Raw genomic sequence first — 68,468 nt, forward strand, 5'->3', positions numbered from 1 at the left:
TAGGGAGAAATGATGTCCCGAGCTAATCCCATACAGGCTTTGTGGACTCCACCCCCACTCCAGACTAAAGCCATCAAGACATTGGGAAAGACAAATCTCATCACCACCAAAGGGAGGGTGGCTGGGACCTGAGGGTGGAGTTAAGCAGCCAGGTTGGGTATAAAAACCAAACACATGGGCCTTGGGCTGGCTCGCTGTCGCTCGCCTCCTGGCTACACAGCTCCTGGCTTGCAGCCAGCTCTCAGAGCGCCATTTTGGGATTCCTGATCGGCGGATCAGGTAGGACTCATTTAAAACTTTGTCTCCCATTTTTCTCCCTGAGCTGTACATTTCCTCATTTCCCCTTCCCTTGTACATAAACCTTTTATTAACCTTTTGCGTGTGCCTGCAGTAGAGCATTGATAAGTCCTTTTAAGCGCGCGGGTGAGGATCCACAGGCACCCCGTTTTGTATCGGGGTTGCTCTACAACAGTTTGGTGTCCAACATGGGGCTCGAACCATGACCCTGAGATAAGCCCTAGACCTCTGAGTTTGAAGCTTCACTTTGAAGAATTTGCTCAGAACCTGTTGTAGAGCAACCCCTTCCCCCTAACAAACCCACAGTGTCTCAGAGATTGATGGTGCAGGAGGAGTTGTTCATTCTGTTGGGAGTGGGGTGCAGCTGTGTAGTCTTTGTCCACTCGTCCCCAGTTTCTTCTGATACTTAGTCTGGGGACTTTGGCTTGCTGTGATCTCCTGCACCCAGTTTTCCTGCTCAGAATCCTGGGTTTTAGGTCCTGTCACTGTGATCCCTTGAGCACTTAAGAGTAAACTACTTCTTGATCTGGGGAAAAGTGTTTTGTAGAGCTTCCAAGTTCACTGTTTCTAGTTCAAGGGGAAACGTGCAGTTTAAGCTGGAAGAATGAGTCCTAAGATGAGGGATGAGCATACTTCATTTCCTGTTCAAGATGCACACATTTTCGCAGGGCATGGTCCTCCAACTCAATTTGCCTCCCTTTCCAGCCTTTCTGTGGATCCTGAGCCCTGTTTGCACTTTACCAGTGCAAGCAAGGGCCAAAGACTGACCAAATGAAGCCCTTCTTGTTCTTAACAAGGAGCTATCGATGATGATATTTTGCACATTGTCTGCATGGCATGGCTTGTCCAGAGCAGCGCTAAGACAACACCGTCCACGCCTGCCTGGCTGTCCTGGTATGGCCTGTGTTTTTTTTCCAGGGTCGATTTTTGAGTCATCAAGGCCTCACACTGATTTTACAATGTATAAAGCATTTCCATTCGACCTCGTTTGGGCAAAGCTTGAAGTAGGCTGGGTGGTTATTATCACCATTTTACAGCTCAGGAAGCAGGCGCAGAAAGGCAGCATTATCTTGAGGCAGTGTAATCTTGAGATTGCTGTTTATTTACTTCCTCTCCCTGAAAACTCAGCTCCTCATCTTGAAAATAAGACTGGCGGGCCAGATGGTCTCTAAGGGGCGTCTCAGCGTGTATGACCCAGTCCGCCATGCAGTGGTGGGCCCCATCCCCAAGGCCATCATGAAGTGCCATCATGGGCCCGGGAAGGTGGGAAGGGGAGGGTGAGGGAAGCTCTTCCTTCCGGAGAGTTTCGTCTAGGACGTGAGAGGGTGGTGGCAGCGGGTGGGCGTCTCTGGGATGCACCGCCCTGATTGTGCAGGCGACTCCCTGGCTTACTCGTGGGGAGGGGCCCCGCGGATCCAACATGGCAGCCCCTATCTGGCGAAGCCCCGACGCCCACTTCCGGGTGCCGTACCGCTGGCCAGGCTACTTCCGGCAGCACGATGGCTGGGTTCCCGGGACTCGGGCGGAAGTTCCGGCGGGGGCGGCGCAGAGGGAAGAGTGTGTGTCTGTGCGGGAGAAAGAGGAACTCGCCGAGAGGTCTAAAGCCCTAGGGAGTGGAGGTAGCCGGGCGGGCGGAGGGCAGGAGGGCAGCGGGAGGGCGCCGGGGCGACCACTGCGGCGGTGCTGGCGCTGGGGAGGGGAGCGGCTGTGAGGGATGGGGGTGGGGAGTGAGGTGCGAAGAGGCACTGGCTGGTCTTGAGGACTTGGGGGGCAGAGCAGGGAGGCTCCGGGTGGGATGACAGGGGCTCCAGGCTCGGAGGTGGAAGCTCCCTTGGAGGGGCGGGCGCCCCCGGGGTCCAAGGCAGAATACCCCTTTGTGGCTAGAGCAGGTCGTGGGTCCCTCTAGATGCTTCTATGGGGAGGGGGCGACCCTTGGTCGGAACAGAAGTTCCCATGGTGGGATCCCGTGGGAGCCCAGGATCGACGTAGAAGTTTTTTACCGTGGGGGGTGAGAGCCCAAGTCAGTGGGGAGGGGACCGCTGTGAGAGCGGGGATGGGGGCGAGAGGTCCGAGTCCCACGGTGAGAAGGTAGGGAGTCCCAGCTTAGGGCCAAAGGGGCCTTCGCCTTGGGAAGAGGGAGCCCAGGGTCAGAGGTGAGGGATCCCGCGTGGAGGGGTGTCGGGGGAAGGTGGGAGCCAGCTGGAGGGGTGGGAGGGTAGGCACTTGGGAGACGGGAGGGGGGAAGAGCCGGGAGAGTTGGGAGGATGCTCGGCTGGGGAGGAGCCAGCCGGCCTGACATTCTTTTGTGCTTGGAGTCCCAGAATGTGGTCTAGCTGGGGGGCCCATTTGGAGTTAGTGGGCTGTGGCAGGGGGGTGTGGGTGGTGAGTGGAAGCCCCTGTGCCTTCCGGGCCATGGGCAACCTCCAGGCGGGCTGGGACGGGGGAGCCAAAAACTACCTGAAGGCTGATGGGGCTGGATGGCAGGGAGGTTGGAGAAAAGGTATGTGGGGGGAGCTGGGGGGCTGGAAGCAAACTTCCCTGGCGGTTTTCTCTCCATCATCTGCCTGTGGGCTTGGGAGGAGGGAACCCAGAGCTCTAGAGAAGGGGGCATTGGAGACCAGGGAGGAGGCAGGTAGTGTCAGTTGGTGGGAAGGCATTGGGGGACCTTCCAGCTCCCCCCACCAGGGTCCCTGAGTCCTGCCTCTGCCTTTCTCCAGCGAGCTCAGGGGGTGTGGAGCGCCCAAGCCAGGGCTGCAGGGGGCTGCCCTGCCTCTCAGCTTCCTCTCCCTCTGGCTCTGGCCTTGTCTGACTTTCCTTTGGGCGCAGGACAGAAGCTGGCATGCTGTGGGGGCTGATGACTGGGTGGGCCATGGGTTTGAGGCTATGCCTCTGTGTTGAGTCTTGCTCCTGCCTGGCCTTGATCCTGACTGCTCCCTGATTGACAGGCCCCAGCCTTGGAGGCCTGCAGTGTATGTGTGGTAACACCATGTCTGTGCCCCTGCTCACGGATGCTGCCACTGTGTCTGGAGCTGAGCGGGAAACGGCTGCGGTAAGGGCCCCATGGCAGCCCCCTGGCCGGCTGGGGAAGGGGGGAGGGGAGGGGAGGTGGCAGTGGTGAGGAGGGAGCAGCCTGAAGCCAGGAACCTGTTACGGTGCTACACGGGGAGGGGTTCAGGGTGCCCCAAGTCAGAGGACAGAAGTGGACGGGGCAGGCTGGTGATTGCCCTCTTTCCTGTCTCCCCCTCTCTGATTCTGTTCCAGGTTATTTTTTTACATGGACTTGGTGACACAGGGTGAGTGGGCTGGGAAGGGGCAGCTGTCTGGGAGGGGGCAAGTGCCTAGTGCCAGGGCGGCGTCGGCCCCTGCCCTCCCTTCCCCCCTCCCCGTATCAGTGCCTTTCTCCCTTCCCTCCTACAGGCACAGCTGGGCTGACGCCCTCTCCTCCATCCGGCTTCCTCACGTCAAGTACATCTGTCCCCATGCGTAAGTGTCACCCGAGCAAGGGGGGGGCTGAGTCTGGGGGTGGGGACGCCTGTGGTCGCAAGCCTGTGTGCTCCTGCCAGCTGCGTCTTGGGGCTTGGGCCCAGGGCAGTCGGGAGTGCCCTTGTGGCTTTCACTTCTGTGGACCCCCAGGAATGGGGCCCAGCACCCAGCCCCAGGCCTCCTAGACCTGAGGCCCCCTAGAAGCAGGACCACCAGTGCCCCCCCGCCCCCCCCCGCCAAGTACTCACCGACTGAGCAGGAACCCCGAGTGTAGCTCTGCTTCTCCATTGCTCCTGCTGCTGCCCCAAACGCAGGCTCCAGCCCCACGTGGCAGGTTGCCTGGCAACACCTGAAACACAGGCCCTGCCTGCTGGGAGGGGCCCCCAGGGGCTGCTCTACCCCTGGCCCGTGTGCTCTGAGGTGTGGCTTCTTCATCCCTCTCGAGTGTGATTCTCTCCGCAGGCCTCGGATCCCCGTGACACTCAATATGAAGATGGTCATGCCTTCCTGGTGAGTTTGGGGAGCAGGGATGGGAGTGGAGGAAGCTGCACGGGGCTGATGGGGCTCTGCCAGTAACTGCCATTGCCTCTGCTCCCCCAGGTTTGACCTGATGGGACTGAGTCCAGATGCCCCAGAGGACGAGGCTGGCATCAAGAAGGCAGCAGAGAACAGTAAGTCCCTACCCTCTCCAGCACCCACCTCTCTTCCTCCCCCCCGCCCCCCCACAAAAGCTTTGGGCAGGACCTCTGTCTGGCTCCCTTCCCTGGGCCCCTCTGGCAGCTTCCCCCACCCAGGTGTTCCCCCTCCCCCCAGTCAAGGCCTTGATTGAGCACGAGATGAAGAATGGGATCCCTGCCAATCGAATCGTCCTGGGAGGCTTTTCACAGGTGAGGGGAGAGAGAGGGTGGTGGGTGGCAGGTGGGCAAGCTGTGCCCTCATGACCTCTCATTCTCTCCTCCCTCCAGGGCGGGGCCCTGTCCCTCTACACCGCCCTCACCTGCCCCCACCCTCTGGCTGGCATTGTGGCTTTGAGCTGCTGGCTGCCTCTGCACCAGGCCTTCCCCCAGGTGAGTGTTTCCGAGACGAGACCCCCTCCCATTGTGATCTACTTGTGGCCTGGGGATTGTGCCAGAGTGCTGGCTTTGTCCTCTGAGTCGTGTCTGGCCCACAGGCAGCTAATGGCAGTGCCAAGGACCTGGCCATTCTTCAGTGCCATGGGGAGATGGACCCCATGGTTCCCGTACGGTTTGGGGCCCTGACAGCTGAGAAGCTCCGGTCGGTTGTCACACCCTCCAGGGTCCAGTTCAAGACTTACCCAGGTGTCATGCACACCTGCTGTCCTCAGGTCAGTGGTGGGGCCCACTTCCTACTCCCACCCTTCTCCCTCCTTCCTCCAGCCAGGAGGCGCTCATCATCATCCCCTTCGCCCCCAGGAGATGGCAGCTGTGAAGGAGTTTATCGAGAAGCTGCTGCCTCCTGTCTAACCAGCATCGCTGATCCCCAGCACAGTCCCCCAGCTCACGGGGGGACCCAGCAAGCGTGGCACCATCTTGGATCTGAGCCGGTTGAGCCCCTGTCCCCACCCTTCCCAACCCATTCTCTTCCCACAGGCCTCTGGGGCAGGCGGGCCTGGCCAGGTCTTCCTCAGCCACCTGGCTCTCCGCAGCAGCAGGTGGTGGGCTGCTTTCTTACCCCATTCCCTGGAGGCGGGCCCCGCAGCAGTATTGGAGGGGCTGTAGGCAGCGGGAGAAGGGGCCCAGCCGCTGACCCACTCACTCAGGACCTCACTCACTAGCCCCGCTTTGGGCCCCCTCCTGTGACCTCAGGGTTTGGCCCATGGGGCCCTCCCAGGCCCCGCCTACCACCACCCGACCCCCAACTGATTCTGCCCAGATAATCGTCCGTCTCTCCTGCCTCCACTCCAGCTGCTTCTCAGTCATGAATGTGCCCATGGCCCGGGCTCCCTTGCTGCTGTGGGCTGCTGCCCCTGGCAGGGGTGTCGGCGACGGGGCAGTCCTTCAAGGGGGCCTTCCCTCAGCAGTTTCCCCGACACGGGGGCTGGGCCCTGCCTCCCCATTCCCCTCCTTCCCTGCAGGCCAGGAGCTTGCCGGGTTGGACTGAGGCTCAAGGTCTCTCCCCGCCGTGTCACCCCACCGTGTCCCCGCTCTAGGGCCAGGGGGCCGTGGGGGAGGAGTTGTGTCTCGTCTTCTGTCTCCATGTGGTTTCGGGTGTTTTTCTTGTTGTGTCCTGGATTCCGATAAAATTAAAGAAACTGCTTCAACTCTTAGGCCTGGCTGCTTCTATCCAAGGGGTAGAGAGTAGCCATCTGTGAAAATCTGCCCCAGCATAAGAAAACATTTTATTTTAAATACTGGGGAAACCTCCGTCACAGCAGTAGGAATTAGTGCCCTGGTGGAGGGGCTCTTATCCCAGGGCCCTGCCTCCCCCAAGCGCTCTTGGTCGTCCTGCTGGGTTCCTGAACCCTGTGGAAGGGAAGAGTCAGTGACCCCCCACTCCTGGTCAGGGAGCCCTTGGCCTCAGGCCTGGTGGGCTGAGCAGGCCCAGCTGGGGTTTGAGGTAGGGGAGGTGCTGAGGCCCCTGTGTTCCTGCCAGAGGCTGGAGAGCAAGCAGTTGTTTCTCTCTTCCTTCTCTGGTGCAAGGTGCAGGAGAGTCCTTAGGCCTGTGTGCCAAAGCCTGAAGGATTCTGCTTCTGCCAGCGCCATAGATCTTCACCTGTGACAGAGCCAGGTGTGGGTCAGAGTGCATTTTGGAATGCAGGGGCCCCACTACCTCAGGGCCGCCCAGGGCAGGCATGCGCAGTCCTGATCAGCCCCTTTCTAGTTCCTGACTCTCCCAGGGGTCAGGCCAGCACTCACACATCCTGTCCAGCCCTAAGGCTGCAGTCCAGCCCAGCTCCTCCCGTGCCAGGCTGGGGTTGGCATAACAGGCAGCCACGTCGCCTTCTCTTCGCGCCACTACCTTATACGGGATCTGTAAGAGAGGGGGCCTTGGAACTCAGAGGAGCTGGCCCTGGCCTACCTACCTGGCTCCTGGCTCCACCCCTTGAGAAATGGAGGCGCAAGGCAGGCCCTTGCTTGCAGGCATCTGGCATTAAGTTCAGCTGAATAGATGGGGCAGTGTGGGGTGCCCATCAGGTAGGCTACCGGCCCACCCCATCCTCCCGCTAGCCTACCTTCTTCCCGGAGGCCTTCTCCATGGCCTGGACCATCTGTAGCACCGAGTAGCCTGTGCCTGTGCCCAGATTGTAGATCTGCCCAGAAGAGGAAAAAGGGGCTGGACTCCCTACTTCTCAGGCCCCATTTGCCCAGCACTCCCTCTCTATCCCCTCCTTCCCTCTTCCCTACCCGGCAGCCACATTGCTCTTTCAGCTTCTTCAAAGCTGCGATGTGGCCCTTGGCCAGATCCACGACATGAATATAATCCCGGACACCTGCAGAGGAGGACATGGCTGGGTGGGGGGTTCAGTCCAGTCTCTGTCCCACCTCAGTCTCCCTCCTGTCTCCCCTTTGTAGGTCCTTCTGGTCCTGGGCTCACCTGTGCCATCTTCCGTGTTATAGTCGTTGCCAAAGACATTCAGTGCCTCCCGTCGGCCGATGGCCACCTGGTGTGGAGGTCACGTCAGCTCCTCCCAGGCCCTTGGCACCAACTGTACCCCTCAACCCTGGGGCCACCCTTTCTGTCCTTCCCCTCCCTTACCTGGGAGACATAGGGCATGAGGTTGTTGGGGATGCCCTGGGGATCCTCCCCAATGCAGCCCGAGGCATGGGCACCCGTGGGGTTGAAATACCGCAGCAGCACTGCGTTCCAGGCCTGCGGGACACCGGTTAGGTTTGTGGGGGGGCAGGTGCAGGCTGCAGGTCCCAGCTGAAACCGAGCCCTCCACCCGCTGCCACCTGCCTGTTCTCTTCCTAGAAAGAGGCAGTGCTGGGCGGGTGAGTCACCACCACCTCCTGAGCCCTAGCTTCCTCCATGGCAGCTGCTCAGGCGCCCATCCTCAGTCTTGGGGCAGTGAGGAAGCTGGGTGAAGGGAGGTCCTCACCTGGTCTGCCTGGCACAGGTCCCGGATCATTTCCTCAATGAAGAATTTGGACTTGCCGTAGGGGTTGGTACAGCCCCCCGTGGGATGGGCCTCATCCAGGGGCAGGTACTGGGGGTTCCCGTACACGGTGGCCGAGCTGCTGAACACCAGGTTCTTCACCCCATGGGCCTTCATGACCTGGCCGTGAAAGGGAGGCTTGGGTGGCCTCTGCTTCAAGTTACTCCCACCCTTTACTCCTTCCCCTGTAGTTGGGTGGGCTGAGGTATGGACACTCCCATTTATCAATGGGGAGACTGAAACTGAGAGGCAAAGATTGCTCCAAGATGCTAAAGCCTGAGCCCTAAATGATAGTCCTCAAGCTCTTACCCACTGTGTTTGGCACTGCCCACCGGGCTTGCCCCACATCTCACCTCCAGGAGCTGGATGGTCCCTGTCAGGTTAACTCTGTAATAATCCAGAGGCTTCTGCACTGACTCGCCCACAGCCTTGAGCCCCGCAAAGTGGATGACTGCCATAAAGCTGTGCTGTAAGGGCAAAGCCGGGGATCAGAGGTTAATGTGGAGGCCCTGGTCCTCAGCAGCCTCCCCACCCTCGCCACCTGCCTGCCAAGCACACACCTTCTTGAAGAGCTGCTGTAAGGCCGCCTGGTCCAAGATGTCCATCTCCTCAAACTCCACCGAACGTCCTGTCAGCTCCTGCACCCGCCGCAGGCTCTCAGGCATGGCGCCTTTACCTGCTTGGGCACATGGAAGCCATCAAAACACAGGAGAGGGGATCCTGCATCTCCTGGGAACTAGCCAGCTATACACCCCTCAGAGGTGGAATCCAGGGTTTCTCCTCCATTCCCTCCAGAAATCCCAGCCTGGCCTGCTGGCCCCTGTGCTCACCACGGATGGCATTATGGAAGTTGTCGATGACCACGGGTGAGTAGCCTGCCTCGAGCAGCTCCAAAACCGTGTGACTTCCGATGTAGCCAGCCCCGCCTGTTACCAGCACCTTCTCTGCCATCGTACCTAGCCCAGGACGTAGAATCACAGAGGTTGCTGAGGATGCCTGCTCAGGGCCTCCTTCTAACCAGAGTCTGGTCTCGGAGGGAGGCAGCAGCCATGTCCCAGTTAACAGGTGGTTCTAGAGTCAGCCCTGGGCCAAGTCTGGGTACCGTCGCTTTTGGGTCTTGGGCCCTGGAGACAGCTTATCTCCTCTTGGCCTTGGTTTCTATCTCTGTAAGACGGAACTAATAATTGTACAAATATATGTGGTTAAATGAGGTGACTTTAAAGGACTGGCACAAGAGACAGGTGGGAAGCCTGATACACAGGCACTATATTTTCTAGTCCAAATCGACCTGTGGTTGGGAAGATGGAAACTGCAGCTCCACAAGGTGTGTGGAGACTGGTTCGTCCTGGGCAGAAGGGAACATGGCCATAGGATTGGGACTCCAGGCTCCAGGAGCCCAGGAAAGGGTTTTGCTTGCTCAGACTCAGGCCTTCCCAGTCCCTCTGCCATCACTAGGTGTGAACTGGCTCTTCTGCTCAGTGACTAACACCGCCTGCTCCTGGCAGCCTGACTCCCCTCTTCCTCAAGGGTCAGTTAGAGGGAAGCAGGAAATACACCAGATTGCCTCAGGGTGGGGTTCTTGGCCAGGCTGGCTGAGCCTGAGGGAATAGGTCCCACCCCACCCCACCCCCTGGCAGCCAGGGTGGCTCAGACTCTACTGATGCCAGGAACCAGCAGGTCAGCCCAGGCTGAGAACTGCAGTTCCCGCCCAGCTTGGCCACACTGAGCCAGGCGTTGTAGACGTGGCCTTGGCGGACTCCACTGCCAGGTGTGCACCTCCGCCCTGAACAAACTGTGGGCAGAAGGGGCCGAGGGGGTAGGAAGCCCCAGACACTGAGGCCTTTCATTTGGGGCAGCCTGGCTCGCAGCCCCTTCTTCCAGGTCAACCAGATCCCTTCTGGGCTCATCCAGCTCCCACCCACTTGACTGAGCGCCTGCTGCTGCGATCGGGCTCTACACTGAGCACTTTTGCATTATTGTCCTGAATTCCACCAACATCCTGATGAGGCAGGTGTTATTACTGGCATTTTGCAAGAAGGATCCGAAGGTCAGAGGGAAGAAGTTCGCTGAGATCACAGTGATAGCCAAAGAATCCGGATCTCCGGCTCACAGCGCGGCCCCTCGCCCCAGCAGTTCGCCCTTCCCCCTTGCCGCCGGACTCTGCTCCAGACGCCGAGGCCGCCCACCCCCACCCCCACCGGCAGAGCCTCATGCGCTGTGCGCACCCCGGGAAAGTGGTCGGGAGAGGCCGGATCAGGCTGGAAGGCTGGCGAGGCCGGTCTTGCCCCCGACCCGCGCGGCGCCCGTCAATCTGTCACCTCCTCAGTTTCCCCAGTCTGTGTAATGGAGGAAAGGGGGAGCTAGTGCTTGAGGTGGGATTTGGGCAGCGGCTGGAGAGGACCGAGCTAGGTGTCCCCGGGCCGGGAATGAATGAACCCCGGCCGCCCCAGCCAGGCAGCGGGAACTGGGAGGTGCGGGGCGGGCGCACCCTTCCTAAACTCTGCCCCGGACGCGGCCCGCCACCCGAAATCTCCCTCGCACCCTGCGGACCACCTGGCCCCTCGCGAGCCCGCCCGACCCCCTCATTCGCCTCCCGAACCTGCTCGAGACCTCACGCCCCGCGCTGCTTCCAGCGGCGCCGCCTCCCGGGCCCGGAGGCGGGGTCCCTTTAAGGGTCGCTGCTTAGCCTGGCCCCGCCCCCGCCCGCCCCCTCGGAAACGTGTCACTTGGGAGCCGGCACTACGGGGCGTCCGGAGGACAAAAGACGCTGCGGCCTCTACGCGCCTGCGCGGCGCGGTCCTGCGAGGGGCCGCACGCCCTAGTAGCGGGTGCAGAGCAAGCCCAGGCGCGGCCGGACGGGACGCCGAGCGGCGGGGTCCGCTCCCTAGTCGGTGCCCCGGCGTCCGCGCCTGGCGCCCGCTCACCCCCACTCCTCTGAGGCCGGCGCGACCCCCCACCCCGACCCCAGGCCGGCGGAGAGCTGCGGACCGGGAAGATGGGGCTCGCTGGCAGCTGCTCTTGGCGGAGCCGCCGGCCCGGGAGGCGATCGACCACCGCGAGCCACGCTACCCGTAGGTTTTTTGTATTTGCCAAAAATCATACAGCTGCGTGGAACAAAGCCCGCAGGGCGCGGCGTCGTCGGAAGGGAATGGGAGGGGCACGTCCAGACGCCGCAGGTTCTGGGAAGTCTAGTTTGAAAACCTAAGCGCTGGAGGAAGGTGCCCCCTGCCCAGCCTGCAGAGACTGTGCTTCCAGCTGGTTCGTCTGCACCCTGCCTACCGTAGTAAGTAGAAAATGCTGTTTCTGTTTAAAATAAAGGCGGGGCAGAGTGATGAAACCTGAATAAATGCATGAGCGTTCCCCACAGTCTGGAATGTCAGGGACTCCCATGTCCAGGAAGGGCAACTGATGCAGGTAGAGCTGGAGGTACAAAGGGCTAAGGGTGCTCAAACTGTTAGGCGGAAAAGGATGTCCCAAAGCAAATTCCATACAGGCTTTGTGGACTCCACTCCCACCCCAGGTCAAAGCCAAAGACACTGGGAACTCCAAATCCCATCACCACCAAAGGGAAGGTGGCTGGGATTTGGTGGGGTTAAGCAGCCAGGTGGATATAAAAGGCAGACACGTGGGCTTTGGGGATCCCCATTTTTGGCTCTCGGCCAGCTCACAGCGTCCGGCCAGCTCTGAGTGACTTTGGGTTTCCAGGTCGTCGGATCGGGTAGGACGCATTAAAGACTTTATTTCCCTATTTTCTCCCTGAGTTGTACATTTTCCTTATTTCCTTTTCTCTTGTAAATAAACCTTTTATTAACCCTTTTGTGTGTGTCTGTAGTAGAGTATTCAATAAGTCCCTTTAAAGTGCGCGGGTGAGGACCCACAGCCAGGAACCCATTTAATATCGGGGTTGCTCTATAACAGCTTGGCGCCCAACGTGCTTTGCAAGTTTCACCCGTGGTTGACCAGCCCAAAGTAATTTTTCTTGTGTTGGTCACCATGAAAGCGCATTAGGCAGGAACCCGTTTAATATCAGGGTTGCTCTATAACAAAACCAGTGCCTGCCCAGGCTGGAAGACAGCCGGGGAGCTTGTGCATCAGCTCTCCTCACAGAGCCAGGAGCCTCCCCAGCAACATCCAGGGTGTTGTGGCCAGCCCTGAGCAGCCTAGCGCCCCTAGAGCCACTGCGTTAGAGCTCAGCTGGGGAAACAGTGAATCCAGAGATTACTAGTAAAGGGTACATTTTCTTCGGAGTGCAACGTTGAAAAGATGTTTTATTTCTCCATCTCCCACACTCTCATAACACACACACGCACATACTGGAATGCTTGTGTCATTAAACCTTTAATTACATAGGATGTTTTCAAAAATCACCTTCAGAGAAAAGATCTTCCAGAGATGCTGGAGCTGGCAGGTAGCCATCACAGCTCACCTTCGCTTCTTCAGCAAATACCCATTTCCTTGCCCCTGTGCCCTACGAAGTCCGAGCGACGGCTTCTAGACCATGGCAGAGCTGAGCTGTGCAGTGGACTACCCAGATATCAACAGAGGTGAGGCTTGATGATCAGCCCAAGCCAAGGAACTGGGTACCCAACTTCTGGGCTGATGGGTCCATGGTGAGGGGAGACCCCCCAGTCTCCAAAGCCACTGACTCCTGCCCAGCCAGGCCTGGCAGGGTGGGCCTGGGTCACACAGTGTCTGTCCCTTGCGTCCTTCCTGCCAGGTGACCTAAGTGCAGAGCTGGCTGTGAGGTACTTGCCCATTAATTTCATCCCCATTTTCCATGTGTCCATCAGGACATCATCCATGTGTGCCAGCCCTATACCCTGCAGTCCCCAGGGCTTTGGGTAGGCACGGGGCTCACAGTTTACAGGTAGCCTGAGCCACTTTGGAGCTGGTTTTCCTGTTCAGGGCTTGACAAATAAAGGTCCCAGCTTCCTGGAGCTTCTGGAGGTTCACACCCTTTGAGAAATAAGTGAGAGGACACAGTGAGTCATGGCAAGCCTGTTTCCACCCAGGCGAGCGGCAGACTGCACAGACTGAGAAGGTGAAAAAGTGCTCTTGTTCCTGACAGGAAAACCCAGCTGCCCGTAAGGTCGTGTCCTGGCATCTGAGGTTGCCCTCACTCTCTTGTATAAGGCACCTCCTTCTGTTTTTGTAGTGATACCACCAGGGAGGCAGCTCATCAATCCTGTTCAGGCCTCCATCTCCAGTTCCTACCATAAGGCTGGCCCACAGGGTCAAAAACTATATAGTGAAGTAATAAGCTTGGGGAGATAGGTGTAAAATTACTCTCTACAAAAGGCCATGTTGAAAACCACTATAATAACTCACATTTACTGATGTACTATGTGCTCAGCTCTGGGCTAAGCACTCTACCTTTTTATACTTAATCCTCATAACTGACAATGAGATAAACATTGGTATTATTCATCTTTTAGGCACAGAGAGATGAAGTGATACAAGCCTGAACATGGCAGGACTAGGTAATAAAGCCAGTTCCGAAACAACCTAAATGCCCCAAAACAGAGGGATGGATCAAGATGTGTTATATACACAATGGAATACTACTCAGCCATCAAAAAAGATAAACTCATGCCATTTGCAGCAACATAGATGGAGCTGGAAGGGATTACGCTAAGTGAAATAAGTCAGAAGGAAAAATATCAATAGTGGATGGTTTCACTTATATGTAGAATATAAAGAAACTGAACAAAGGATCAGGAAAAAGACAAAACTTGCGGGCCTCCCTGGTGGCGCAGTGGGTTGAACACAGCGCTGTGAAGCTGTCCACAGCCTCTGCATGCGGGATCGATTCCCGGCCGCCCAAGGAGATTCCCACATGGCGAGACAGACCTCCCCTGTCGAGCCCGCTGCTCCCCTCAGCAGTGTCTTTGGTCCGTCTGCCAGTTCTGCTCCCCGCTCTCTCTGGTGAATTCTCTCACCCTCCTGCACCTTTGACCTGTACCCCAGTTCTTGTTTAAATAAATCAATCTTAAAAAAAAAAAAAAAAAAAGACAAAACTTGCAAGCTGACCATAGATCTGAGACTTACAGCAGGGGAGGGGGAGGAAGAGCAGCAGGGACTGTACAGATAGATCACGGGTGCTCTGGTGGGGGGTGAACGACAGAGACTACGCCTGAGAAGAGAAATCAAATACTGTCCAAAAATTAACAATGATGTAAGAAAAAAAAGCCAGTTCCATCTAATTCCAAGCACACCCATGGACCAGTGGGGGTTCTATGCACTGGCAGAACCCCAGGGGCTAATTCTACTGCCCTTATTTTACAGAAAACAAAACAAAGTCCACAGGGGACAGGCTCATTTCCTGTCATGAGCTGATCCCTTCAGGGCCTGTTCCCTACACCCTGTGCCTCCTGGAACTGCCCTGTCAAACTCACCGAGTGCCTGGCCTTCTCGTGGCCTCTGTCAACGACACGATACAACATCCCCAATCTTCTAGCAGCAACCTTCCCCTCTACTGTACACACCTCACACTCCCTCTCTGGGGGAAAAAAAAAGGAAAAACCTAAAGCCACTAGCTCTGTGCTCCGGTTTCAGGCAGAGCTCTGGCCAATTCAGGGTTGTTGCCACCAGGGAGCAGGTGGGCTTACCGTGTCGATGCCCAAGCCAGTCAGCATGTAGACTAGGTCCTCTGTGGCCACGTTTCCTGATGCCCCCTGTGCATACGGACAGCCTCCAAGTCCTGCCACAGAAGCGTCCACCACACTCACTCCCATCTGGAAACATAAGGATGGTGAAAACATGGCTGTCAAATTCCTAATCTCTACTGCTGGAAAAACCACCGAGTTATTCATTCCTTTGGTTTATGATTCTACTGAAGTGAAAATCCTCCTAAAAGAGATGGTGTTTCTCCTTTTAGTTCCTGGAGCAGGTGTCTGTCAAGAACATCTTTCCTCCACTGCTTTCAAGGTTGAGTCCTCAATCTAAGGGCTCAGCCTAAAAGCTACCTCCTTTCAGAGGCCCTTCCAGATCACCGAACTAAAGTAAGCCCCCCACATTGATGAGATTTCAGCTCTTGTTCACTGCTCTCACTTCAAATTGGGGTTCCCTTTAGCTCCACTGGGGCCTGGCCCACTCCCCAGGTCAGTCACTTCCCACTCTAATGGTTCACCGTCTTTCCTTTTAACCCTCCAACAGAACTTTAACTCTGACAACCCAATTCTGAGAAATAGACCCAGAAAGAAATAGAATCAGCTGGAGATATCAGCCTCCAGAAGGTAATTTGAAAGGGGGTGGGGGAAAAGAAACTGTCCAGGATTGTCCACCCCAGACTAATCCGCAGCAGGGCAGCCTTGCTCAGACACTTGTGGCTCCTCCCAAGGGTCCCGTTGACAGGATCCTTTCAGCCAGCCCACAAAATAGCCAATGTCAAGGGAAACCCAATCTGAGGTCTCAGCAGTAAAGGGGACCAGCAGTGAAGTCTGAGTAGTGTCTTCCTACCTCTCCTTCCTGGCCTACACCCTGTCCACGCACCCCCACACTCAGCCCAGCAGGTTACCGCAAGGCCAGATCTGCCCTGCAGCCCGCCTTAGTTTACAACTCACTCAGGCCTCTTCTGGCAAATCCTCTGACCTCCTCAACTGTGATGGGGTCTTCCTCAGCCCTGTGCTTCCTTTCTTTGTGGCATTGTCATAAGCAGTAGGATTATCATTTAAACTCCCTCACTGTCTCTCCTAACAGATGTGGGCCCTTTCAGGGCTAAGTAACATGTCTGTGTCCACCAGGACCAGCCCAGGTATCAGTAAATGTGTGCTAAAGAATAACTACCACCCAGCTACCCAGCCCCCTTTCTCTTGGGACATGCATTACCTGCAGGGCCATCAAGGTGTTGGCCAGGGCCTGGCCATAGGTGTCATGGCAGTGGACAGCCAGGGCAGTCAAGGGCACCTCCTTCATGACAGCAGACAGCATGTCCTTCATGGTACCAGGGGTGCCCACACCAATGGTATCCCCCAGAGAGATTTCATAGCAGCCCATTGAGTACATCTTCTTGGAGACCTGGGGAAACAAGTGGGCACTTGAAGGACATGAGGCTGCTCAAGCAAGGGCTCTGGAGCCCAGAAGCTGGGCTCCTTGGCCCATGCAGGCCACCTCCATGTCTGAAGCACTGGATTCCTCTCAGCCCACAGGCTCCTTGCAATTGCATGTGAGAATGGTAATCCTCATCTTACTCAGAAGGGAGCTCTGCTGGGCAGGGGTTGAGGCTCCAAACCCTGGCCTCCTCTCAGCCCTGTACCCTAACTTTGGCTGGTCACTTACCACCTTCACATACAATGTCAGATCCATGTCCCGGGATCAGTAAAACGGATTATTTTCATGTAGCTTATCCTAGTAAGAAGATTTGTGAAATCATGGATCTGAGGTGCCAGCCATCTACTTTTCATAGAGGTACATAACTATTTAAATTTTTAGAAGCCCATTTCTAAACCCTAAAGTCATTGCAAAGCCCGAGCAGGACACACCCCACCTGAGGAGATGCTGCTCCCCCCACCCCACCACCCCACTATGTTGCTGGAGGCAGAGGATATGGCAGGGTCAGGGCCTGAGATGACACTCAACAGCGGCCTGCTGGCTAAGGATGTGATGAGCGCCCCCCGCCCCCCACTGGCCCCTGCCTTGCAGGTGGAGTGAAAGGAGCCAGGCTGTGGGGGCTGAGGGGCAGCGGCAGGAGCAGGTTTTGGACACAAGCTGGATTCAAGCCCAGTTCTGCTGCTTAGTGGCTGCAGGACCTTCGCAAGGGACTTCAATTTTCGGAGCTTAAATTTCAGCTTCTGAAAACCATAATGAGCCTTTGTGGGGCTGCAGTGAGGACGGGTAGCAATGGGAAGCTGAGACCAGAAGCACAGCAGCCACCCTCAAATAAGCAGTTGCCATCGTTAGTATGTCCCATTTTTGGAGGCTACATAGGTGGGAAGAGCAGTGGGCTTTGGAGGTAAACAGGATGGGGGATCAGACCTGGCCTCACCATCTGCATCCTGTGTGGCAAGTTAGTTTTAGTTTCCTTAGCTATGAAATGGAGTGATGATGATGATGGCGCTGCCAAGTCTGCAGAATGGTTTTGAGGACTAAACACCTAAGCACTGTGTCTTTAAGGCTGTGTCCTCTCCAACCACAATAAGGCACTGCAGGAACCCTCCACAGAGGATTATCACTTCAATTACCACCTGCCCATTGACCAGACTGGAAAATGGTGGAGGCAGAGGGTTCACAGACTCCAAGAGGCTAGGAGGTGGGCCTCCAGCAGCCAGTGCTCACAGAGGGGCTTCATGACAAATGAAATCACCCCCAGGCCAGGGTGGTGAGAGAAACGTATGCACTCAGGGGCCGGCCAGGAAGCCAACCCTCACGAAACCCCTGCCCCGACACACACCTCAGCTACTTTAGCCGGGGAGATCTTCCCTTCATAGGGGCATCCAAGCACACAGGAGACGTACCTGTGGGAAGACAGGGAAGGAATGGTGTCACTGTCCCTGAGCTCCTTGGCTGGCAGGATGACACACATCCCTGGTTACCCAGCAATCAAAACCTGAAGCTGGGCAGGAGATCAAATGCCTGGGAGGCCAAGGGCCTAGAGAAGTATCCATCAATGATGTGGCCTGAGAAAGGAGTGCCACTCAGTGCCAGGAGGGGGCAGTGGAGAGCCACGGCGGGAAGACTGGGCTACTAGGCCTGGTCTCGAGAGAAGCTAGGGAGGCACTTAGAGCAAGCACTGAGCTGTATGGTGTGAAGTAAAACAGAAATGTGTGCTGGTGTGGCCAGGGCCATATTCACAGAGGGGACCAAGCACTGATGTAGCCAAAGGCAAAAACAAAAGAGCTGGGCTGACCTGAGGGCCAAGGGATGAGCCGTTCTGGTGAGCTCCAGAGGATTCATCCACTCATTTACTCACTGCTGTACTGAGTTGCCCACTATGTGCCAGGCACTGGGGCTGTGCAGTGAACAAGACAGATGAGGTCCTGACCCTCATGAAGCTTGTTTCAAGATAGGGAGTAGCTAATACTAAGGCCATTCAGTACAAGAGTTAGAGAATCTCAGAAATTCATAGAAGTGGCCGTCGGTAGACGGGAGGCTGTAAGACCTCTGTGAGGACACAATGCTGAGAGGAGGAGGGATGCAGGAGGAGCCTCTGGGCAGAGCGAAGAGCCAGGGCAGAGGCCCTGCGATGAAGAGCAGACAGAACAGCTCAGGCACACAGAGCAAAGGGCAAAGAACCACGACATGAGGTGGGAGCAGTGGGCACAGGCCCATCTCAGGCTTGAGAGCTACGGTAAGGAGTCTGGATCTTGGATGTAGATGGCTTATTCCAGCTGCCCTGCTGGAGCTGAGGGGCCATTAAAATCTTTTAGGGTTCAGCAAACCACTCTGCATAATAAGAAGCATAATAAATGTTTGCTAGAGAAATAATTTGGAGTCAAGATCTTAGTGTGTTTTTCTGTTTTTATTCTCCATTTCTCCCAACACTGCTGGGCACGGAGAAGACAGCGACACTAAGGAAAGAGCACAGCCCTGGAGCCAGGCACACTGGATGTGGCCCTATTTCCCCAGCCGACTGTTCATCGTCCATTGGTCCCTTAGAACCTACTGTGTGCCAGAGGCTGAGCTGGGAGAAGGGAGCACACCAAAGACTGAGAGAGATGTGAGCTCGGGCCTCATGGGACATATAGTCTCGGGGTGGGAGGCAGGAGAGAACTGGAGGAGTAGCTAAGTCCTATGGTACAGGGTGTCCAGGGGCCATGGGATCCCAGACAAGGGGCAGCAATTCCAGCAGAGGGGCAGGGACAGCGCCTCAGAGAAACTGGCAGTCATGAGAGTCCCTGAAGAAGAGCAGGAGTTAGTCCTGACAAGTAGGATGTTGGAGGAACGCTGTTCAGAGACTACGGAAAGCATGTGCAAAGGCCCAGTGGTGGGAATGGGGTCATGTGACAAATGGGAGGAAGTTCCAGTTGGAATGTGGTCCACAGAGGAAGCAGGGAGCTGTGAAAAATAAGGCTGCAGAGAGGGGTGTCTTGCAAACCAGGTTGGAAAGTCTAGACTTGGGGCATCATTGAAAGGTTTTAACCAGTGCAGATATGCACTTCTGAGAGCACACTGGTTGCAATCTGCACAGCTATGTGACCTCACAGGAGACTCTGTTCATCCTTCCTGAGCCTTAGCACTGTAAGTGGGGACAGCCTCCTCCTTGTGGGCTGATTGTGAGGTTTCAGTGAGGTAATCCACAGACACCGTGGCACAACTATGAGGTTGAAGGTTTAGGGATTCTTCAGAGATGTGTGAGGACCTGGAGGTGGAGCCAGGATTAACCTGACCTCCACCACCCCGTTAAGGATGTCCTGCTCAAGTTCTCGTGAACTGACCCAAAAATCAGGTTTAAGAGGAAGCACTTGCTAGGATTCCTATCACATTTACAAGGGTAAAGGGATCTAGGTGTGGGCTTGGGGTGCCACACACAGGGTAAGGAGTCTATGGGGGGGGAAGGTTGTGGGTGTCAATCTGGCCCCCCTTCCAGAATGGTACTGAGGAAAGTCAAGTGGGGGAGACTCACCCACGCACAGGGATTCCGGCTGCCCGAGCCGCCTTCAGGACTTCGTCAAACCGCTGCAAACTTTCATTCACGGAGCAGTTGATATTCTTCTTGGTGAAGAGCTCAGAGGCGGCTCCAAAGATGGCCACTTCCTTGGCTCCAGCAGCAACCTGCCAATAGTCAGACCAATTCTTTCAGCATTTTTTTTCTTCAAGAAGCACTAACACAGAGTGGCAAAACCCACATCTCACAGTGAATTTGATGGCACTTAGATATCATGTGAATTGAGGCCTGCCTGAAAAGGCACATTAAGTCCTAGATCCCCAAACCCCAGAACGTGACCTCATTTGGAAGTAGGGTCCTTGCCGATGTGTGCAGTGAGGCTGTGGCTAGACTGCAGCGGGGTCTTCCCTGACCTCAAGGGACTGTGTCCTTGCAAGACAGCAACTGTGGAAAGACAGGAACTGGGGGGAAGCTCAGGGAAGATGGGGGCAGAGACTAGAGGGATGCACCCACAAGTCAAGGAAGGCCAAGGATGACTGTTGCCACCGGAAGTCAGGAGAGTGGCCTGAGACAGGTTCTCTCAGTAGAGCTCCCGGGGAACCAAGCTTGAGACACCCGATTTTATTATTTATTTATTTATTTATTTATTTATTTATTTTTGTGGGACCCTTGCCAGTGGCGAGGGAATTGAACTGGAATTGAACTGGCACTGCAGAGGCTGCGGACAGCCTCGCAACCCAGCGCTCAACCGCTGAGCCACCAGGGGAGGCCCAAGAGACACCTGATTTTAGACCGTGGCCTCCAGAACCAGGGAAGAGACATTTCTGTTGTTTCAGTCACCGAAACAAATTTGTTATGGCAGCCCTAGGAAATTAACACGGTGAGTTATGTCTCCACTATCAAGGACAAAACCTTAGTCTTCCTCCCAAGGACCAATACTGCCGCTGACACCACTACACTCGAAGTCATTCTCAGAAGCGGCTTTCTGCCTCAATTCTCATTCAACATCTCTGGTGACATTCTCGCCAAAAATGGTAAGAAAGTGGCAGACACCGGTACTACTGTGGGGAGCCTGATTATTTCTCTCTAATACCAAGAGCGGACACTGTCATGTTTGCTCATGTCCCGGCTCTTGCTAATAAGCAATTTACGTGCACGCCCCCTTCTGAAATCTTCACACCATTAGGTACCATCATTAGTCCTATTTTGTAGGCAGACTGAGGTTCAGAGAGGTTAAGCAAGTTAATCAGATCAGAGAGCTGGGAAGGGGATGGCAGGACTGACTGGAGGTGCTCATCACCATTGGAGATCAGTTGGTGGGACGGACACCCTGGGACGAGGACTGAGGCCCAGGACGAGGCAGGGGCCAACACCACAAGTCCGCTGCAGGAGCCCCACTAGCTCATCAGTAAGTTTCTTACCGCTGCCTGGAAGCCTTTTAAATTTGGGGTCAGAACTGGATAGTTGATGCCAGGAAACTTCTGGATGCCCTTCAAGACTTCAACGTGGTCAGCCATCTGGGAGCCAAAGGAGACATTGCCAAGTCACTGCCAAGGGCAGGCAAGGAGCTTGTTTATTTTAAAGATTTATTTTATTTATTTATAATACAAGAACTGGGGTGTAGGCCAGAGGTACAAGGTGTGAGAGGATTCACCAGAGACAGAGCGGGGAGTAGAACAGGCAGATGTACTGAAATACACTGCTGAGGGGAGCAGCGGGAGAGACAGAGGGTGCCTGCTGCGCCATGTGGGTCAGCTCCCTGGCTGGGGATGGAACTCATGTCACAGTGGCTGCCCATAGCTTGAGAGCACTAAGACTTTAACCCCTGCACCACCAGGGAGGCCAGGAGGAGAAGACCTTTTGATCACAGAGTCTCTATTCTTCAGAACCCTTGGTGAATGAGGCCTTTTGGACAGTTCAATCTCCCCAATGATTTTTTTGATATTTGACTGTTGGCGAAGAAGTCTCATAGGGGTAGAAGTTTCTCCTTAGCTCATTTTGGCAGCTTTACATAAGCAGTATAAGCAGAAATAAAACTCCCAGAAAACCAGCCACTTACTGAGAAGGTGCTCAGGGCTAGGCACCCAGCTGGACTCTGCATGTCAAACACTTTCTGGGACAGTTACTTCTTCCCACTTGACTGTCTCCAGGAAGCAGGAGGCGTCAGTCTTTCTCTTTTTCAAAGACAAAAACCACATCTCTGGACAGGACTAGGCCTTCTAGATTGCTAGAGCCAGAAGTGACCAACCGAGAGGTCACCAATCTGGAGAGGGGATGGATTTACCAAGGTCACCAGGCAAACCAGGGACAGAGCCATGGCCGATTAAGCCTCCTACCTCCCAAGTAGTGTTCTTTTGCTGTCCCACAGGGCTGAGTCACCTGGGACCTCTCAGGGTGAGAGAACCAGAAACCTGTTCCCAACTTCTACTTACTTTAGGGCAAATGCTAAACTTTCCGTCCTCTCATCTAAGAAACATCTCTCCCTGAGGGCTGGGCTCACCTGAGGAACCCACTTGGGAGACACGAAACTGGTGGCTTCTATAACGGGGAGTCCTGCTTCAGAAAGCATGTCTATCAGCCTGATTTTCACTGGCGTAGGTACGATATTCTGTAACAGAGAAACACCAGAAAAGCCAGGTCAGCGAAGTGGGAATAAAACGGCCTCAGGCCAATGCCTCTTATTAGGTCAAGGCTTTTGCTACCACAAGCGCTTCGCTATCTCAACTTCCAACACTAATAGGAATTCACATGTCATCCTCAGCTTGTCTTCAAGTTCAAGATAGTATTTTGCAGTCGAGACGGTTCCTCACCTGAAAATGAGTTAATATTTACACAGGGACACTATGTGTCTGCCACACAGGCTCTTTCTTAAGGTTCATTCACTTATGACCCCATCATAAACAAGTCGAGAGCAATGTGCCATGGCCAAAAGTGCAGGAATGGCGAATCCTCTGGGTCCTATGAGAAGGGATCCCCAAGTATTACACCCACTCTTGTGCCATCTCCCAGCTCATATGGGATCTCATCCTCACACGTTCAGCTTCTCGCTTCCTTCTCTCCCTCTCGGATCCTGTCTGCTTGCTCAACAGATTCCAACTTCCGAAGCTGCCGTTATCCCATGTATGTTATGGCAGTCTCATCCCACACAGACATGAACGGTTTCCACTGTTTCACTCTCCGGGTCATGAGCCTTCTGTGGCTCCCTAGTACCTACATGATTAAGTAAAAAATACTAGGAACTCTAGGTTTTTCTTGCCAGGTCTGTTTAGACACACACACCCCCTCTCAATTTATCTCCCACTGCTTCCCCAAAACACTCATTATTGAGGGACAGGTCACACTTTTTAAAAAAAGAAGCTCTTCTTGTTGAAAAAATAATACACATGGTTATTTCAGAAAAACATGCCAAAAAAAAAACAATAGAAAACCACCCTTAAAACTTCTCAGGGGTGCACGATTAACTCCCTGCTATGTGACTTTTCAGTCCAGTAAGTTAGATACTACTTCTATGTAATTCTTCACATGTACTTCAATTAAAATTACATTAAAAATTACATAAAAATAAAAGTTCGGGCCCTCATTTCAAGTGCTCAATAGCCACATGTGCCAAGTGGCTCCCCTGTGAGACAGCTCAAGTCTAGAACATTTCCATCTTTACAAAAAGCTCCACTGGACAGCACTGTTCCATTTCTGTTCTTACCAAGGGTGGTAAGGAACATCCCTGTGGCTAAATCCCTGCATGTGACCTTCATGACTTCCCTGGGATGAACCCCGCAACGTGCCATTGCTGGATCCACAGGCATGCCCGACCTGCGCTCGACACCCCTGCAGCCCTCATCAGCCATTCCACCCCACTGGGCTGTGAGCTGGACCTGGGGACACACCTGCTTGCCATCATCTCAGACAGCTTGCGTGGTGGATGCCTGCCTGGCCTCCTGACCAGCCCCAAACTGGGCAGTGATGGGGTCTCACTCTGCACTGTCCGGTCCCGCTGCAACCCCCATGCAGAAATCCCCATGCTCGAAAGACCTTTTCTTGGTTGATCTCCCGCTTTACCTTTTCGTTTTGTAGTCCATCTCGGGGGCCAACTTCTACAATCTTCACCCGATTTGGAAAAGTACCCATGGATGAGGTGCTGACCTTTGGTTTAAGAGAGGAAACAAGAAGCAACAGGAAGAGACTGTCGCAATCCTTCAAGGGGACAAATCTATTACTGAGGTAAAAAGCAATTATTTCTCACCATTTCATTCACATTTGGTCTGTTTTAGAAGAAAACATTATTTCACTTCTGTAAATTGGAAAAGTCGGTTTTTCTCTCCCTAGTTCTTCCCCAGTGTTTTTCCCGCTAGTCTCCTTTATTGCTCACACAGCACTCTTCACTCTGATCGCCAAAACTGTGGCAGTTTTCCCCTGCAACAGGCAGTTCTCTGCAATGCTAAGGCCCACAAGACTGCCACCCCACCTTCAGATGCCCAGGCGATCTGTCATCTCACATCAAGTTCAGACCCATCTCTAACTGCCTGACACTTTTAGCTTGTTTCTTATATAAACTTATTTATACTTTTCAAATTTAGAAGTCCCCAGATAGAACTCCTAAAGCCCAATCTGACTTTACCCTTTCTCAGTAAAAAATGGTATGTTCCAAAGCACCTCTAGGGTTCAGTTAATTTGTTGGAGCAGCTCGTAGAACTCAGGAAAATACGTTTAAAGTTTATTAAAGGATATGACAGAGGATACAGATGAACAGCCAGCTGAAGCAATACAGAGGACAAGGTCGGGGAGGGTCCTAAATGCACAAGTTTCTGTCCCCCATGAGCTGGGGTACGTCACCCTCTCGGGGTGGATGTGCTTGCCCATTAAAGTTGGCATGATCAATTATTAACTCTATTCCTAGCCCCTTTCCCCTCTCTGAAGGATGGGGGACTAGAACTGAAAATTCTAAACTTTCATTCAAGGCTTGGTCTTTCTGGTGACCAGCCCCCAAGAGGGGCCACCCAGGAGCCCACCTAGAGTCACCTCATTGGAGCAAAAGACGCCCCTAGTGCTTATTACCACTTGGGAAATTGTAAGGGTTTTAGGGACCAGGGATTGAGACCAATATATGTTTTTCTTCTATTATCTGTCATCTCAGAAATGAGGGATGAGCAAGATTCATGCTCCTTAATGTAAGCCTATCTGCAACTCCCCTGAAGTTCAGACCCATTTCTAACTGTCTGACACTTTTAGTTTGTTTCTTATATAAACTTATTTTCACTTCTCAAATTTAGAAGTCCCCAAACAGAACTTGTAATGCCCTGTCTGTCTTCACCCTTTCTCACTAAAAGGCATCACATGCATGTTTCGTAAGCCAGAAACCAACTCATCACCTCCCCACTGCCACATGTTCTGTAAGGTTATCAGAAGACTCCTGCTGATCCTGAACTCCCTTCCTTGTTCTTACTGTTCCACACACCACCCTGATATGGGGTCACTCAATTCCAGTCCCACTGGCCTTTATCCCACACAGGGCCTCACTGTTGGCTCTTCCTTCTGCACAGAATGCTGTTCACGGGGCTCTCTCTCACCCTTCAGTGATAAACAGGCCTGCTCTGCCTGACCACCCTTTGTACAGCTGCCAATCGCTCACTCTTATTACTCTGTCAGGACTTTCTTTAGCACAGCAAATAATGTCTACTCAGTGAAGGCATGTAGAATACAAGCTCTAGGAGACTTTTGTTTCAACCTCCACTTCGTCCCTTGTGTTTAGAACCAGGTTTGGTACAAAGCTGAGTTCTTTCTCTTGAGTTTCCTCTCTATCAAGTCTGTCCCAAATCTTCCTCTTTTCACCAATATGAGATTTTTCTTCCTGATTTCCTAGAAATCAGGGCTAGAAATGGAGTTAATAATTTATTTATTTTTAAAGATTTATTTACTTATGCATACAAGAGCTGGGGTACAGGTCAGAAGTGTGGGGGGAGGTGAGAGGTGACCAGAGACAGAGTGGGGAGCAGAAGTTAGATCTACTGAAATACACTGCTGAGGGGAGCAGTGGGCAAGTCAGGAGAGGTCTGCTGCGCCATACGGGCAGCTCCCTGGCTGGCCGGGAATTGAACTCGTGCTGCAGAGGCTGTGGACAGCTTCATAGGTTGAGTCTTAAACCCCTGTGCCACCAAGGAGGCCCAATAATTGATTTATTTCTAATACCACAATTCAGCTCCCTGGTGATCTAGTGGTTAGGATTTGGCACTCTCCCTAATACTACAATTCTTCAAATTATTTTCATTTTACAAGATTTAACCCCAATAGATATACTGCAATGGGGCAATTGTGAATGTGTGTGTGTGTGTGTGGGGGGGGGTGTCTCCACTTGAAAGGATCTCCACTTCCAAAAATCCTTAAGGAAGGAATTTTCCCTACTGTTGAATGAGCTTGAACTTGACAAGCTCCCCTAACTGGTTTTGGTTGTGAGCAGCAAAGTTTCCAAAAAGATGCATTTCATGAAGTCAGTAGGCTGAGATGGATGGTCCCTGCAAGCTGAATGTCCCTCCAACAGGATGTTCTGTGTCTGCTGGTACATTACCCTAAAATTATCCCAAGAGAATGCAAGTTTCACAAGACAGGGACTTTGTGTTATTCACTGCCGTATTCCCAAGGCCCTGGGACATAATAAGGGTTCAATAGATGCTGAATGTTGTTGAAGATTTTAAGTTTCTTTTATTAGAAGAAACTCATCCACATCCTTCTCTATACAATGCTTCACTAATAACAAAAGAACACCAATTCAAATTTATTAAGCATTTACTATTTGTCAGGCACTTTTAAGAGCTTTTAACATATCAACCCATGCCAACCTTTCAATAATCTTATTAGGTAGCTACTGTAATCATCCCCAATTCACTGTGTGAAATCTCAAGTTCAAAGAAATTAAGTAACTTTCCCAAGGTCATATGGTTAAGTCAGTCATTACCTGAACTTGGCAGTGTGAACCTAGAAAGCACACTCTTAACCCCAGTCCTGGGGCTCAGACTCCTGAGCTACGGTATAGCTATAGCAATAGTGAATACTGACTAAAGCCCAGTGCTAACTTCAGGCATTAGTACCTCATTTAGTCCCTATATGGGAGTTGATTATCATCATGCCAATCCCAACTTCAGAAAGAAACCACTTCAGGAAGATTACCCAAAATCATAACACTAGGAAGTGAGGACTCTGGGACTTGAATGGTCTGCTTCTGATAACAGTTCTGTGCTAGATATTCCAGGGAGGGCCTATCACTATCATCTCATCATACCAATTATTTTTTCAAAGCACATTCATAGCTAGCATCTCATTTAATTTTAACTTGTCAAGGTGGAATTATCATCCTTATTTTACACGAGAAGTGGGTGGAGGTGGTGACCCTGCAGGCATTAAAGTGGTGTTCTGAGAGGGGCCCACTCCCCAGATGGTGTAATCCTTCCCAGTACAGAGTTAGAACTCCCTCTAAATGTTCATGAGGAGCTGGAAGGGCTCATGCTCAGCGAAATAAGCCAGAAAGAAAAAGAAAAATACCGGATGGTCTCACTCATAGCAGGAATTTAGAAAACCTAAATAAGGGACTAGGAAAAAACCTAATTATAATAAAGTAAAAAGCAAAATCAACAAACAACTATAAACCAGAGACACACTAGGGGGTGCAGGGGTGGGATCAAAACAAGGGGGTGGTGGGAATATTGTATGGGGACTATAACCAAGATGAAAATGCCTACATTGTGCAAAAATAAAAAATGATGTAAAAAATGTATAAAATAAAATAACAAAAAACACCACAACCCATCTATCACTAAGAGCTGGAACGTCAAATGCTTTAACTTCGTTTTCTTTAATGGCCAAAACAATCCTAAGGTAATTTTATTTATCTATGGTTTAGATGAGAACACTGAGATTCAGGGGATAAATACGTCATCCTGCCTGGAAAGTAGAACCACGGGACAGCACAGCTTGAGTTTTACTCATCCTTTGTACAACCAGGTCTTCTACACTTTCCCTCCACTCACTGACCCTGGGAGAGAGAGAAATATCAACACAGCCACAGATCAGCCCAAAGTACAATTAATGCCAAGGGAACCAGAGCTTGGCACAACGCGACCCAAGCTCTACTTGGCACGACGGGACTGGTTGCCAAATGTCCCCGAACGCAAGAAGAGCTGAAAGTGGAGGGCGCAGAGGATGACCTTGCTTTTCCCACTGGGAACTGGAAGGGTAGTCGTGATTTTCATAACGAGGTGCTTGGAGAGGCTTGAAGCTCGGGGAGAGTGAGAGTGAGTGAGTGAGTGAGAGAGAGACATATGCCAGGGTCACCAGGAGAAGCTGTCGACAGGGAATTAGGAGCCCTGGGATGGCGTCCCGTGCCTCCACAACCAGTCGCTCCTCCTCTCCGGGCCTCAAGTTTCCCCAGACCCCGCGAGGGCAGGGAAGGGACAGGGAGGGTCCAAGACGCCAAGGCCCTGCCGGCTCTGGCCTGAAGAACTGTCCGGCTTTGCCTCCCAGAGAGCAGCCTCTACGGTTCAAGCCCCCGACCCCAACCGTCACGGCGTCCGCAGGGCCGCCTCCTTGGCGGGCCGGGGCACTTACAGCCCGGAGGGACGCCAGGCCCACCAGTCTCCGCGGCAGCGCCTTCCTCACAGTCGCCATCTTGGCCCAGCTTCCCCCGCGGCGGCTCAGCTGCGTCCCACGTGACCGCTGCCCCAGGGGCCTGGCCCCGCCTTGGGGGCGGGACCTCCGGAGCGACGTGATGACGCTCCACGGTGGCCCCGCCCCGAGCCTCTTCTGTTGCTTTCTTCCTGGCGGGTTCTTCTTTGTCCTTAGGGTTATTTTCTGAGCGCCTTTTCTCTTGCAGCCAGTGTCGCGCTGGGATTGTAAGAGGAACGGCAGTGACCTAAGATCTCTAGTTTCATGGTGTTGGAGTCTGGGACACGTGGGAAAACAAGTTCATAAGCAACACACATAGTATGACTGTTTCTCAAAACAGTAAGATGAAGCGCTACTATTTCCCACGCAAAGACAGGTTGCTCATTTGAGATCTTACTATTCTTTTTTTTTTTTTAAGATTTATTTATTTATGCATATAAGAGCTGGGGTGCAGTCCAGATATGTGGGGGGGGTGAGAGGATTCACCAGAGACAGAGTGGGAAACAGAACAGGCAGACTGGCTGAAATACAATGCTGAGGGGAGCAGCGGGCGAGGGCGAGGCAGGAGAGGTCTGCTGCACCATGTGGGTTTCTCTCTGGCCAGCAGGGGATCGATCTCATGCTGCAGAGGCTGTGGATTGCTTCATAGTGTGGTGCTTAACCCCTTGAGCCACCAGGGAGGCCCTGAGATCTTACTGCTTTCTAATGTGCTTATTCCTACAAATTTCCACCTTAACATTGTTGTCACTGCATTCCATGAGTTTTGGTGTGCTGATTTTTAATTTTCATTGATCTCTATATATTTGTAAATTTTCCTTGGGATTATTTCTTTGCTGCTTTGGTAGTGTGAATGCAGTTTAATTTACATAAATTTGTGAATTTCTCAGTTTTCCGTCTGTTATTGTAACTTTTTCAGTTGTGGTCAAACTATGTATCTTTAAATCTAGTGAGACTTAATTGTTGGCCTAAAATACGGTATTTTCTTCAATCCTTTTTTCTTTTTGTTCTGCAGATTCAGTCATTTCCATGTCCTATCTTTAGGTTTACTGTTTTCTTCTGCCAGCTAAAGTCTCTTTGAATCCCTTAGGTGAATTTTTCTCTTCAGTTATTGTACTTTTCAGATCCAGAATTTATGGCTTCTTTTTAGGTTTTTCTAACTCTTTATTGATAAATGCATTTCATTCATTTGTCATTTCTTGACTTTCTCCACATCTTGAGTGTTTTGAGCATCTTTAAGGTGATTATTTTCAAGTCTTTGTCTAGTATATCTGCCACCAGGTCTTCTTCAGGGACAGTTTCAGATTATTTAGCTTTTTCTTTGGAATGGTCCTTCCTTCCTTCCTTCCTTCCTTCCTTCCTTCCTTCCTTCCTTCCTTCCTTCCTTCCTTCCTTCCTTCCTTCCTTCCTTCCTTCCTCCTTCCTCCCTCCCTCCCTCCCTCCCTCCCTTCCTTCCTTCCTGAATGGCTTTTTTTTTTTTTAATTTATTTATCTATACAAGCACTGGGGTATAGGCCAGAGGCATGGGAGGGTGAGAGAATTCACCAGAGACAGAGCAGGGAGCAGAACAGGCAGAAGGACGTAAGTACACTGCTGAGGGGAGCAGCGGGCACAACAGGAGCAGTCTGCCTCCCCATGCGGGTTGCTCCCTGGCCAGCCAGGAATCGAACCCGCCCTACAGAAGCTGCGGACAGCTTCACAGCACTGCGCTCAACCTGCTGCACCACCAGGGAGGCCCCTTTCCTGTTTCTTTGAATATTTTGTGATTTTTTTTTGGGGGGGGAAGTTTGTTGTTTAAAACTGGACATTTAAAATATCAGATGGTCTCACTTATAGGAGTAACACAGGGAAACAGAACAGAAGATGAGGAAAAAGGCAAAACTTTCAGGCAAACCACAGATCTAAGGCATGCAGTAGAGGAGGGAGTGGGAGAGGTATCAAAACAGGGGAGAGCAGAAGGGACTATGGTGATGGTGACAGGTGTTGCAGTAGGGGGAGAATTATGGGGACTACATGAGGGGAGAAATAAAATATTGTACAAAAATGAACAACGATGTAAGAAAAGATATAAAAAAACTGGACATTTGAATCTAATGTGGAACTCTGGAAATCAGATCTTCCCTCTCCCCTAGACTTTGCTGGGTTTTGTGACTATTTTTGTTTTTGCCTTTTTGATTGTTGTAGGCTGTCTCTGTGCTGAGGATGTCGGAGGTGTAAATTTAAGTTTCCTTTTCTGAATCTCTCACTGGGGATACCTCATTACTTTCTAGTTTCTCCCACACAAGTTGTTGTTTTAAATATCCATCTTTGATGTCTGGCTACCAAAAGGGTAAAAATGAAAGAAGGGGGAAAGGGTGATAGCCCTTTAAATTCTCTGGAAGGCCACTTAGCCAGCTTGCAACAATGCAGGGAGGTGTAACAATGGCTGCCCACCTCTTTGTCTATAACTTTGTCTACAACAATCAATGATCAGAATGCAAATACTAGAGATATAATAGTACAAATATTAGGATCCTCCCTGATGGCGCTAGGGGTTAAGCTTCAGTACTATGAAGCTGTCCATAGCCACTGCAGCACAAGTTTGATCCCTGGCCATGGAGCTAACTCACATGGAGTAGCAGACCTCTCCTGACTCGCCCACTGCGCCCCTCAGCAGTGTATTACAGACAATTCACCTGTTCTGCTCCCCATTCGTTTCTGAATCCTCTCACACATTCCCATACCTCTGCCCTACACCCCAGCTCTTGTTTGCATAAAACCGTCAAAAATTTTTTTAAAAATGTACATATATCGCCAATATTTATTCTTTTTTGCCCTTGGTTCCCACAAGCTGTGTGCATTTTGCTCAAAGGCCAGGTGCACAACTACCTGCTACATGATGGGAACAGGTAGCTGAAACGGAGCAAAGTTGACCACATTTTACCATTTGAGGCTTCCTCTGGAAGATGAAAGCCTTGGGTAGTACCCAGAGTTCTAAAATAGTCACATCAGACAGATTTTGCCAATATAATTGTTCAGTTTTTTTTTTTTTTTAAGATTTATTTATTCATACAAGAACCAGGGTACAGGCCAGATGTGTGGGAGGGTGAGAGGATTCACCAGAGACAGAGCGAGGAACAGAACAGGCAGACTGATGAAATACACTGCTGAGGGGAGCAGCGGGCGAGATAGGAGAGGTCTGCTGCGCCATGTGGGACCCTTGCTAGCCAGCAGGGATCGAACCAGCGCTGCAGAGGCTGCGGACAGCTTCACAGCGCGGTGCTCAACCGACTGCGCCACCAGGGGAGGCCCATATAATTGTTTAGTTTTGAGAGAGATTCCTGGCTTCCTTGCCACTATCTTCCCAGAGTACTCTCTAAAGACTATGATCCTTTAATTATGTTGCAGACATACATATAGCCTATGATACTGTTTCTTTGGTATTTACATTTGTAAATGTTCCAAATATGCTTGAGAAAAACATACTCCTAATTGTTAGGTAAAGATTTCTAAAGATATCTATTAAATGAAAAGAAACAAAAACTTGATTAAATCTATAACAGTTAAAGAGGCTGAACTGATAGACAATTCAGTAGAATGGTACTGGAAGTGAGGAGCAGAAAAACTAAAGGAATTACGTTCTTTGTTCTATAGAAGGAGATGTGGTAGGCCTTACAAAAAGAAAGACACATTAAAGCTATAAGCAGTCCATATAGAAACCAAGAGAAGAAAACAACATGCTTTCTGGTAGAAATGATTTGACATACAAAATTTATTTGATTATATTTTAAAGAGGTCAGAATCACACTCATTTTCTTAGTAGTATCACTGTAAACAGACTAGATTTCAGAGGTTTTCGTTTGCTGCGAAAACTTTAGAAAAGTTTATCATTGGTAGCCTGGGAAGGCTTTCCTCCCCTCCAGACTCTCCTGCTCCTTGGGAGATTTGGGGAATGTTGGTGACAACTGATCCTGAACAAATATCATGTGGCTGAGCTTGCTAAACCCTTTTCAACTCTCCCATAGGCAACAGGGTGAACCGGCTTATTCTTTATCTGAAGTCATTGCATATGCAGGCGGGTTATCAGAGAATGAAAGGAGGTTTCCACTGTCGATAATTTCCAAAGTTAGGAATGGACTAACTCAGAGCTTTTAACTGTTTAATTCCTTCTGATGATCAGAGAGAGAGAGAGATGCTAGCAATGGACCTCAGATCTGAGATCCACTGAGACCTCAGTATAGTGTACTCAGTTCCTTGATTAAAACGTGCCAGGAAAGCCATCGCTGGGTAGAGAAGAGTGGTTTATTACAATGATGGTGCTATAAGAGGAAAATAAAGCAGCCAACAGCAGGTGGTGTCCTCTCCTCTTGAACTCCAATGATCACATCACATCTGCCAGCTTTATAGTCCAAGCAAATGCAACTGGGAGAGCATAGGGTGGCACCTGGGGCAGATTAATGAGGAGCCCTTCAGTGGGATCTGTGGACCACTTCAGATCTTTCTGGATTCCCAGCATTGTTATCTGCAGAAAGCAAAAGGGAATTGAAAGAACATCAATGCACTGATGCATACAGAATATGGCCTGAACACAGTGGGAAACTACATGGTGGGCCAGGGTGGGGAAGACAGTCAGAAAGTGGAATAAAGGTGGGAGAGAGGGCCTCCCTGGTGGCACAAGGGGTTAAGCACAGCACTGTGAAGCTATCTGAAGCCTCTGCAGCACGAGTTCAATCCCCAGCCGGCCAGAGAGCAACCTATATGGCACAGCAGACCTCTCCTGTCTTGCCTGCTGCTCCCCTCAGCAGTGTTTTTCAGTCAGTCTGCCTGTTCTGCTCCCCACTCTGTCTCTGTTGAATCCTCTCAGCCCCCACACCTCTGGCCTGAACCCCAGCTCTTGTATGCATAAATAAATAAATCTTATATATATTAAAAAAAAAGGGAAACCGGGGAAGTAAGGGAAATAGAGAACACCTGCCAATTTCCTTAGGAAAAGGCGCATTTCAGAAAGGACAGATGGAGGCTCCTTACCTGCGTAGTTGAGGTAGTTTTGGGGGTCTCAAGTCTTAAGATTCCATTTTCTGGCCAGTGGAGGAAAATGGCATAAACAACAGATTCTTTTGAGGTATACCTGGAAAAAGAACACCTTTCAAAGATTCCCTGATACATAACCTTATGCATGTCCCTTTCAGTGGCCAATTCTGAGACCTGGAGTCTGGATGCTACTTGGGAGCACTGCCAAGTCAAACTAACTAATGTTTGCTGGATGAAAGTCGTCCTGTGAGGTTCTTTCTGGTGGTATCTTCACTTTCCCTCTCTATTGGGTTGCAAGTTTAAAAAAAATTTAACTCTTACACTAGTTATTTTCACACTGAAGCCATTTGCCTTATTCAAATCTTTTTTCAACTACAAATCCATGTGGTAACAGCTGAGGGTACAAGGGTAAGATGCCATGAAGGCGTATTTGTTTGTGAGAGTTCACCACATGTAGAGGATAAAAAGCACTAAGCAGAAACTCACCCAGAATAGTGGATGGCCTGTTTCCCTTGACCTGTGGTGTAATGCTGGCAGATGCCTTTTCTGAACACTTAGTGTGACCCTGGCACTCTGCACGGTGCTTGATGTTGTCTCATTTAACCCTCACAACAACTCTAATAAGCTCAGTATCATCACCCTAGTTTGCAGTTGAAAAAACGAAGTCCCGGATCAAATAACTAGATCCAAAATTCCAAGTAAGAATCACAACTTCTTCACTTACTAGATTAGTCATCCTAGGCAAGTTAGATCGCTGCCCTGGGCCCCTTTCTCACTTGTAACATGGCGATTTACTTTGATTGTTGAGGGATTCAGTGAGTGGCCAGGATTTAGAGTGGAGCTTGACATACTGTGGGTGCCATTCAAGTATGAACTATTACTGATTTTAGGAGCAGGGTAACAATGTCACTGACTGATGCTTTGTAGCTTTTTTCACCAAGCCTACTACCAGTCTTTCTAGTCAAAGATGTCCTGTTGGCCTCAGATATAAACTGGAATATAAATGTAATGGCAAAAGAATAGCTTTAGGATTACCTTGAGGTGACTTGCAGCTTGGCTGATAACACCGGGGCTCCAAGGAGACACCAGTTCAGAAGGGCCCCAGCCCCACCCTATAGACTCACCAGACAGTTGTCGTGTTCTTCTCTAACTGCACCCGCCACGGTTTAGAGGCATAGATGGCCTCCCCATTGATGTTCAACCACTTCCCGACGGCAAGAAGCCTTTCTTGGAAGATAGGAACAATCAGTCCATCTTTAGTTGGTCCAATGTTGAGAAGATAGTTGCCTCCCAAACTGACTGTCTGGACCAGTTCCTGGAGGGGACAGAATCATGAAATCCTGCTATGAGTATCAGGAATGAATAGATATTAAGGAGAAAAATCTAGGGTACATCCTCTCCCTGCTTTGTGAATAGCCTCTATCCTTTTAGAAATATTACATACTTTTGCCATTATAAAAGCAGGACAGGCTTACATGAGAAAACTGAGAAATCTGCTATAAGATGGAGAAATCAGTTAATGTGTATTCCAGGGAGCCACCAGGGCACTTCCCTGTGAAGCTGGGTCTCCATGGAGTCCGCGGTAGTGGGCTGGGTCACATGCCAGAGGTACCAGGTATGGGCAGGAAGCTGAGCACAAGGCACAGGGCTATTCGCCATCACAGTGAACACTGGGGTCATAGAGGGGAGGTGTGGATCTGCTGTGGAGACTTGGGGAGATAGAAGAGAGCTGAAGGGTCTTGGATAATACTCAGTACGTGATGGATTATATAAACACATATGCCAGAAATGGAAAGCATCCTGCAAATAGATGTATCTCCAAGGCTTTGGAGCAGGAGGTGTGCTTACTGTGTCTCATGCCGGTGCATGGCAAGGCAGTCCAGAAAAATTAAGGTCACACAGAACATTTTAAAAAGGAGAATTCCTTTGTTTCCTATAGTCACCTAAAGCCACCCCAAGCTAACTTTTGATGTTTCCTCTCAGTCTTGCTCCTCTACTGTTAATTTTATATAGTTGCCAGAATATGTAGATTTTTTTTTTAACTTAGCTCTCTAAGCATTAACCTATAGCATATTCATGAATATTTTAATAGCTAAGGAAAATTCCTCAATCTACTTACTTATCCCTTTATGGTGGTAAAAAAAAAATTGAAACCACCTCTATGTCCAACTGAAAACGGGCCTGAGAAGAACACCTCTGTCCACAGAGCTTTCTTCTCTAATTATAATTATCTCCTCAGGACGGGTTTCCATGAGAATGGGCAAGAGCCTTAATGGCTCTGACCTGCACTCACATCTAGGGTACTGCTACCACTTTCTGTGACAAGGCTAGCTTCAGAAAGTAGCTACAAATAACCAACTCCCAGGCATCTTACTGAAATGATCTCCACGTCACTGGCAATGTTGGATATCACCATGTTGCGACGGTAGCCCCAGGACAGCTTGTCTATGCTGGTGCACATCTCCCACTTGTGATCCGGCAAGGTCTGCGGCTTGAATTTGTCTTGACAGTTGTAGTATCCTCCGTGGTGGCAGGAACAGTTCTGGCCCCATCGGTCATTCACTACTACCTCGTCCTAAAGATGCCAAGAGCACAGGGTCGTCAGGTGTCAATCCACTCAGCTTCCTTACCTAGTGCTGTATGATCAATTTGAGTCTCCCTGGAAGCATGGAGTAGGTTTAACCTAGAGCGGGAGTTCTAGGCGCCCTTTTGTATTGGAGGAGGATTTGATCAAGGCTGAAGACAGTTTCAGTTTTCACAACTGGGGTGGTGCTACTGCCATCTAGTGGATAGATGACGCAGTTAAATATCTTAGAATAGACAGGACAGGCCCCCCCCCCCCCCCCCCAGCAGAGTCACTAGGGCCCAGGCTGAAAAACCCTGGTCTAGTGGAGATTCGGGTGGAATCAGAGCTGGGGGACCCTATCTGAAAGACCCTTTAGTAAATAATTTCTTCTGTTAGAGGAGAAATGTAGAGAAGACTTTTTTGAGGTTACAGAGTTTGGAAAGCTGGAAATATGAATCAGGTATTTGAACCAGTCCAAAACCTTCTACAACACAATTCTGACTTTCTTTGTCTAGGTAAAGAAAAGTCAACAATCAGATATTCTTTTCCTCCCTCCAACATTTGGCGAACCTATGAGAAATCATTACATGGAACATGTTAAAATAAATGTTTAATATTACTATGAGGCTCATATGTGAGTGTATCAAATACAAACTGTAAATGGGCAGCCACCTGAAGTGTAATGGTGTGGATTCTGGGGAGAAGGAACAAGGCCAAGAATTTGGCTGTAAGGGAATTAAAATTTCCCATTGAGTGTTAAATTACACAATCAACATAGAGTACACAATCAACATAGGTGAGGTCATAGATATCTGTCTTTTATTCCTACCATTTAATTGTATATGTTTTATGTATTAATTTTTGGGATGGTTTTCTCATGCATAATGCTTGTCTGCTTACTAGTTTATTTTCTCTATGGCAGTCTGGGTCATCAACATACTATTTCTATTCTACTGCTTCAGTTTAAGCCTATTTGACAAAATCAGGAATTGAAGAAGAAAAAGCAAGCACACATTCAAAGAAATGAGAGAAAAGAATTATAAAAGCAACATTTACATCCGTGACACCCCTGGTTCCTACTAACCCCATGCTGATATTACTATTAACAACTGCTGCTGTTATTGCCATTACACAAGATCTTGGCTTTCATTTGTCATAACATAAATAAGAGATAAGTCACAGGGTTACATACCTTTACTGGACTATCATTGTAGAGCCAAGAAAGAAACTCAGTAGAGTTCCAATAAGAATCTGGACACTCCCACTCTCCATCAGACCAAATCAAGTCAGGTTTGTACCTGAAAGGCACACCATCAGCAGTGAGCGCATCGGAGTTCACGCAAAGTCAAGTCTTACAGATATATTTTTGCAAGAAATATTTAAAAATTAGTTTTCTCCCATTTTGAGAGCACCATAACATCACAGAGCAAAGAATGTGGAAAACTAAAAAGGCAAAAATAACGCCTCCTCCCTCCCCGTCAAAAAACAACTCTTTGTGGGCCTCCCCTGGTGGCGCAACGGTTGAGTGCTGGGTTGCGAGGCTGCCCGCAGCTTCTGCAGTGCCAGTTCGATCCCTGGCCGCCGGCGAGGGTCCCAAAAAACCAAATAAAAACCCAAAAAAAACCCCAAAAAATACAACCCTTTGCTAACATAACCACTGTTCTATATGCAGTATTTTGGTATATTTGCTCCTAACCCTTTACTTATGTCTTATAAAAAAGTAGAGCTGTAATATATATATATATATATATATATATATATATTTCATGTAGTTAGCTGCTGGAAGGAAACCAATCTGTTTGTGTATATATACACAAAGTGCATATATATGTGTATGTGTATATATTAGTGTGTGTGCATATATATACACACACACACATACGTACACACATACACAAATTAGTTTCCTTCCAGCAACTAATTACATGAAAAAAGTGGTGCCCTATAGGATTAAGGTTTCCAAGTTGAGGATGTACTGAGCACTTGAACTATTCTACCAAATGCACTTTGGGGGATGACTACCCAAAGCTTTAACTGTAAAGCATCTATTGAGTCCACTTGAGCCACAGCTGCACCATTTACATCTTGTTAGTCTGAGCCCTATAAGGTGAGAGTGTGCATGTATATATCTATAGGGTAATCAGTATCACCCCCATTTTGGAAGGCTCAGCAGGGTAACTGTGTCAGGTAACAAAGCTGGTAAGAGGAGGTAGAACTCAAATGCAGATACTCCTGACGCCAAATCCTGCACTGCGTCCAGGGAAAACACTGCCCATCTACATGACAGAGAGCAGAGTCTGTTTTGGGTGGGCCTAAATCACACCAGGCACTTCACACTCACTATCTCATTATTTCTTACAATGACCCTATAATGTATATTATACCCATATTGCAGAAAAAGACATTGCGATCTAGAAAGATTACATGGTTTGTTGAGGGCCACAAAGTAAGAAAACAAAACAACACTGGATTTTAGATCCAGTTCCGTCTGACTCTGAGCTCTGCTGGTTTCTTACAACTGTATTATTTCCTTACAAAGGTCATCTGGATACAATTTTTTTTTTTTTAAAATCTAAACTGAGAGTCCAGGTAAAGCCTCTTAAGCTTTAAAGGTCCATCATTTTCTATGAGCCTGCAGAAAGACGGGCGAACTAGGAATAAAATATGGTGACAAATCCAAAATGAAAGCAATCATTTTAAGCATGACAGTGATAACTTATTTTGTACCAGGTATTGTGATATTTTTCACACATTATTCTGAATGTGGTATATAAGCCACTGTTATTCCTGCTTCACAAAGAGAGAATCTGAGGCTCAGAAGGGTGATCTGCCGAAGGCTTGTAAGTAACAAAGAGCCTGAGCTCAAATGCAGGCAGATCTGCCAATGCCAAATTCTTTGCAGGGTCCCTTAGGCCTCATTACCCCTCTCCAAGGTCCTGACAAAGAAAATATCATGCAAAGGAAATGAAATTTTGACTTACTCTCATCCTTGGTTTTGTTTGATTGTTTTAATTTATCAAAGCAATATGAGCACATTATGGAAGTTTTGAAAAATGGGAGAAAAAAATATATTGTGTCTTAACACAACCTTCCCTCTATTTTAATATTTTCGAGATTTTCATCATAATCCCCCAAGTTCACAGTATCCACAGGAAGCTCTGATTTGTGTGGTAAATATCACAAGTTCAAAACCTTTTACCTGTTAACAAGGTCATATAGCTCTGGCATTGTTTTTGCACTGACAAAATGCTGAGTTTTGCAGTTATTCTTCTTATCAAGTAGGTAGAGTGGATGAAACCATTCCAGGAGTGAGTGATAGAGTCCATAGCGTATGTGCCTTAGACAGAAAAATAGGACAGCAAGAGGAAAATAATTTATTTTGAGAAAAACTCAATTGTAGCATTTTATATCTAAGTGAAACTTAGATTTGGTTTACCAACAATGATTTGGTTTACCATGCTTTTGATAATGCAAATGGGATGCTGTGGTCTAGCCTGGAGATCCTTCCTAACGAGAACGAGATAAGGTCATGAACTTCTCTGATGGTGTCACCTCTCATCACATGAAAACTACCAAGCACCAAACATTGCTAATTCAAAGGCTTCAGAAGCCCTTTGGGTAACTCACTAAATGCAAGCTTAGAAAAGACACACGAGTGGAGAAGGGATGAGTAGACACGCACCTCTTCCGGATGGCGGCTCCCAATTCACCAACCAAGTCACGATGGGGTCCCAGGTCCATAGAGTTCCAGTTCCAAGACACGGGACTTGGCCAGTTCGTGAAGCCTTCGTGATGCTTTGTTGTCAGGACAACATACCTGTGGACATCAAAACCATGTAAGCAAAGAAGTGGGCTTTGGGCCATGAACATGACTTTACCCAGCATGCCAGAGACTTTTTAAATGGCTGGGAGCACTCGACAACAGGAGGTACTCTTAAACACGAGACTGTATTAGTGACACCCAGGGAGCTGCTGCAGACAGTTCCCCTTGGGTACTGCTCTAGGAAAGCAAACTTGAGGAAGCCACAGTCTAGATTTCCCTGCTGAGGAGGAGTCCCAGAGGGAAGGAAGGAACGGGCCAGGGAAAAGAATCCTGTCTTTCAACTCTTCTGGGTATTAATAATTAGTTTTTTCTTTTTAACCCTTTGCCCTAAAGGAGAAAGAAATCTCTGCTTGAAATAGCAGAAGATAGAAAAGTAAACTGTTTTACCAAGTCCAAGTCCTTGCCTCTCATTCACAGAGGTAAAACAAGACCCAAAGAATTGCGGGAGAAAAGGCAAGTGTTGAAATAACCAAATCACTCAACATTTCATTTACTTTTGGGGCAGAAAAATCGACATTGTCTGGCAATGCAACAATTTAAGTCAAGCTGGTATGGGGAACTCTGAGACTAAGAGCCAGATAGTACTTCATGCTTTGTGGGCCACGGTCCCCTTTGTGGCAGATTCTTCTTCTTCTTCTTCTTTTTTTTTAAAACAACCCTTTAAAATTGTAAAAATCATTTTCATCTCATGAAGCTTACAGAAGAAACAGACAGGCAACCAGGCCCTCTGGCCATGGTTTGCAGGCCCTGGTGTGCTGAAACAAACTCTCAGCATGGGAGTCATGAGATTGGGTCCTCGGGCATTAGATTCCTCCCAGTCATCATCCTGTCCATAAAACCAGGGGCAGGACAAAGGACAAAGGACAAAACAAGGGGGCTGAACAAAAGATGTCACCTAGATTTTAATTTTTTTCATTTATAAATTATGGCTCTCTAAGGCTCCTAGAAGACAGAGACACCTACACTCTTCATGTTCCTATATATTTAATGGCAAACACTATATGTCAAGTGTATTTCTCTTTGGCACAAGAGAACTTAAAACCTAGCAGACCACTAAGAAGACAGGCAAGGGTGGAAAAACTGCTTTAAGCCGGGAGCTGGGAAATCTCCCCGCCTCCATTCTCACTCTCCTCCAGCCCACAGACCTGTCTCAACACCTGGCAAATGCCTTTCCCGGGGATTACTCCTTCAGGACTGGTCCCAAACTCCAAAAGCCTCAGGGGTCCTCCCAGTCTCTCTCCATCCCCCCCACCCCCAGCCCTGCTTTTCCGTTTTCTGAACCGTCCACACGCAGGCAGGCTCCAACTGTCAACACACCTGACCACTTGGGCACTTTGTGCAAGGCACGGAGGGCGGATGACGGAGGCCCACGACGCGGCATCTTTCTCTCCCTTCCCTCTGAGCGATACTAAAGCTTAAGAAAACAATTCCTTTCTGTAACCGCGGCAGGAGGCTGCAGGGAGGCCAAGGGCCTGGCTCAAGTTCACGGAACTACGGCCAGAGCATAAAGCTGGCTGGAAATCCCGGACTCCTCACCTGGAGGGCACCTGTCTTGCCTACCTGGAAGGGCCGGGCGGTGTCCCCCAGCTCGGTCCTCTCCAGGCCGCGTGTAAGGTGCAGACACAGCGCGGGGACGCTGAGGGCTCCTCCGCGCGCCACTTCCCGAGGCCTGACCTCCTCCCGGTGCCCGGCGGGCGCCCCTCTGCGCCCCCACGAGCCACCTGCTCGCCTCTTCAGGCAGCGGAGCGTGATGCCCGGCCGGTCTCGCCCGCGGCAGCGGCCGCCCCGCTCCGGCCGCCCCGCTCCGGCCCCTCCGCGGCCGCCCCGCTCCGCCCCCTCCCCCCCCGCCGCCCTCCGCCCCACTCCGGCCCCCTCGACCCCGCCGCCCGCTCCGGCCCCGCTCCGGCCCCCCCGGCCGCCGGCCCCCTCGCCCCGCTCCGGCCCCGCCCCCCGGCCGCCCCTCCGGCCGCCCCACTCCGGCCCCCCCCGGCCGCCCCACTCCGCCCCCCTCGCCCCCGGCTCCGGCCCCCCTCCGGCCCCCCGGCCGCCCCACTCCGGCCCCCGCCCCCCCCGGCCGCCGCCGCGCGCCGCCCCGCGCGCACTCACCGGGCGCCGGCGGCCTGGAAGAGGTCGGCCCAGTGGTCGGCGTCGAAGAAGCGCGCCGAGAACTGCGGCCCGAAGTCGGCGTAGCTGAAGCCGGGCGGGTAGTTGTCGCTCACGAACCGCTCGTACTGCGGCGACGCCTCGCCCTTCCAGTGCCACCAGAACCACTCGCTGCCCCAGGCCGGCACGGAGAACACGCCCCAGTGCACGAACACCCCGAACTTGGCCTCGTCGAACCAGGCCGGCAGCGGCCGGGCGTCCAGGCTCCGCCAGTCCGGGGTGTAGCGGCGCCGAGGGCCCGGCCGCCGCGCGAGCGCCGCCGCGGCCCACAGGGCCGCCAGCGCCAGCAGCAGCAGCCGTCGCCGCGGCGCGCCCATCGCCTCAGGCCTCAACCCCGGCCCCAGGCCGCCGCCCCCTTTTAACGCGCAGGTGCGGGGGCGGGGTGAGGCCCCGCCCACTGGGGCTAATGATTGGCTCGGAAGGAAAAGGGGGTGGGTCCTCTCAGGCGACGGAGTCGCCTCGCCTCCAGGTCAGCCGGCCCTGCGGCGCCCTCTGGCGCTCGAAGGGGGAAGACGCAGGGAGATGTTGACCCGCTCTGTGGATGGAGGAACGAAACGTTTACAAAGGGCTTTTTTTTTTTACCCAGTTCAATCCTGAAGGTGGGGAAGGTCCTTTGAGTGCGAGAACTTGCAGTAGTTTATTTTGCCGTTATGAGTCACAGGGGACTTTGAAATATAGTATAGCAGAGAAAGCCTAGAGGAAGACCACCAGGTGAAAGGGTGTTGCAACAGCCTTGGTGGAAATAAAGGGGGGTGGGGGGCGTAGAAAAATGATGGTGGGGAGGAAGCATTCTCCCCACCTCCCCAGCATTAAGAGGACGGAGCAGAGTGGATGCTGAAAGAGGAAGAGCCCGTGTGACTATTTTGTCTATTATTTATTGAACTTGCTTTGGAAATTTTTGTTGTTGCTATTAAAGATTTATTGATCTATGCATTCAAGAGCTGGGGTACAGGCCAGAGGTGTGTGTGGGGGGGGTGAGAGGATTCACCAGAGACAGAGCTGGGAACAGAACAGGCAGACTGACCGAAATACACTGCTGAGGGGAGCAGCTGGGGAGACAGGAGAGGTCTGCTACGCCATGTGGGTAGGCAGGCCGGGATCGAGCTCCTGCTGCTGGGATAGCTTCATAGGTTGTGTCTTAACTCCTTGCGCCACCAGGGAGGCCCTGCTTTGGAAATTCTGAGGTATTTCCAAGAGCTTAATCTGATTGGAAAAACAAGATTGTTAATCTGATTGGAAAAACAAGACCCACACACAGGCCAGCACAAAGGAATTTTAGAGTAGCAGGGCCGGAATTGAGAGCCCCAGTCTCAAGGAACACCTGTGTTAACCTTGTTTGACAGGAAAGTCAGTAAATCCTCTAACAAGAGGTGAAACCCTCAGGTGTGGGAAGTCTGAGGAGCCCAGGAGGCATAGCCAGTCCCCACCTGTCAGTGAGAACTGCATGTCAGAGTTGAAAGGGACTTTGGATACCTTAGCACCATCTCCTTCTGTGGTGTTCCCCTTTGATGAAGCAGGAAACTGAGAACCAAAGAGGGTACAGGAGTTGCCCAAGGTTTGGGCAAGGTGTGGTTTGGGTCAAAGGTGGGTTTGGAACCCAAGTTTCCAGAGGCAGAATCTATCTCTCTTGCACTGGGGAGGGACAAGCAGAGCCTGTGTTGACTGAACGTCACTTCCTCATTCTAGGAGCCATAAAGGCGATTGCCAAATAAACAGGCATTTTCTTTGTCTTCTGTGTTTCTTTCCTTGCAAAATTTTATTGAAATGTTGTCTAAAACAGTAAGTACTAACACCTTTAAAAAAAAAAGGCAATTCATCTGCACACATATTCTAGTGATCAAGTGAGTAGTGGTCTTTGATGTTACAAAACTTGGGGAAGATAGAGTACTATGACCATCACCTAGTCTTATCCTCAGCTAAAGTGTAAATCTGCAGGGGCAGGTGGGGGGCAGGTGGGAGGCAGTGCAGTAAGTGGACAAAACCAGAAGCTAGAAACCTGGGATTCCTGAACTGACACCACCTTGTTGGGTCTCCTCCGTGAGTCTGGGCTCATTTCCCCAGCTAACCAACAACAGCAGTTCTCAGTGATACCAAGAGGCCCTCTCCCTCCTCGCTCTCCCCCTTCATAAACTCTCCTCTGTCTTCACATGGCTTTTCCCGGCCCCGCTGGCCTCTTGGCATCTCCTTTTAAGGGCACCCATCATTAGATTAAGGCACACTTTGATGCAATATGAACTTATTTTAATTTAACAAATTATATCTGCAAGGACTATTTCCAAATAAGTTCATATCAAAGGTTCCAAATAGAAATGAAGATTGGGGGGCGGGCAATTTTAAGGTTCACCTTATTTTTTTGTAAAGCAAAGAAATGGCTTGGTTTTTTAAAGGTAAATTTGCATGGTTACATATTGTTGGTCCCGAAAGTTGGGGTATGCTTTTTTTTTACTCATTGGTAGGGTCTTTTCTCATTTTAGCAGAGAAAATGCCCAAGTGCCTGGCATAAATAGATACTCAGTAATTATTTCTTCAAGGAATTGTTAACATAAAAATGTTGGAGATCATTTAAAAAGGCAAAGCACTTTTTTGGGGAGGGGATCAAAGAATTGCAATTCAGGGAACACAGATTCAGGTGAAAATCTAAAATGTGTCCCCAGGAAGAACAAAATTTGGAGTTATGTTGCCACAAAGTAAGGGACATCACCAGGAGCCACCAGAAGTTAGAAGAGGAAGAGGGATCCTCCCCTTGAAACTTTGGAGGGAACATGGCCCCACAAAGTCTCTGATTTTGGATTTCCTATTTCCAGAATAGTGAAGGAATAAATTCTCTTGTTTTAAGTCACTCTGGAAATTTGTTGCAGGAAATTAATATGGAGGTATAAAATGAAATACACTGAGAACCATTAATGAGTTAACGATTGCAGTAATCAGGTGTTACAGAAATTTAAACTACCCTCAAGGACGCAGAATTTGACTATACTAGTTCAAGAGGTTATTGGTTAAGCGGGCTGTCCTTGGAGCCAAAAGAACTGGGTCGGAAACCTTTGGTAGATATTAGCAGTGTGACCTCAAGCTAGTCATTTTTCCTCTTAGAGGTTATTATGAAGATGAAGTGAAATATGACGTTTGAAAGCACTAGTGCATGGTCCGTAGTAAAGACTCAATAAATGTCAGCCAGTATTTAGGCCCAGAGCACACAGGAGGTCAACTCTGCTTAAAGTTGTTTCAATGAATCCCTGTCACAGGACCCTGATGACTTCCTTCAGTGTCCCATCTGTCATTATTTATGTATTTATTGGCTCTTTCCCCACCAGAATATGAAAAGTAAACTCCATTAGACAGGAGCAGTATCTGACTTATGGATAGAGAGCCTGGACCTGGCATAGAGGCTCCAAGGCCTGCCCGCTTAACCGCTAACCTCTTGAGCTGGTGTAGTCAAATTCTGCATCCTTGAGGGTAGTTTAAATTTCTATAACATCTGATTGCTGGCACAGAGGCAGGCATCTTTGTGAGATGGGTGGATGAGAGAATAATCAGCGGCATCTTGTCTTGAAAATCTTAAGTGAAGACATGTTTAGTATCTTTCCTTTTATTACATCTGTGGTCCCAAATGATTACATTTATATTTGTCCACAATACTCCCTGGTGCCAACACTTTCTCTTGCCTACTGGTAGGACCAGCCTCCCTGTTTCCCAATCCTGGGATCTTCAAATGCATAGGGCTGTGTTCTTGCAGGAGTTAAGAGACCATGGGGTGTCAGCCCTGTGCCTGTGCCTGGCAAATAGCCAGGCAATTTCCCCATTCTCCCACTTGCTCTGCTTTTTTTTTTTTTTTTTTTTTTGTGGGCCCCTCACTGGCGGCCAGGGAATGAACCGGCCTGCAGAGGCTGCGGGCAGTCTCTCAGCCCAGCGCTCAACCGCTGCGCCACCAGGGGAGGCCCTGCTCTGCTTTTTATTTGTTATAGGACTGTGGAGGAGATGAGGGGCCAAATTGAGGGATGACTGGGAATAATTTGGGGATTTATACAATCTTGGTGAATATGTCCCTTTTTCTTGTAGTTGGCTTAGACTGGGACCCTGATAAATACAAACAGGATTTCACAAGGTCAATACCATTCTCTGAAGATTCCATGTCTCAAGTGATCCCAGCTGTCTGGTTTCCCTGGACACCTCATTGATCACAGTAGCTGTGAGTGGGGATTATCAGGGTGGTGGGTGGGCTACTGCCCTGAATTAGAGGCTTGTCAGTTACCTCAATTCTCATCACTTCACAGTTTTGGGTCCTTAGAGGGAGGGCAACCTGAAGGTGGGATTTCTCATAGCTTCAGAATTAAGGAGATGCCAACAATGAAACAGAAACAAGGGCTGGCTGACCATCTCATCTGGTACCCTGAGATCCCAGAAGAATCATTCACCCTTCTCATCAAATGTCCTCCAAGTCCCTCAATGCTGAGTCTGAAGGCTCACCCAGATCCTGTGGCCTGTGAGGGTACCGGCACTAAGGCTTCCTGACTCGGCATGCACCGAGCTGGTTCCCGGCATTCTGCCTCCTGCCCACCGTGCTGCCCCTCACAAGGCCTGGTTACTCAAGACACTGTGTGTAGACAAGCATGGCCATGCTGCCCCCAGAGGCCCATCCCAGAAGGGAAGTGTCCAGGCCCCCCAGGTCCATCCTAGAAGGGAAGTAAGACGAGAGGATCAAGACCATGCTCCCTCCTCCAGGGAGTGAAAAGATTCCTGACTTGGCTTGTTTAAAATGGGGAAAGAGGCCTCCTCTGCCATCCGGGCAATAGAGACTTCTGGAATCTGATCACTGGGTGGTTTTCACATCAGCCTCTGTCTCAGTGACCGAGGACTTGGGAATCTCCTCTTGTCCTTCAAGCCCCAGGCCCCTCAGGTGCTTTTTCCAGCGGGCCAGGCAGTGCTGGGCAGAGGAGCGGATCTCCCCACTCCGCAGGGCGTAGATGATGGGGTTGACCATGGAGTTGACAAGGCACAGCAAGGAGCAGAAGGCAAAGGCCTTCTTGACCTGGTCACTTAGAGTGGTGGCCAGACTGTAGACCATGAGGGTCAGGGCTGGGGACCAGCACAGGAGGAGCACAGCCAGCACCACCCCCAGGGTCTTGGCCAATCTCACGTCCAGTCTCATCCGGGCCATTCCTGGCAGCTGCCTGTCCTGGTGCACAGTCAGGCTGGTTACATGCTGGTGGGCCTTCCAGAGGACATAAGCATAGGTGTAGATGATGCCAGAGAAGAGGAAGGCGATGAACAGGAGCCAGCCCAGCAGATAGTCGTTGGGGATGAGGGGGAAAAGCTCCGAGCAGGTGCCTGGACAGCAAGTCCATCCCATGAGGGGCAGGTAGGAGACTAATGCCGAGATGACCCACATGATGACCAGGGTCACCAGCGCCCTCCCTCGGGTGAGCAGGGCTTTGTAGGTAGGCGGGTAGCGCAGACAGAGGAATCGGTCGATGGCAGTCAGCAACAGGCTGCCCACGGAGGCTGTGAAGGTCATGGTCACGCTCCCAATCTTCAACAGAAAGACAGCCTTGGAATCCACGCCATGGAAGACATGGAAATTCACAAAGTTGCAAACAAAGATCACACTGGCCAGGAAGTCAGCCCCAGCCAAGCTGCCAATGAACAGGTAGGAGGGCTTCCTGCGGAGGCGGTGGGAGGACAGGATCAGGTAGAGCACAGCCAGGTTCTCCAGGGTGCTTAGCAAGCCCAGTGATGTGCACAGCACCGCCACAGCTACCTGCTGGGAATGGCTCAGGACCATGTAATCCTTCATGGGGTTGAAATCCAAGCCATCCTTGGAGCCATTGGCTGTCTCCAGCCCCCAGCATCTCTCCATGTGTGTGTGTGGAGGGGAGGGATCCTTCAGTTGTTGCTGGATCTGTGAAGAAGCCTTGCTGTAGTAAATGGAAAGAACAAACAAGTCTTTTTAATCAGTGTGATGGTGACCTCTGCACTCACTGACTCTAGCCACTCTTCTCACCTGTGCAGATGGAACGTATGTTGAAATAGCAATTTATAATTTGTTCCACTATGTTTTACCCTCTCTCCACTTTAGTGGAGTGCCTCATCTGAACTGGTTGTTTTAGCAGAGGCATGTGGGAATTCAAGAAGCAGAAGTGGCTTGCAAGCTTTTTGGTTTTTTGTTTTCAAAAATATTAACCTAAGACTTCCCTTTTAAAGTAAGGGAAATCTCCAAGGGTTAAAACAAAGAGGAAATCGAAACCACGAGAAAGAGTGACCTTGAGTGATAAGGTGGAAATTTTTTTTTTTTTTTGCATTGGTGTTTGGTTTGGTTTGGTTTGGTAAGATGCTGAAGTTTGAACTATTTAGGGACAGGAGACCAGATGTTGGCTTCACACTGGCAGGATTGTGGGACAAAATGTAGGAGTCCAACTAAATTTGATTGTCAGATAATGAATCATTTTTAAGTATAATTATGCTTTAAATATCAAAAATTAAACAGCCAAACATACCAGGATACCCAGATATTGTATGGGACATAGTAAAACATTAGAAAGCAAACTAGAGCTTTCTCTTGAGTGTTGTTTTCTTAAAAAAAAAAAAAAGATTTATTTATGAGTACAAGAACTGGGGTGCAGGCCAGAGGTGGGGGTGTTTGAGAAGATTCACCAGAGATAGAGTGGGGAGCAGAACAGGCAGATTGACTGAAATACACTGCTGAGGGGAGCAGCGGGCGAGAAGGGAGAGGTGTGCTATGCCATGTGGGTCATCTCCCTGGTGGGGAATCAAACTCGTGGTGCCGTGTGGTTGCCTATAGCTTCATAGTGCTAAGACTTAACCCCTGGTGCCACCAAGGAGGTCCATTTGAGTGTTGTTTTCTATCCAAGCATATAAGATCCCCACATATAGAGGCCCACAGAATTTGAGCTCACAATGCAAAATTATAAGATTCATAGGGAAACAGGAACAAGAATGAGCAGAATTAGACTTTTAAGAACTTCATATGATTCTCAGATGCATATTATAAAAAATATATTTCATCTGATTAAACAATGAGGAGTCAAAAACATTAGCATATAAAGAGAGACTATCTGGGCAGATCCAAAAAAGAACAAATAGAATTTCTGGACATGAGAAATAAAGTCATTGAAAAAAGAAACCTTACTAGGTTAAAGAGCAGAATAGACTAGTTGAAAAGTCATTGGTCTGGGGGGTAGATCTGAAGAAATTTCTCAAAATGCATCACAAGGAGATAAAGAGATGGAAAGTATGAGAGATTAAGAGACATGAAAGGTTCAATAAAAATGTATAAAATATATCGAACTGGGATTTCGGAAGGGAAGAATAAAATTGGTGGTGGGTATTAAGGAGTTGATATTCAAAGGGTTGATAATGGAGAATTGTCCAGAATTATACTGGACAGAACTTTTCAGGGTCATCACAGTGAACTCCAAGCAGAATTTAAAAATCAAACTACACTGTAAGAAAACTTCAGGATACCCACGACAAAAAGAAAAAAAATGAAAGTAGTCAAAGAGAAAAGTTATAATACTTGCAAAAGAATTAGAATTAAATTGAAAAGCAGATTTCCTATTAGCAAAGGCCTCATTCCAGTGGGAGTAAAAGCCAGAGTACTGGCAATGATTGAGAAGGCCGTATGTGTTGTGGCCTCAGTACCTCGCTGACCTCCTTACTTTGACACTTGGTCAACCAACTTTGGCCACACTGGTTTCCAGATGAGTGCTCCCTCTTGCCACAGGGCCTTTGCACTGACTCTTCCCTCAGCCTGAACTCTTTTCCCCCAGATTTATGCTTAGTTCAGTGTCTCACCTTTTTGAAGTCTTGCCTCTAATGTTGCCTTTTCAATGACCTCACCCTGCCACCCTATTTTTATACTGCAGCTCATCCTGCACATTTTTTTTCAAATAACATTGGACATTGGCTAAGTCTTAGGTGGAAAGTAGGTTTCAACAAATTTAAAATAAACTGTAACAAACAAACCATGTTCTCGGACCACAGTGCACTTTATTTAGAAATTAATAACTGAGAAAAATATGACTAATAAACTTCATAGATATAAAACTTTAAAAACACACTTTTCAATAATTCCTGGTTAGTCTGAATTGAGATGTGCTGTAAGTGTAAAACATATACTGGATTTCAAAGGCAATTTGGAAAAATAATTAATTTTTTTATATTAATTACATGCTGACATAATAATTTGGATATGTTGGGCTAAACAAACATTTATTTAGCTCCTTTTTATTTATTAATTTTTTGATAGAAGTGCTATTGGTTTATAACATTATATAGATTTCATCCTTTATAAATTAATAGATGTTTGTCACCAAAAATCTAATTTCTGTTCTTTACCATATAATTGATATCTATTTTTAATGTGGGTACTTTATTTATTTTTTTTTTGTTTTTTGTTTTTTAATAGAGGCATGATTTATTTATTTATTAATTTATTTGTTTGTTTGTACAAGCACTGGGTACAGTCAGAGGCGCAGGAGGGTGAGAGAATTCACCAGAGCCAGAGCAGGGAGCAGAGCAGGCAGAAGGACAGAAGTACACTGCTGAGGGGAGCAGCGGGCGGCAGGGGAGGTCTGCGCGCCATGTGGGACCCTAGCAGCCGGGTATCGAACGGTGCCGCAGAGGCCGCGGGCAGCTTCGCAACCCAGCGCTCAACCGCTGGGCCACCGGGGAGGCCCTAATGTGGGTACTTTAAATGTAAATGACAGGTGGCTCATGTTCTATCTTTATGGGAAGGCACTGGCTCACTCTACATGCTGTGCTGCCTGTTTGCAGCCACCGGGGGGCATACTTCTCAGCATCCACCAGGCAGCCCCCAAACCTGTAACCTTGGGGCTCCACTGGATACCTCGTATCCCCTAACATATCTGCTTTCTTGCCTCTTTGTCCCGTGGGTCCTTACTCTAGGGAGCCTTCCTTCTTCACCTTAGTTCTGAACTCCCCTTTCAGCCAGTAAAACCTTCCCAGATCCTCAGTCACTCGGAACCCCGAGCCTTACTCCTCATCTATTGTAACCAGCTCTGCATTATTCTTTTCTCCACCCAGATTAACCACCGCACTAACCAACATTTGCATGGCAGTTAAATTCTACAAAACGTTTTTCACGGCCATTAGCTAGCGCAATCCACACAACTCTATGATTATGGTTATTGTTATTTCATAGATCAGGGAGGCTCATAGAACTAAACCACTTGGTAGAGGTCACATAGATGTCAAGGTCAGGGACCAGCCTTCATGGTTTCTGGGTCTTCAGTGCCTTAGCATAAAGCCTGCTGCATCGTGGGTGCTTCCAAACTACTTAATGAACGGGACCCACCTGGATGGCAAAGGGCTTCTACAGTGGAGCAGACCCCAGGAAAAAGGGTGCGGTGGAGAGGAGCACACTGTGCAGGTTCGAATCCCAGCCCATGGGCTTGCTCCTCATACCAGATGGCTTGGCTATCCATTTCTCCTTTGTAAAATGGGTTTTTAAGAAGGGTTTAGCTAAATTAACAGAATATATGGAAGCTCTTATTTTTACTAGGAGCATCCTCAAATGGGGATAATTCATCCACTCCATGAGGTTATTAGGCACAATATGCGTGGTGCATCACAGGAGCTCAATAAATGGCAGCTCTTATTATAATCCAGTGTTCAAGTTTTTTAAGAGAGCAGAATGCTTTTTATAGTCAATAGGACCCCATATCATGAATTGGGTGAAAGCTGTGTCCTCTCTCTATGGCAGCCCAAGCTCCTCCGCAGAACCCTCTGGCTCCAAGGAACAGGCTGAAAACCTCTCTGTGAATCCAGCTTCATCATTTTACCATTGGGAAAACAGCCCCAGGCTGGGAGTGCAAGCCTTTCTCAGCTCTCACATTCCTGTCACTTCTGGACATTTCCTCCCTGCTCCCCCACTGCCCTGACTGTCCCCCACCCTCTCCAAGGATGCTTATCCTGTATTTCCCTTAGAAAGCCCCCTTCCACCAGTGAATGGCTTACCCCACGCAGAGTGCAGCAGAGGGATGCTGGGGCTGGGGTCTTCTCACCGGGGCCTGAGTGGCCACTGACCTGTGGTTATTGTCCAAAGTAGACAAGGGCAGGAAATGCAGGCATTTGGATGGAGGTCCTAACCAGGCATCAGACAATGGCAGGATGCACGGAGCAACAGGAAGCCCTGCTCCCTGTCTGCCTCTGTCTGGGCAGATAGAAATCCCTTCTGGAGTCAGAGCATCTGGCTTCTAGAAGGAGCATTTCTCCAGGACGTGTCTGAATGCTCCGCACAGAGACTCAGTAGTTGGTGAACAGTTCTGGTTCCACCTCTGCCATGGATGGTCATGTGACTCTGGGCAAGTCCCTTCAACTTCCTGAGCCCCCTTTCTTATCTGTGAAATGATAGCAACAATGACTGTCTTGGGGAGACCAACTGGGACTCACTCATCTTGGGGAGACCAGCTGGGGCCCATCATCTCCATCATCACCTTTTTTTTTTTTTTTAAAGATTTATTTATTTATTTATACAAGCACTGGGTACAATCAGAAGTGCAGGAAGGCGAGAGAATTCACCAGAGCCAGAGGCGGGAGCAGAATAGGCAGACAGATGGAGGACACTGCTGAGGGGAGCAGCGGGCAGCAGGAGAGGTCTGTGCACCATGTGGGACCCTCGCCAGTGGCCGGGGATCGAACCGGCGCTGCAGAGGCTGCGGGCTTCGCAGCCCAGCGCTCAACTGCTGCGCCACCAGGGGAGGTTCCCCCATCACTACTTTTTAATGGCATCCGCAAATGGGCCAAGGCTCTCAAAGTGTATGTAAGACTTGGTGTCTGTGCATTTTCTAGGAGGCATGTGTTTGTACTTTCCATCAGGGTTATTTGTCCAAAGTATTGTCCAAATTGTTGAGGATGAGATACTAAGGACACTGATGCATGTAAAAACATTTTGTGACCTGATGTTACACAGCTGTGAGAATCAAAGCGACATACTTCCCTCCTACAAAAGTGCCCAAGCCCCCAAACAAACCTGCATGCTCCACAAAAGCACATCCTTGCCTCAGAGGCCTCTGGGCCTGTAGCCCCAGCCCTGAAGGTGCTGAGTGTCTGGGGGTGGGACCTGGAGGGCATGGGAAACAGCTCAGGAAAAGGTGGGGAGGGGGGAACAGAGTGTGTTTCTGATCCGCTGTGAAAGTGTGAAGTGAAAGAACAGCTCGCCTGCGTCTAAAGTCTTCCCAGGGGCTGGAGGCAGCTGGGGCTGCAGGTGAGGTCAGAGCACTACCTTGGCCAGTTGCTGCTACACCTGTGGTAAGAAGTTGGAGGCTACCGGCCATCTTTTAAATCTCTGCCTGGGAGTGGGGAGATGTGGGATGTAGTTTCTGTTCTGCTACTGAGTGACTTTGGGCCAGTTCCTTTTCCTTTCTGGGTCTTTCTCTTCTCATGTTTAAGCAGGTGGGTTGACCCGATGATTTCTTAGGTCCCTTCTAGGAAACTCACCCTATGGGATCCCTGGTTTCAAAGCCAGCTCTTCAAATCTTTTTTTTTTTTTTTAAGATTTATTTATTTTTATACAAGAGCTGGGGTACAGGCCAGAGGTGCAGGAGGGTGAGAGGATTCACCAGTGACAGAGCAGGGAGCAGAACAGGCAGATAACTGAAAACACTGCTGAGGGGAGCAGCGGGCGCGACAGGAGAGGTCTGCCACGCCATGTGGGAATCTCCCTGGCTGGCCGGGAATCTAACCTGCGCTGCAGAGGCTGCGGACAGCTTTACGGCGCTGTGCTCAACCCGCTGTGCCACTGGGGAGGCCCAGCTCTTCAAATCTAATGGGCTGTGTGATATTGGGTAAGTTACTTCACCTCTCTGAGCCTTTGTTTTATTCATCTGTAAGTGGGAGAAATACTATCCATATTACACTGTTGTGCAGATTACACATAGAAGCTTATCTTTCTGATTGATCATTCACAGAGCCATGGAGTATACACACCACACGATGAGCTTTTTTTCTACCTGTTATCTCATTTTAGTCTCAAAACAACCACGTAAACGCTGATATTACTACTTCCTATATTTTATAGATGAGGAAATTCTTACAGACGAGGAAATTTCCCAGCAATGTTAAGAAGCCTGCTGTGCTCCTGTCCATTCATCTCAGAGCCGAATCCTATTGCTTTACATTCTTCCCTCTCCACCCCCAAGCAAATACGTGGCAAGTTAACCGACTAATCTGAAATCTGCCTAGAGGACATTTTTTGTGCAGTCTTTTCAAAAATGTTCTTCCTCTTTTCTACTACCCTCTTCTCTAGCAGCTTCCCTTTTGGAGACTGGACTAGTAATGAACTAGTAATTCATATCCTTCTTGACAGTTTGCACAGTGGTGGAAGGATCGAGCTGTTATCTGTTAGACAGCAAGCATTTTTTGAGCAAACAGGTTCAGATAGCCCGAGTCCCTTTCCAAAATTCCACAGCAAGTGGCAAAATGAGGACTTAAGACTTTGTGTGATGACAGGTCAGGTTGTTGAAGGGACAGGTCTTATATCTGATTCTGCCCAGGGCTAGGGGTCCTGTGACCTGCCAGGGGAAATCTTTTGCCTATAGTTCGGGGAGCAGAGCACATCTCTTTTCTCTCTCTTTTTAACTCTTCTGATCTTTTTTTTTTTTTTTTCACTCAGGCTGCCATTGCTACCATTAGCAGAGCTAGACTTTAGTCCTGCTCCACCAGCTTGGTGGAGTCCTGTTCCCCTCACCCCCAGATCCCCAAGGATTTGCCCATCAGGCTGCTGGGCTTTGGAGTCAGACACAACTGATGGACACCTGGGTTGACCGGGTATTCGCTTTATACCCTCAAATAAAGTTTCTCATTTCATTCACTCCTTTTCCTCATCTGTAAACTGGGAATGACAAAGTATACCTGTCTCATCAGGGGTGGTCAGGCAGGGGGGTTAACTGAGAGGATTAGTTGGTGTAGGGTAAGGAAAAATGTCAGGCTATTCTGCCCTCCCGCCATCAGGATAGATGATGGATCCTTGCGGTCCTGAATGCATGCCTGATGGCGGGCACCTGGAGTAGGGTGTGGGCATAGGTAGATGGGATTCATCTGGGCTAAGACTGTGCTTTTAAGGGCGGCGTCATGGGGATGCCAGCAGCAGCAGAAGCTGAAAGAGAAGCCGAAAGAGAAGCCGAGAAAGAAGTAACAGAAGCTGAGAGAGAAGCAGAGAACGCCGGAGAGCCCAGATAGAGTGAAGACTTGCTGGGGGCCTCCCGGCCCCCAGCACCCCTGCCTGCCATATACCTGGTGAACCCCAATAAAAGACCTGCAAAAAACCACTGAGGACTCTGACTCCTCCTTTACCGGGTCTGCTGGATCAGAAAACCTGCTCGGTGGCCATTCCTGCCCTTTACAGTTGGCATCGTGCTTAATACAGTGCCTGCCACACAGTAAGCCCACATCACCATCAATGGCAGATACTTCTCTCTCTCTCTCACACACACAATGCACATTAGCTATCTATCTATCTACATACCTACCTATCATCTATCAATAATGTCAGAGATCATGTGTAAACACATAACTTTCTCCCCACTTTCCCAGGTTCTTTGATGCTGGCATCTCTGCTGTGTCCTGGGGCTGGGGAGGCCAGGGGGTTAAGGAGGGACGTGAGGGGTTGAGGGAGTGGTGGACATTGTTAGAGGAGCAGAGGGGCATGTCCCAGGGAGGCTGGGAGACTACGAAGCAGGCTTTACAAACCAGTCAGCACCTGCCCGCAGGCAATCACAGGAGCTCGAGACCATGGAAACAGGAATTGGGTTCCATCTGGGGTGGAAGCAGCTGCTGGACAGCTGTAGGCCAAACCCCCCTTCTCAGGATGTCCCCTGGCTGCACTGGCAGCAGGAGGAGGTTGTGGATCATGTCTGAACATATCCTTCAGCTTGGAAGTTGTGCAATTAACCACACACATGGGGGCGGATGGGAGGCCCTGTTGTCAGGCCATAAAAGAGCTGTCATGAGGGAAGCCTGGAGTAGCAGTTCCCAAACCTGGGGACCTTAGCACTCTTTCCTATCTGAAAAGTGACCCAGATCCTAAAGAGCTTTGTGGATGGAGGTTACATCTATCAACATTTATTGTATATTATTATTTCTATATTGTGTATATCGAAAACAAAACTGACAACTTAAAAATATTTTTAATAAGCCTATTCCATGTTGATGGAAATAACGTATTTTTTTTTAAAGATTTATTTATTTATACAAGGACTGGGGTACAGGCCAGATGTGTGGGAGGGTGAGAGGATTCACCAGAGACAGAGTGGGGAACAGAACAGGAAATAACGTATTTAATGAAAGTTAATGAAAATAACTTTTGGGGGCAAATCTCTCTCTTGTCTGGCAGCTGGATTCTCCCATCTGCTTCTGCTGCGGCTTGTTCTATGTGTTGGGGTTAAAGTGTGTGAGGGACACGAATTTGTCTCTGAGTGCATCCTTGGTAAGACCATGGGAAGTTTTTTACCTTACCCTTTTTACTGCATCCTTAGTCACCCCAAAAGCACTGGCAGATAGATTGTCTTATGTTCATTCTCTTATAGATAAAGAAGCTGAGGTGCAGCAGGGTGGATTTGCCTGTGGTCACTGGATGATTGGCATATGGCAGCTGTGCATGCTGCCCGTCGACTGTGCACGCTGGTGTCACCCAGAGCAGGAAGGCAGCTGACCTGGTTGGGTCTGGGGTGGGGGTGTGTCTTTCTGAACCTCTGGGCAATAATCATTTCCCTGATTTTTCCTTCATCCTTTCCTGTCTGGACTCTAACCAGGGCCCCCAGCACTACTGCCAGCTGCTGGGGCACCAGAATATCAACTCATCACCTGCTTTGTTCACTGCTTTCTCGAGTGCCCAGAACACGTCTGGTGCGTGGCAGCTGCTCAGTGCATTTACCCAGTGAACAAGCTGTCCAATCAATTGACATTTGTGACAATCCCCAAGGAGGATTACCTTCTTCCAGACTGTCAGAGTGAAAGTCTGGTCTATTGATGGGGAGAAGATGTCTTGCTGGAATGTATATCTGCCAGAAGGGCATGCCAGCTTGTCGTTTCTAAAGTAATTCTCGAAGGCTCTGTGGCAAGAGGACTTAGGAATAGCTCCCAGCCTCACCTGCCCCTGTGTGTGGCATGAGAGCCAGCTCGTGGGGACAGGACTTTGATGACTATGGCTTGCTGTGGGCCAAGCCCCGGGCTCCGCGAACTCAGTTAATTCTCACACGGAGCCAGGGAGGGTGAAGCTGTTACCAGTCTCTGTTTTACAGACAGGGAGATGGAAGCAAGTTGGATGAAGTGACTAGCCTGAGGTCCTGCAGAAGGGGAGAGCGAATCTGAACTCAGGCCTCACCCACAGTCATCATAGTCATTGCTCTTCCTGCTGCTGGTTGCTCAGCCGGCTCCTGTGGCTTTCTCCTCCTGGGGACCCTGACCTTTTGGGGGGCTTCTTGAAATACCCTAAGTAGGAGAAGACTCGTTTTTCTACTTTACCAGCTCTCAGGGCTCCTGACAGCATGTGCTTGGGCTCTGCCCCTGCAGGGAGCTCCCAGTGACTCAGGACAGGCCTCAGAGACGGAGGACACCATTTTTCCATCTTTACAACAGGAACTAAAAGGCCCACCCCTCTCTTTCAAAGAAAACTTACTATTCAAATCTTGGAAAGTCAGTCATATCAGAGTGTAAATGACTAATAGTTGATGAAGCTCCTTCATCCTGTGGGTAGCTTGTTGAGGGTGAAAACTTAGTCATTGGCCATTGCATTGGTGTGGGGGGGTGACGGGGGGCAGCACCTTTAAAGCTACACCTGGGAGTGGCCAGTTACACCTTCTGCCCACAAAGTGCTCACTGTAGGAAAGGATCCCTTTATACAAAGCCAGGCAGTGTCACCAGCAGGACAGAGAGGCCGCTCAACGACAAGAATTTTCAGTGACTTCTCTATAGGGCAGAGGGTAGAAAGGGGTTAACCACATGGTGGATATTCTGGATCACCTGTGGTTTCCCTCCAGGCCTCTAATTCTTCCTGGATCAACCAGACACCCAAAGGGTAGAATCCCTGCTTGATCTTGATTCTGGTGGTTGTGTGGGGGTGGGGGCTGCAATTGAGCAGAGGTAGGACTTGGTAAGGGGGCTGCTAAGAACTCTGGAGGCTCAGCTCTTGCAACACACTGTGATCTTGACAATAGCAAGGACTTTGAACAAGCACGTACTGTAGACCGTGAGCCTGGCCCTGTGCTACCACTCTACACAGTAACTCATGGATTTTACAGGACAATGTAATGAAGGGACTGGTATCACTTCCATTTTATTCATCTTTTTATAGCTCAAGAGTTTATTTTTGTGTCATTTAGTTCATCTGCTTGCATATTTTCTCTCTGTACCACACATGATCACTCCCTTTTTTTTTTAATTTTTTTTATAGAGGCATGTTTTATTTATTTGTTTGTTTGTTTGTTTTGTTTATACATGCACTGGGTACAGTCAGAAGCGCGGGAGGGTGAGAGAATTCTCCAGAGCCAGAGCGGGGAGCAGAGCAGGCAGAAGGACCGAAGTACACTGCTGAGGGGAGCAGCGGGCGGCAGGAGAGGTCTGCGCGCCATGTGGGACCCCCCCCTCCGGTGGCCGGGGAGCAGCCGGGGATTGAACCAGCGCCGCAGAGGCCGCAGGCAGCTTCGCAACCCAGCGCTCAACCGCTGCGCCACCGGGGAGGCCCGATCACTCCCTTTTTATAACTGAGGACACTGGCAGCAGCAAAGAGGCAGATTCATCTGCCCTCAGGTGACTAAAATCTGTGAGTGGACACAAAGTGCCTGGAGGATTGTAGGGACAACTGGACAGAGGCTGGTGGACAGATTAAACTTGGTGGAGACTGGGGAAATGAGGAGTCAGAAACAAACCAGACATCTGGGAAGCTGACTCCACCTCCCCTTCTGTAAGGGATGAATGAATGTGCCTCCGAGGAGCTGTTTGGCTTTTTGACCCTGGGACCATCAAAGAAAAGCACAGACATTTCTGGCCTGGGGTTTGGGATCAGACCCAGCATTCTGGATCTCTGAAGAACACTAACTTTAAGGCGCCCAGGCCTTCTAGCTTCTGCTTTTGTGAAGAGATGTGGTTAATAGAGAAGACTTGGCTGAGAATAAGAAGGAAACACAGGGCCTCCTGGTGGCGCAAGGGGTTAAGTTTCAGCACTATCAAGCTATTGCCAGCCACTGCAACAGTTGGATCCCAGCCAGGGAGATGACCCACATGGCACAGCAGACCTCTCCTGTCTGGTCTGCTACTCCCCTCAGCTGTGTACTTCAGTAGATCTCCCTGTTCTGCTCCCCACTCTGTCCCTGGTGAATCCTCTCACCCCCCTCACCGCTGGCCTACACCCCAGCTCTTGTATGCATAAATAAATAAATCTATAAAAAATAATTTAAAAAGTGATAGGTGCGACATGAGAACACAAATTTGGATGTCTCCCTGCTTTACAAGTAGCACATCTGCTTGATTGACTTTAAATTCAGGACAGAAGAGAAAGCATGTTGCTGAACAAACTTGAAAGTGATCTCTTTTCGGGGGACCAAGTGGACATTGATATGGACAGATATTTTAAAAAGGGACCAAAATCACTTTCCTGACCTGAGGGTTTGAATTGTTGCATATGATACTTCAAAAGTCAACATATAGGGCCTCCCCGGTTGGCGCAGCGGTTGAGCGCTGGGTTGTGAAGCTGCCCGCGGCCTCTGCGGGGCCGGTTCGATCCCCAGCTGCTCCCTGGCCACAGGAGGAGGGTCCCACATGGTGCACAGACCTCTCCTGCCGCCTGCTGCTCCCCTCAGCAGTGTACTTCAGTCCTTCTGCCTGCTCTGCTCCCCGCTCTGGCTCTAGTGAATTCTCTCACCCTCCCACGCTTCTGACTGTACCCAGTGCATGTATAAACAAAACAAACAAACAAACAAATAAATAAATAAAATACATGCCTCTTTAAAAAAAAAAAAAGTCAACATATAGGGCCTCCCCTGTGGCGCAGTGGTTGAGCACTGGGTTGCAAAACTGCCCGCAGCCTCTGCAGCGCCAGTTCGATCCTCGGCTGCTGGGCAAGGGTCCCACATGGTGCGCAGACTTCTCCTGCCGCCCGCTGCTCCCTTCAGCAGTGTACTTCGTCAGTCTGCCTGTTCTGTTCCCCGCTCTGGCTCTGGTGAATTCTCTCACCCTCTCGCGCTTCTGACTGTACCCAGTGCATGTATAAATAAACAAATCTTAAAAAAAGAAAAAGTCAAGGACCTCCCCTGGTGGCGCAGTGGTTGAGCACTGGGCTGCGAAGCTGCCAGCCTCTGCAGTGCTGGTTTGATCCCTGCCCACTCTGGCAAGGGTCCCACATGGTGCGACAGACCTCTCCTGTCTAGCCCATTGCTCCCCTCAGCAGTGTGTTTCCTCAGTCTGCCTGTTCTGTTCCCTGCTCTGGCTCTGGTGAATTCTCTTGCCCTCCCGCGCTTCTGACTGTACCCAGTGCTTGTATAAATAAATAAATAAATAAATCTTTGAAAAAAAAAAAAAAAAAAAGAAAAGTCAACATATACTTTTTAAAAATGTACATGTTATATGAAGAGAGAAAACAGATCTCAGGTTTGCCTCTGCAGGTGTGTCTCTGCACATGTCTGGTAGGTGCACTTGACCTTTATGTCCAAGCCAGGAAACGAAAATAAGTATTATTTTCACTTTTTAACAATCTTTGAAATTTTGTGAAGTGCGACAACTTCCCCCATCAGTTGCATAAAGAATCTCATCTGGGGCTCCCTGGTAGTGCAGTGGGTTGAGCGCAGTGCTGTAAAGCTGTCCACAGCCTCTGCAGTGCGGGTTTGATTCCTGGCCAGCTAGGGAGATACTCTCCTGTCTTGCCCGCTGCTCCCCTCAGTAGTGTTTTCAGTCTGTCTGCCTGTTCTGCTCCCTGTTCTGTCTCTGGTGAATTCTCTCACACTCCCATGCCTCTGGCCTATACCCCAGTTCTTGTATGCATAAATAAATAAAATATTGAAAAAAGAGTTATGGGGCCTCGCTGGTGGCGCAGGAGTTACAGATAGCACTATCAAGCTATCCGCAGCCACTGCAGCACGAGTTCGATCCCTAGCCAGGGAGCAACCCACATGGCGCAACAGACCTCTCCTGTCTCGCCCGCTGCTCCCCTCAGCAGTGTATTTCAGTACATCCACCTGTTCTGCTCCCTACTCTCTCTGGTGAATCCTCTCACCACCACCACCACCCACACCTCTGGCTTACACCCCAGTTCTTATATGCATAAATAAATAAATCTTTAAAAAAAAAGGAAGAGTTTACAAAAAAAAAGAATCTGATCACTTAAATGCAAATTTACAGAGGTGTCATCCTCTGCTGTCTCTGTATTTCCTTCTATTTTTGACACCAGTTTTTTTCCCTGTCTTTGATCATTGGTTTGTTAAGAGTATAAATGAAATGATACAATTAAGAATAAGATCAATGAAAAAATTCACATCAGCCCAAGTCACTCCAGTGCCAGATGAAGAACAGCCTGGTCAGGAGTGATGAGGGAGGCCTGTGTTTGGTCACTAACTGCTGCTTTTGGTTCTTCCATTTCTCCTAAGAAGCTCTCATATGGAGAAAAGTATCTTTTAAATAATAAAATAATTAATCACTATATTTTTTAAAAGGTGGAAGCAGGTGTCATGATCTTCTAATGATGAGAAACTTCTGGAACACCTCACTTCCTATAAGGAAGAGGTAGTGCGAGGACAAACCTAGGCTTGACTCTTGTCTTGTCCACCTATCTGATGTTTCTGAGCCTCAGTGGGCTCATCCGTCAAGTGGGTATTAGAAGGTACCTCATGGGGGGAGCTAGAGGAGGCACCTCACTTCCCCCAGGCTCTCATCCCCTGCTCTCACCTCCATCAGATCCCTCAGATCCCACGGAGACACACATGCCAGGACCCATGAATCCTGGCAGGTACAGCACCGTGAACATAGCTGTCATTCTTGCAGAGGAAGCTTGGGGTAGCCCCAACCCCTAGGTAGAGGAAGGCAGCGGGGGCTTTGATGGGAAACATTGCCTCTGACTCACTCTATGAACAGAAGATCCTGAGCAGATGCCCAGGGGCCTCCCCTCTAGAGCGGGAACAGAGGGGGGAGGAGAGAACAAGTGACAACACTCACAGGACGCCCAACCCCCTGATCACCTCAACCTCAGGTCTCACAAACCTCCTCCTGGCTTGGCTGGACCCAGCAGCCTCCCTACCTGGCAGACTCTACTGACCCTGGAGGGCTCCCCCTTTCTGACTGGTCCTTGTCTGTCATTTTGCTTATTATTTGGGGTCCTGGCTGCATGCAGGGGGAGCGATCACCCTCCATGCTCTGAGGTTCCTTTGTCTCTCCAGGAGGTGGAGGGAGAAAGGAGCAATTTTCCCCTTTTCTGAGCTCTGCTGGAAGAACTGCCTTGGCCTCTAGGCTGTGTAGCACCTCAGCACTTACGAGGTGCTTTGCACACCCCCTCTGCTCTTTGACTCTCCCATAGGGGAGCCCACTCCGGATTCAGGGGAAGTGGGTTTGCGTCTTGGCCTTGCATGTACCACCAGGGCCTAACCTGGCACAGGTCTTACCCCTGTGAGTTTCAAAGCTTTTGCCTCTCAATGAGAGTGGTGACAGCACCTCCCTTAGTCTGCCGCAAAGACTGAACGGGAAGAGGCCCAGAGTTGCGAAGTCCCAATGTGGTCAATGCGGGAGAAGTGTTAACTTAAGAAAATAAACAAGCACCCCTTGAGGCAGGTTGGAGATACTATCATGGCTTTGCTTTATGAGGTTTAGAATGGTGACGTGACTCACCAATGGTCACTTAATTGGTGAGGGTCTTCAACAGGGTGTTTTCCCAGCCCAGGCTTTGGGGCCTGCAGAGGACTGGCCACTGGCCATGTGACCCTGAGAAAATCACCATTGCTTTGAGCCTCACCTTTCCTTATCTGTATTATGGGGCTGCCTGCCTACCTTCAAAGAGTGCCCTTTGTGGCTTGGGGATTTTTTGCAGGGGTGGGCAGAGGTAGAAAGCAGAAGCTATTTGAAAGAAAGCATGTCTTCCTGTCTTTTGTGAAAACCTGAGCTCAGTGAGGAGGTTAAGCTTGTGTCCCAGGTGTGTGTGTGGGGGGACACCTGCATCTGTGATCAAAGCTAAGGGGAGAAGAGAGAAGGCGCCAGACAGGAAAGGGACCAGGGATCATAGTCTACTGACTCTTAGGGACCTGGGTTCGGTTCCCTGAAACTGCCCCAGAAAGAGGACGGGACCTCTGGGGGGTCACCAGCTGGCACACCCTGGAGGTTGAGCCCCAGCACAGTGGGTTGGAGTCTTAGTGGTGAATCTGACTCCAGGCTGCCAGGGAAGTAGACAGGGATGGACTTCAGGGGATCGAGCCCCTATGGGCCAAGGACATTGGTCATAGGAGGAGCTAGGGTAGCAGAAGTTCAGGTGCTGCCCTCACTCTGTGGTCTGGGGAGACCCCAGGAGTGGATGTGCTTGCTAGAAGTGGAGTAGGGCAAGGAAAGCTCAACACACACTGAGATTCAATCCTGGCCAGCCCAGGAGGATGAGGACTCATTCTGAGTGAATGTGGCCGAATAAGAATAGATAAAGGGGCCTCCCCGGTGGCGCAGCGGTTGAGCGCTGGGTTGCGAAGCTGCCCGCAGCCTCTGCAGCGCCAGTTCGATCCCCGGCTGCTCCCCGGCCACCAGAGGAGGGTCCCACATGGCGCGCAGACCTCTCCTGCCGCCCGCTGCTCCCCTCAGCAGGGTACTTCGGTCCTTCTGCCTGCTCTGCTCCCCGCTCTGGCTCTGGTGAATTCTCTCACCCTCCGGTGCTTCTGACTGTACCCAGTGCTTGTATAAATAAATAAATTAATTAAAAAAAAAAAAAAAAAGTATTTCTTAAAAAAAAAAAAAAAAAAAAAGAATAGATAAAGGAACATTTTATGCACACCTCAGATGACACAGTAGGGTTGCTAGGCACAAGATGAGGAGGGAAGAGAAGAGACGCATGGGGGGGGGGCGGCTGCCCAGCTGGGCTGCCATTTGCCCGCCTTCTCCACCTCCACCTGGCCTTAATGACCATTGGTAGAAATTTATGCTGGGACCCAGGACAGGTTAGAGGGCCACCCACAGGTTAACCCCAAGGTGGTTACAGAGTTGGAGGCAAGGGCATTGAGTACCCCTCATCTGTCTCATCCTGGCCTTCTTGCCCTGAACGTGTCTACATGCCATCCACCCCAGAGCCCTCAGCTGCACTTAACTCTGACCCTTCAAGAGGGCAGAGGGGGGAATGATTAAAATCACTGCAGGTGTTCACTGAGCCCAGCTGGAGCCACCTTTCCACCCCATGAATGATGGTCTTGGGCTCCAGTTTCCTTCAACAGACTCAGGGTTAGCGGAGGCAATACTGAGGTTCATACCAGGTCCACTCAAGCACTGCTGCTCTGCTGGTAGCACCCCCACAGAAGCCGACCCCTTGCATGTAAGGGACCCTGATCTCCTGGGTCTACTGTGGCTCTAACATTACCCAGCTGCCCCCACTCAGTGAGTCATGTCTGTGCCTCAGTTTCCTCTCCTGTAAAATGATGGCCAGGATGCACCAGATACCTCTAAGGACTCTTCCAACCTTAGTCTTTGGGGTTCTTTCCTAGCCCACTGCCTGCTATGTAAGCCTGCAGCTTATAAGGCAGGGAGGCCTAGTGGTGACAGGGTGGCTGTGGAGCCAGACTGTCTAAGTTCAAGCCCAGGGCTCTCATGTCATGCCCAGCTGGCTGCAGGTCATTGTCTTTGCTCGTCTGCGTGATAATAGTACTCGCTGGACATTCCTTTCCTCCCCGTGGATGTACGAAACCACAGTACAGGACAGGTTAGAGGGCCAAGCAGGTTAACCCCAAGGTGGTTACAGAGTTGGGGGCAAGGGCATTGAGTACCCCTCGTCTGTCTCATCCTGGCTTTCATGCCCTGAACGTGTCTACATGCCATCCACCCCAGAGCCCTCAGCTGCACTTATCTCTGACCCTGTCTACACTGCTTTCTCCTACATGGACACACCGATGAAAACATCAACTTATAAATTAGACACAGTGAAAGATGAACAACAATGACTGAGAATAGAATAGAATAATTATATCAATATGCTATCATCAAGTTATATGAATAGGGCCTCCCCGGTGGCGCAGCGGTTGAGCGCTGGGTTGCGAAGCTCCCCGCGGCCTCTGCAATGCCGGTTCGATCCCTGGCTGCTCCCCGGCCACCAGAGGAGGGTCCCACATGGCACGACAGACCTCTCCTGCCGCCCGCTGCTCCCCTCAGCAGTGTACTTCGGTCCTTCTGCCTGCTCTGCTCCCCGCTCTGGCTCTGGTGAATTCTCTCACCCTCCCGTGCTTCTGACTGTACCCAGTGCTTGTATAAACAAACAAACAAACAAACAAACAAATAAATAAATAAACAAAAATATATGCCTCTTAAAAAAAAAAAGTTATATGAATATGATCTCCCTCTTTCAAAGTATCTTAATGTACGTAATATTTTCTAACCACAGTTGACTGCAGGTAACTGAAATCGCCAGTGGAGCGTGAGCAACTACTGTACAGTTGTGAGGACTAAATAAATGACCATGAACGACCCTCAGAGTGCCTGGTGGGCCTGAATGCCAAGTGCTGGCCTTGGTCTTGTCCAAGGGGGAGGGTCTCACCAGCGCTGCGACTGGGCCTCAAAACCCTCAGCTCATGTGACACTGATCCCCTGCCCCAGGCAGGCCTGCCAGTTTCTTACACCCCTCCGAGGAAGCGATAAGGTAAGAACCAGGTTTTCTGGAATGAGGAAGGAACCCAAAATAACAACAAAAAGAGGTACTCACCACAGTCCGTGCCTGAGGCCCTGACTCTGCGGGTGTGGAGGATCCTGGTGGCTATGTGTCTATAACCTGGCCCGGGTCACCATTAGAGCCGCCAGCCCCAAACCAGCTTCTCTTGCTCTAGTGCTTTCTCACAGATGAATGAGTGTGGGGATGCCTGGCTTTCCGTCCCTGTCACCACTTCCCCTCTAGCCGTCATTGCCACAGCATCCTGGCCCCTGAGGTTGAACTGTTTCTTATAAGGAACTCTGGCCAGGGTGGGGCATGGGTATAGGCCAAGGCATCAAGGGATTTGGGTTCTAATCCAGTCTGTTATGACTTTGAACAATTCACCTGATCTTCCTAAACCTTAGTACTTTGTCTAGAAAATGGGATAAGGTATCAGCCTTTTATAGATCACCAAAAGTATGCTCCATTCCAATGACTCTTCCCCACCAGACCTGAGCGGGGAAATCCACATGTCTATAGGCATTAGGCAGAAAACATAAATGGATATGAAGGGTGCTGGCATGGGGCAATATGGAGGGATGGGGACTGTGGGGCAGTAGGGGAACACATGACCCAGTCAAAGGGGACAGGCATCCTTCAGCTCCAGCCTTGCCCCTTGGGGGTGCAGGTCCAATTGCCAGATGTTCCAAGAAGAAGATGTGTCCAGATGTGACACATTTTCCAAAAGATACCAGAAACTCTGATTTTGATATAATGCTTTCCAATTTTAGAAAGCTGACCACAAATCTGAAATGATATTGGGTCAAACCAAACACCATTTTAAGCTCATGTTTGCCAGATCATGAACTCCCTAGGGCAGGGAGAGTGTCCTGGGCTCAGTAAGTACCCAGACGTCATACCTGATATCATTCAAAGTGCTTTTCTCAGGCCTCCCAAGTGGCGCAGCGGTTGAGTGCTGGGTTGCAAAGCTGCCCGCAGCCTCTGCAGCGCCAGTTCGATCCCCGGCTGCTCCCCGGCCACCAGAGGAGGGTCCCACATGGCGCGCAGACCTCTCCTGCCGCCCGCTGCTCCCCTCAGCAGTGTGCTTCGGTCCTTCTGCCTGCTCAGCTCCCCACTCTGGCTCTGGTGAATTCTCTCACCCTCCCGCGCTTCTGACTGTACCCAGTGCTTGTATAAATAAATAAATGAATCTTTAAAAAACAAAACAAAACAAAGTGCTTTTCTCCCTGGCAGACAAAAAATATTTGATGAAAATTTATGTCTTCTTAGAGGAAACAAAGTGCAATACAGTTCTTGCCTTCCTTGATTCACGGACTTTGTGAAGCAGGAAGTCGCTAAGTCTTCTGCTTACTTTCTGCAGCTTGCTAGAGCGGAAAGTTGCTGGGTGTGCTGCTTGAACTCAGTAGTAGCCACAGCTGCCTTGACCCCTGCTCCAAACGATAAAGAAAGTATATGATGGAGGCGGTGACAAGCTTCCTCATACAAACTGTATAAACTCCTGCCATTTTTGCCCTTCGGGCCTCTGACTTGTTGGGAGCTATCTGACTGGGCCTGCTGGCGTAACAAATAAATCTCTCTCTCTACCTCTCTGAGCGCCGCCTGATTTCTCTGGGAAATTGCTGTAACATTTGATTATCTGATCAGAACTTCTCACCAACTGCTCCCCACCCCACTCAGTTGGGTGAATCTGGGCTAGTGGTTCGAAACACGGGAGGTTTTTGCCCCCAAGGTAGAGTGGCCAGATTCAACAAGTGAAAATATAGGCTGGCAATATTTGGGACATACATGCACTAAAGAAATCTTTTGTTGTTTATCTGAAGTTGAAATTTGACTAAGTATCTTCTACTTTATCTGGCAACCTGGTCCAGAGGAAATGTCAGGAGATTTTTTTTTTCAAGGATTTTATTTATTCATTCATACAAGAATCAGAGGTGCAGGGGGTGGGGGAGAGGATTCACCAGAAACAGAGCGGGGAGCAGAACAGGCAGATCTACTGAAATACACTGCTGAGGGGAGCAGCGGGTGAGACAGGAGAGGTCTGCTGCGCCATGTGGGTAGCTCCCTGGCTGGCCAGGAATTGAACTCATGCTGCAGTGGCTGCGGGCAGCTGCGGACAGCTCCATAGGTTGTGTCTAAACCCCTTGCATCACCAGGGAGGCCCTGTCAGGAGGTAATTTTAATTGTCACACTTGGGGATTTTACTAAGATCTAATCTAATCTTTTACTAAGATTTTTCTAAGATGCTGCTAAACATACTAACGTGCACAAGATGCAAAGATTTATTCAGCTTAAAATATTAATAGTGTTGAGGTTGAGAAAGGGACTAGACCTAGCCCTGGCCCTTCACAGCAAACCTTACTCCAGGGAGCAGGGCTTTCATTGATTCTTAGTATTGTTGTCGTGCAGACAAGGGGCACCCTGGACCCCCAAATCGGCATGATCTAAATAGGTCCTGCCATCTGACACACAAAGACAAAGCATTCTATTATTGTGAAAGAACTTTAATAGACTAGTTTGCATAGAAAGTGAAGAGAAGAAAGAATAGTTTTGCAATAAAACACCCTCAGTTACCCATCCCCTCATGGATAACTGCCCAGCAGAACAATGTTGGCCCAAAGGAGGGCTGCTGAAACCCAAAAGTCTGCCACAAGTTTAAGACACCTTCTGGCAGGGAACCACAGGAAAGGAGCAGAGAGGCCAGGCAAGAAAGGAGTAAAATTGAAGTACAAGTCAAGATAAAAGCTGCCGGGCCTCCCCAGTGGCGCAGCAGTTGAGCGCTGTGCTGCAACGCTGCCCGCAGCCTCTGCAGCACCAGTTCGATCCCCAGCTGCCAGGCGAGGGTCCCAAATGGTGTGACAGACCTTTCCTGCTGCGCCCACTGCAACCCTCAGCAGTGTATCTCGTCAGTCTGCCTGTTCTGTTCCCCACTCTGGCTCTGGTGAATTCTCTCACCTTCCCGTGCTTCTGACTGTAGCCAATGCTTGT

At 50.0% G+C, this 68,468-nt stretch overlaps 5 protein-coding genes across 8 annotated transcripts; 1 reads left to right on the top strand and 4 right to left on the bottom strand.

Annotated features, from left to right (window-relative positions):
• The first annotated feature begins 1,789 nt into the window (after positions 1–1,789).
• Positions 1,790–6,059, top strand: LYPLA2 (lysophospholipase 2). Its single transcript, XM_037498800.2, has 10 exons — positions 1,790–1,916; positions 3,243–3,346; positions 3,559–3,590; positions 3,715–3,780; positions 4,243–4,290; positions 4,381–4,451; positions 4,594–4,667; positions 4,746–4,847; positions 4,952–5,125; positions 5,214–6,059. The coding sequence occupies exons 2-10, from the start codon at positions 3,269–3,271 to the stop codon at positions 5,262–5,264; spliced, it is 696 nt and encodes a 231-aa protein (XP_037354697.1). The 5' UTR covers positions 1,790–1,916; positions 3,243–3,268; the 3' UTR covers positions 5,265–6,059.
• GALE (UDP-galactose-4-epimerase) lies at positions 5,563–10,552 on the bottom strand. 3 transcript variants are annotated; one of them, XM_037498797.2, is made up of 11 exons: positions 10,497–10,552; positions 8,728–8,853; positions 8,458–8,576; positions 8,251–8,364; positions 7,841–8,017; positions 7,498–7,611; positions 7,336–7,402; positions 7,146–7,231; positions 6,974–7,051; positions 6,657–6,771; positions 5,563–6,513 (listed from the first exon to the last, which is right to left on the bottom strand). In XM_037498797.2, the coding sequence occupies exons 2-11, from the start codon at positions 8,846–8,848 to the stop codon at positions 6,455–6,457; spliced, it is 1,050 nt and encodes a 349-aa protein (XP_037354694.1). In that variant the 5' UTR covers positions 8,849–8,853; positions 10,497–10,552; the 3' UTR covers positions 5,563–6,454. The 3 variants fall into 3 exon arrangements, with proteins under 3 accessions (XP_037354694.1, XP_037354695.1, XP_037354696.1); XM_037498798.2 differs by lacking the exon at positions 10,497–10,552 and adding an exon at positions 10,123–10,264; XM_037498799.2 differs by having other exon boundaries at positions 5,564–6,513; positions 8,458–8,573.
• A 1,573-nt stretch (positions 10,553–12,125) lies between these two features.
• Positions 12,126–28,136, bottom strand: HMGCL (3-hydroxy-3-methylglutaryl-CoA lyase). Of its 2 annotated transcripts, none has more exons than XM_037501435.2 (9): positions 28,032–28,136; positions 23,496–23,579; positions 21,940–22,047; positions 20,861–20,956; positions 19,458–19,606; positions 17,286–17,349; positions 15,725–15,913; positions 14,506–14,631; positions 12,126–12,853 (listed from the first exon to the last, which is right to left on the bottom strand). In XM_037501435.2, exons 1-9 carry the CDS (start codon positions 28,089–28,091, stop codon positions 12,752–12,754), a joined length of 978 nt encoding a protein of 325 aa, XP_037357332.1. In that variant the 5' UTR covers positions 28,092–28,136; the 3' UTR covers positions 12,126–12,751. The 2 variants fall into 2 exon arrangements, with proteins under 2 accessions (XP_037357332.1, XP_037357333.1); XM_037501436.2 differs by lacking the exon at positions 12,126–12,853 and adding an exon at positions 12,860–14,396.
• Positions 28,137–31,361: 3,225 nt separating this feature from the next.
• FUCA1 (alpha-L-fucosidase 1) lies at positions 31,362–41,964 on the bottom strand. Its single transcript, XM_037499720.2, has 8 exons — positions 41,591–41,964; positions 39,344–39,478; positions 38,861–38,998; positions 36,854–36,959; positions 35,470–35,670; positions 34,220–34,410; positions 33,093–33,192; positions 31,362–32,586 (listed from the first exon to the last, which is right to left on the bottom strand). Exons 1-8 carry the CDS (start codon positions 41,962–41,964, stop codon positions 32,446–32,448), a joined length of 1,386 nt encoding a protein of 461 aa, XP_037355617.1. The 3' UTR covers positions 31,362–32,445.
• A 2,497-nt stretch (positions 41,965–44,461) lies between these two features.
• On the bottom strand, positions 44,462–51,802 carry CNR2 (cannabinoid receptor 2). The gene is made up of 2 exons (XM_037501434.2): positions 51,641–51,802; positions 44,462–47,559 (listed from the first exon to the last, which is right to left on the bottom strand). The coding sequence occupies exon 2, from the start codon at positions 47,499–47,501 to the stop codon at positions 46,455–46,457; it is 1,047 nt and encodes a 348-aa protein (XP_037357331.1). The 5' UTR covers positions 47,502–47,559; positions 51,641–51,802; the 3' UTR covers positions 44,462–46,454.
• Between the last annotated feature and the right edge of the window lie 16,666 nt (positions 51,803–68,468).

Source organism: Talpa occidentalis, unplaced genomic scaffold (assembly GCF_014898055.3).
Source record: "Talpa occidentalis isolate TD23 unplaced genomic scaffold, MPIMG_talOcc4v2.1 talOcc4.9, whole genome shotgun sequence".
In the NCBI taxonomy this organism is placed as follows: Eukaryota; Metazoa; Chordata; class Mammalia; order Eulipotyphla; family Talpidae; genus Talpa; species Talpa occidentalis.

Coding starts and splice junctions, on each gene's coding strand:
- LYPLA2 (XM_037498800.2), top strand. CDS start 3,269: ATGTGTGGTAACACCATGTCTGTGCCCCTGCTCACGGATGCTGCCACT. Junction 3,591..3,714: donor CATGGACTTGGTGACACAGG/GTGAGTGGGCTG, acceptor TCCCTCCTACAG/GCACAGCTGGGCTGACGCCC. Junction 4,668..4,745: donor TCCTGGGAGGCTTTTCACAG/GTGAGGGGAGAG, acceptor TCCTCCCTCCAG/GGCGGGGCCCTGTCCCTCTA.
- GALE (XM_037498797.2), bottom strand. CDS start 8,848: ATGGCAGAGAAGGTGCTGGTAACAGGCGGGGCTGGCTACATCGGAAGT. Junction 7,612..7,840: donor ACCTGTGCCAGGCAGACCAG/GTGAGGACCTCC, acceptor GGTGTCCCGCAG/GCCTGGAACGCAGTGCTGCT. Junction 6,772..6,973: donor AGAAGGCCTCCGGGAAGAAG/GTAGGCTAGCGG, acceptor CCTCTCTTACAG/ATCCCGTATAAGGTAGTGGC.
- HMGCL (XM_037501435.2), bottom strand. CDS start 28,091: ATGGCGACTGTGAGGAAGGCGCTGCCGCGGAGACTGGTGGGCCTGGCG. Junction 23,580..28,031: donor GCCTGGCGTCCCTCCGGGCT/GTAAGTGCCCCG, acceptor CTTAAACCAAAG/GTCAGCACCTCATCCATGGG. Junction 17,350..19,457: donor GCCGGAATCCCTGTGCGTGG/GTGAGTCTCCCC, acceptor GTCTTCCCACAG/GTACGTCTCCTGTGTGCTTG.
- FUCA1 (XM_037499720.2), bottom strand. CDS start 41,964: ATGGGCGCGCCGCGGCGACGGCTGCTGCTGCTGGCGCTGGCGGCCCTG. Junction 36,960..38,860: donor CTATATGACCTTGTTAACAG/GTAAAAGGTTTT, acceptor TGTGCCTTTCAG/GTACAAACCTGACTTGATTT. Junction 35,671..36,853: donor ACAATGATAGTCCAGTAAAG/GTATGTAACCCT, acceptor TGGCATCTTTAG/GACGAGGTAGTAGTGAATGA.
- CNR2 (XM_037501434.2), bottom strand. CDS start 47,501: ATGGAGAGATGCTGGGGGCTGGAGACAGCCAATGGCTCCAAGGATGGC.